Source organism: Centropristis striata, chromosome 3 (assembly GCF_030273125.1).
Source record: "Centropristis striata isolate RG_2023a ecotype Rhode Island chromosome 3, C.striata_1.0, whole genome shotgun sequence".
NCBI lineage: Eukaryota > Metazoa > Chordata > Actinopteri > Perciformes > Serranidae > Centropristis > Centropristis striata.
Genome location: NC_081519.1, coordinates 11,290,234 through 11,361,338, shown reverse-complemented (window position 1 = coordinate 11,361,338; position 71,105 = coordinate 11,290,234). Strand labels below are relative to the sequence as shown.

The window sequence follows — 71,105 nt, the reverse complement described above, 5'->3', positions numbered from 1 at the left end:
ATTAAGTTCAACAGATGGTGGACGCTTTACATGAAGCAAAAGTAACGCCCTGCAAGTTAATTTTGGTATCTGAGCTGTTGAACTCATGCAAGTTTCTTTTGGATATAAAATCTTGGAGAGGACAAGCTCGTCTCACCAGCTTTCCACTTAAAGACAGTTGAGAGATAAGAAGCCAAAGTTTTAGTTTTTTTTCCAGAGTTGTAAATTATTGTCTGGCAAAACGGATACATCTCTGTATAATCTGAGGCACCTTAAATACAGCTGTCCAAAACAACTGCCTTTTCGGAAAAATCACATAATTGATCAACAACATAGACACGAACACACTTAATCTGAGTCTAAAGTCATGTTATAATCATTGACTGTAACAGAGATCAAAACTTCAGCGACTAGTTTATAGAATAACTTTAATAAAATGTTATTTTACAGGCTAATAAATAATGTGATATATACTACAAGTGATGCTGTAGTTTGACCTTTTTGGCTTTTTCCCATGCACCTTGAAGTAGGGCAGTTGTGCCAGAACTATTCTACAGAAACTGACAAATCTGTGGATTTGTGGATTTTTTGGCTACTTTTTGTATCAATCAATACAATATACTGAGGAGATGAGAGGCATGGGATGCTACAGGGTGTCTTTTAAAACAGCTGGCTGAAAACTGGTTATTTTATTAAGTAATTAAGGAGAAAAAGTTATTTTGACACAGGAGGAATTAGAACCACTTCTTTACTTAAAAAAAAAAAACTTTTTCACTCACAATACTAAGTGCCCTTCTGCCCCAAATCTACTTCAAATGATCAAGAAGTAATCCCAGGAAACAGACCACCATGACACCTTTAAAGAGAATGCTTGTTGCATTCTCAGGTTTTCTGTCAGATTTTTAGGTCTAATACCCTCCATGATTCTGCCCCTACTGTTCGTGTATCAGCCTTCGCAGCAAACTATTTTTATGTATTGTGTTGTTCCTTTTGTATTTATTAGGGTTTTAGCTAACCTTTGAGGATATAAAACTGTGTGGTTTGGTTTTGCATGTGAGAAGAGTCACATGGCCTGAGGAATGTAGCTGTTTGGTCTGCAGTGTTCAGAGAGGCTGCAGAGAGACGGTCTGAAGCCAGCGCTCTGCCTTTCAGTCCTCAATTCAACCTGTTGATTCAAGAAGAAAGATATTTATAGGGAAGAGAACCTGCTTTTTACTGCAGGAAATCTTTAAGTCCTCACTGCTATTACATACTGCAGCAGCTGTTTTCCAAACTGATGGAGAGAGCGAGGCAGGCTCAGGCTCCAGCCCAAAATGACTTGGTGTGTATAATAATCTGAGAATGTTCCAGGAACGGCCTGTTCTGTCATCTACACAGAGATTTGGATGATTGAACTGTTTGGTTTAAAGGAGACGCGCATGAGCCTCAGCCAGAAATGATCCCAGAGGATTACTAATATTCTCTGCAACTTTTACAGAAAGCTTTCTGTGTTGCACTGCTGCAACAAATGATACAACATCATGTGTAAACATACCTTAACACTGCGTGCTGCACCCACTTTCTCCTCTGCAAAGTAAAGCCAAAGCCCACAGCTTTGGCAAATGTTAGCAGTCTTTCATATGAAATGTTTCAAACAAACATTAATTTATTGTCTCATATATAATTTTATGATTTTACAAATGACATTGCCATGGCTTTAATCATGAATAAACTTTGTGTAAATGGTTGTCTCTGTGTCTCAGACCTCTGGAGACCACAACCAGGGTGTACCCGCCTCTCGTCCACTGTCAGTTGGGATTGGCATGGAGCCCTTTTCCCCGCCCCACGACCATGAATTGGATAAGCAGTTACAAACAATAGATGGATGCATGAATACAATTTGTTATTCATTTAAAACAATGATGTTTATAGAAGGGAGAGATATAAAGCATAAAAGTTCAGCAGAAGAAAAGTGCAAACAAGCTGATAGGCTCCCTTTACTGCTTATTTTATCCACCGCAGACAATGTGCACTAAGTTAAACCACCAAAAACCTGTCCAGTGCATACCAGCAGATTCAGGTAACAGGCCTTCTGTTTATCTATCAAGTCAAATTAAAAGCATTTCTCAGTCATTATAACACTGTTAAAAATGATTTTTGTCACATGAAGAAATACCTGTAAAATCTAACTTCTAGCATATATAAACTGTGTCTTAATGAACACCTGAATACCATCAGTGACTGTGGATCCTAAAGACATCTCATGAGGAAACATTACATCATGCATCATGAACTTCGTCGACAAAAAGTTCGTCTACTTTCTCAATATTAGTAAGCAAGTCACTAGAAGGAAGCCACCTGGGCTGTGGACCTTTCCAAACCAAAGCTCATCCGTCATGAATTAGACCAAACATCATCCAGCTGAGACTGAGTCCACAGGAACACCACTGGGCTTTGATGCCAATTTGACATAGAAGCCAAACCACCATGGAACTACAACTTCTTGGTTCACGGGATGCCATGTGGTCCAACAAGACTTTTTCTCATAGACTTACATTGTGTAAGACATGACTGTAGAACAGCATATACCCTTATTTATGTCAGTAGCTCCTAAAAGCTCACACATAGCTGAGTACAGAGTTATTCCCTTCCTTCTTTTATGCATTGATTCAAATATGAATTCATTGTAGAATGGTTGATTGAATCCATCCTATACTGGCATTGTTGCGCACCCATGTCGGAAACTTTGATGGAGCCAGCTGGTGAAATGTTGATTCCTTTACACTGCAAGAGATATATGGCTTTTTCATGACTTGAGAGGTTTAGCTATCAGTCATGAGTACAGACTGCAAGATAGGGGCGTAATGTAAAACACAGACAAGATATCAAAACGAGATGTGAGCAAGACAACGCATTGCATATGGGAGAAGTTAGCCTCCTGGGCTTTCTGCCTGAAAATACTTTCTAATGTTATTTTCCCCTAAAGCATGATCTTTTCCTAAACATAACCAAGTAGTTTTGTTGCCAAAATGTAACCACACTACACCATAAGCCCTTAAATATAACAATGACTTATTGAAATCAGTAGAGAAATTTTAATGCTACACTGCTTTTTCTGATAGTCAACGTGGCAGCTTTAATTTAACAAAGGGGGGCGTAACTTGAAGGGTCTTGCAGACTGCAAACAGCTTCTCTTGTATGAGGGCCTTCAGGTTATCCATGTACACTGTAATAAAATAATCTGTTTAATTAACGGTAAAATACCGGCAGCTGTGGTTGCCAGAACTTCACCATAAAAATGACAGTGAGTGGATTTTCTATTCTAAATTTAAATGTAAATATCAGCAAAAACTGTAATTTAGACTGAATATTCCCGTTATTTTTAGGGTAATTGTGTCATTCATTCACACATCATGGTATTTCTCCATAAATTTTGCATGAAAATGTTATATTTTTACAGCAAAACTGTGTGTTTCTTTCACTTTATTACAGAAAAAAAGTAAAAGTTTTCTGCTATTCTTTGATTTACGGTAATTAAAAGTGTCTAATACAGTGATATACAATTTTTAATTTTACGCCCTATTTCTGATGTATTTGACAGTGTTTTACTGTTATTTCTACAAACATTTTTGACAGTGTACCCCAGGAGAAGCATGAGACTACTTAATATGTAACAGCTTATAAGTTAAAAGGTCATTGTTTTTCATTGCATAGCCCATTTATAGACAGGAAAGAGTGAAGACGTTTACACAGATGGACTCTTTTAGATAAAAAGGAAACACAAGCTTACCCTGCCCATATGCTTTATAGAATGATAAATGGTGCAATACAGCAGGGTGTGTGTGTGTGTGTGTGTGTGTGTGTGTGTGTGTGTGTGTGTGTGTTTATGTGTGTGTATGTATGTGTCCATTTGTGTTGGGTAGGCTGCATGTGTTTCACATATGAGGCTCTGCATCGGTACTCAGTTAAATACGGAATGTGTGATACAGGCTCCATCAGCAGTCGAACTCTCCTCTCACACGCAACACACATCGCTCAAACATACAACACTCAGTCTGGACCCTGAACTCCACATCTCATATCTTTAACCACTGACGAGACCACCTACACCCCTAACCCCAACCTCCACCTCTCTTAGTGTTTAGTCAGCAAGCTAATGAAAGTGTTATCTTGGTAAGGGGGAGAACCACAGCTACTTGCTCTGCTCTGCTCTGGGTTATAATGCTTTATCAGCTGAGAAAATCATCCAGTGGTGCACAGTTTAGGGACTGTGGGAGAACTCCAGGAAATAATGTTGTAAACTTTTAAGCAGAGGGCAAACTCTGCAGACAGTGGACGATAAGAAAAAGACCAAATTTGTATCTGTTAGATATCATGCTTGTTCAAAAATACACGATGATATATGATTGATAGATTTGGCATTTGTACCAGAAATGTGTTTATTTCTTTGGCTAAAGCTGCTGGTCTCAAGAACAAAATATATTTGAAGATTATGTGTTCCCTGAAGTATTTCTGAGGCTGATTACTCTAAGCCTGAGGTCGTCACTATTTATGAAATTGTGTTAAAAAATTAATTACTGCCATAAGCCAAAAAACAAACAAACGCAAGCCTCTCTCTTTTGCAACACTTTGCTTTGCTGCACTGTATGTTGATGACTTTGTAAAATAGAAGTAAAGGAACTAGGAGATAGCAGAATCAGCATCTGTGTGTGTGTTTATGTGTGTATGTCTAATGAGAGGGCTGGAGGTCTTAGACTTGCTTGTAAACAGGCCTGTAAATGAAACTAACGGCTTCCTCAGTCATCTAGCCAAAACCACATGTACCATACAAGTCTGCGTTGGATGAGAGATGATTTCTCCGCCCAACAACAAACAGACTCTTCACACAGCTGGGAGGTCCAGACCTCTCCGTACAACATTTACCCTTTTAGAGTCAGTTGGTCCGTCAGACTGTCCAATAGTTTCGTTTCAGGCTTATTTGTCAAACTTAGATTTGAAAGATGCTGATTTTATGGAAAAATCAGGACATTGACGCAATTTGTTTGAATCCTTGATGCAAAAAAAAAAACATCCCACTATTTCCTTGATTTTATGATCTGCAACCACAGGAGTTCAGTCATGACCTTCTACAGCAGCAGAAAACACACAAACCAGGTCAGCCACCTCAATCTCAAATTGAATCCGTACTGCCAATATTCTACGTTGAGGATGATTGATTGAGACAGAACTTCTACAATCTGCCAAGTAGCTGATTAAATTGTTACAGAGAAAGAACAAAACAATCTCCAATAATATTTGTCTGCTATCTGAGAAGGCACGCTAACAATCAAGAAAACAACAACAATTAGCTTTTCTTGCATCATCCACCATCACCATCTCTAGCACATAATACTTATACTTATATGTTTAGGTCGACATTAGTTTAGCTATGTGAGTACAGTTTGTTCAAATGCCAGCTGAAACATTAAAATTATTTCTGTAAAGTTAAAAATTCATGATTCAAACCAAATTCCCTAACAGTGACATTAAGTTATATAATTTGGCCACTTGAGGGCAGCGCAACAAACTGTGAACATAAATCTGTCAACATGACATATTATCACATAAAGTTAATATAACAAACATGCTAAAAAACACTGAGCTACACTAAACAACATTAGCATTAATTTGGAGCCGTGTTTCTGGCCACCTGATCACTATAGGTCCAATATTCACTCTCCTTTTGACTCTGTTTTGGTCTCTACCAACTCCCGAGGAACCATCTTGGCTACAACCAAACGCATACCCTGCCTTTATGTATTAATTGAAGCATAACTCACAAAATGAACATCATGCTATATTGAACATGACTTGAAACTTGCGTTTAAAACCATAAATTCATTAGAAAGAAGTAGTGTCATTTTTTTCATAGACTTCGATACAACCAGTGGAGTCGCCACCTGCTGGCCATTAGAAAAAGTGCAGTTTTAAAAATACGAATAAGAAAATAAAATTATTTTTTTCTCTTATTTTTATTTATTTTGTTGTATTCCTTGTCTGCTGCTGTTTGTTTGTTTTTTCCCTTTTTTTTGTGTGTTTTGTTATGTAAGTGTTTTTTGTGGGGGAAAAAAATAAAATATTAGATATCGAAAAGAAAAAAAAAAAAAAGAAAAAAAGAAAAAGTGCAGTTTTAAGACATTTTTGCATTGACTTAATTGGCTGTCACTCAGGTAAGAGTTGACAGAAAGAATAAAGCTGTTGGCTGTAAAATCAAAACAACAAGCTGAAAGATGTTTAAATGTTAAAATACCCTTGAGCCGAGGGAAACTGCAGCATTACGTCATAACTCTCTGTGAGTTCAACACTACAAGGAACCCCTTTCACATTAAAACGTAGTAATCTTCTGTTGATATATAAAAAAAAACCTCACTCGCTTCAAAATCTGACCAAGGAAACATACATAACAGCAAGTCTCCCTCAACCCAGGTCCCAGACTTCTGAATCTCTCTAATGTTTTTAGTAGTTTAAATTTATTTTTTCTAGAAATAAATGGAGCACAAATCAAAAATAGTTTTTGATGGTTGAACCAGTTCATATCTAACCTGTGCAGATAGTGCTGTGCTGCTGGAGAGTCTGGGGGCAGGGGATGTGATATGTGAGGGCTCCTGTGCTCCTCTATGTTGCTGTTATGACACCACAGGGAGCTTCATCTCAGACTGTTTTGACTGTTGGTTTCCAAGGCTGAGTTTAGTTCAGAGGAGAGGAATGGCCAGAGATGTAATGATTCTACCAGTCAGTTTACAAGCTTTTTCTAACAAGGGTGGATTATCATTGCAGCCACTTAAAAACAGAACAAAATTCTAACACAGATTACCATTCCCACAATCCAAATTCTATGAAAAGCAACTGTTTTATCTGAACTTTGAAACCAGAATAGAGTGATGCCACTATAATAAACTATTGAAGCAGCTTTTTATGACATGAAACTGATATCTACCAGTTTAAACATTCTTTTATTGTGATTTTTCTCTGTAAGTTTAACATTTTTCTACTTCATTTAGATCCTCTTAGCCAACCCTATCGGGGAGCCTGGAAGTAGCGATGGAAATGATGACATTAGCTATGTGCTATTAAGAACAGTGATCAGTGCCTTGCGGTTAATGCAACAAAAGCGAAGCCAGGGTGCCTTTCAGATGCTCACATGTGCCATCTGGCTCTTCAGTGTCTCTGTCCAGCGGCGATAACACCTGCCAGCTGGAAATTCCTGAAAAGCTACATCTGTGTCTTTTCAACTGGTTGGTAGACACAAGTGAGCGTTCACTAAGACGGATCAAATACTGTACCATAGTTCAAATGTGTTTTCGTTTAAAATACCTGCATTGTTACTGCTGATAGTGCTGGGCTTCATATTTGATCACTGTGCTTCACGGCTCTGAAACGGAGGAATGCATCAGAGCTCTGGTTTAAATGTGCAAGAACGACTGATTAACAGGCCGAACAGAGTGCAGTAAAACAAATGAAAACAGAGAGGAAATTAGAGTTTGTTGTGAAAAGTAGGCAATATTACATTCATAATGACATTAATAAAGATGAGTGTGCAAGTGGAGCTGAGTATGAGCATCAAGATAAAAAGGTTCTTCTTCTGTAACTCCAACCTCCTTAAAGAAAAAAGTTAAACTGGATATGCTTAATCACTTTCTTGCCAAGAATTAGATGAGAACATTGATACCACTCTTAAATAAACTCTTAAAACCACTCTATGTGTTATATAGGAAGCTACAGCCAGCATGCAGCTGGTTAGCTTAGCTTAGCATGAAGACTGGAAACGGGCCAAAAAACTGGCCTGGCTGCCTACATCTTGTTTCTCCAGCATCCCGGGTGAGGTTGGGGACATCGAGTCCGAATGGGCCATGTTCAAAGCCTCAATTGTTGACGCGGCTGGTAGGAGCTGTGGCCTGAAGGTTGTTGGTGCCTGTCGTGGGGGCAACCCAAGAACCCGCTGGTGGACACCAGCGATGAGGGAGGCCGTCAGGCTGAAGACGGAGGCCTTTCGGTCTTAGCTGGCTGAGAGGTCTCCAGGAGCAGCAGACAGGTACCGTTCGGCCAGAAGGGCTGCAGCTGCGGCTGTCGCTGAAGCAAAAACTCGGGTATGGGAGGAATTCGGGGAGGCCATGGAGGAGGTCTTTCAGTCGGCCTTAAAGAGGTTTTGGAAAACCGTCAGGCGACTCAGGAAGGGAAAGCAGGGCTTGGCCCAAGCTGTGTTCAGCGAGGGAGGAGACCTGCTGACCCGACCTGGGGATGTCCTCAGACAGTGGAAAGAGCACTTTGAGGAACTCCTTAATTCAGCCAAAACGTCCTCCGCAGAGGAGGCAGAGTCTGAAGACTCAGGGGAAGACTCATCAGTATCCCTGGCAGAAGTCCCCGAGGTAGTTAAAAAGCTACCAACCCCGGTGCCTTGCCACCGGGGTTGGATGAAATTCGCCCTGAAATGCTGAAGGCTCTGGACACTGTTGGGCTGTCAGAGTTGGCACGCCTCTTCAGTGTCGCGGGGAGGTCTGGGACAGTGCCAGTGGATTGGCAGGGTGTGTTTCAATTACCGTGGAATCAAACTTCTCAGCCTCCCCAGGAAAGTCTACTCCAGGGTGCTGGAAAGGAGGCTCAGGCCGATTGTCGAACCTCACATTCAGGAGGAACAATGTGGCTTCCGTCCTGGCCATGGAACAATGGACCAGCTCTTTACCCTTGCGAGACTTCTGGAGGGTTAATGGGAGTTTGCTCATCCAGTCTACATGTGTTTTGTGGATTTGGAGAAGGCTTATGACCGTGTCCCTTGGGGAGTCTTGTGGGAATATGGGGTACCGGGCTCGTTGCTACGAGCTATCCGGTCCCTATATAACCAAAGTGAGAGCTGTGTCTGCATACTCGGCACAACGTCAAACACGTTCCCAGTGGGTGTTGGCCTCCGCCAGGGTTGCCCCTTGTCTCCGATTCTGTTCGTGGTTTTCATGGACAGGATCTCAAGGCGCAGCCGGGGGAAGGAAGGGATCCGGTTTGGTGACCTTAGAATTGCATCTTTGCTTTTAGCAGATGATGTGGTTCTTTTGGCTTCATCAGACCGAGACCGCCAGCACTCATTGATGCGGGTCAACACCTCCAAGTCTGAGGCCACGGTTGTCTGCCGGAAAATGGTAGATTGCCCCCTCTGAGTGGGAAGAGAGTTACTGCCTCATGCAAAGGAGTTCAAGTATCTTGGGGTCTTGTTCACGTAGAACGTAGCGTGAGATGGACAGGCGGTTTGGTGCGGTGTCAGCAGTAAATCGGGCGTTGTACTGGACCGTCGTGGTGAAGAAGGAGTTGAGCCTGAAGGCAAAGCTCTTGATTTACCGGTCCATCTATGTTCCAACCCTAACCTATGGTCATGAGCTTTAGGTAGTGACCCAAAGAACAAGATCGCGGATACAATCGGCCGAAATGAGCTTCCTCCATAGGGTGGCTGGGCTCAGCCTTAGAGATAGGGTGAGGAGCTCAGACATCTGGAGGGAGCTCGGAGTAGAGCAGCTGCTCCTTCGTGTTGAAAGGAGCCAGTTGAGGTGGTTTGGGCATCTGGTAAGGATGCCTCCTGGGCGCCTCCCGTTAGAGGTGTTCCGGGCACATCGAACTGGTAGGAGGCCCCAGGGAAGACGATGGAGGGATTATATCTCTCGCCTGGCCTGTGGCTGGGGAGAGGGCGCCTGGAATGCCCTGCTTAACCTGCTGCCTTATTTATAGCATAATTTTAGATTTATACACTTATTATCTATTGCTGATTGTTATATGGAAATGTTTGTTTTATTGTTGATTCTATGTAAAGCACTTTCGACGTTTTTGTTGTTTATATGTGCTATACAAATAAAGTGGATTGGATTGGATGCCCCCGCGACCCGGCCCCGGATAAGCGGATGAGAATGGATGGATGGATATATATATATATATATATATATATATGCAGTGGCGGACTCAGAGGGGGGGCAGGAGGGGCGACCGCCCCCCCTCATGCCCTCTCGAGTGATGAAAACGAGAGGAAGTGCCTTATTGGCTGCCCTTCACACGTGCAAAAAAGTATTTGGTGCCCTCTATGGTGCCAATGGTGAAAATTAGATAACGTGCCTTAATGAGTGCCCTTCTAGTGCCCTTTTTCCTGTTTGGTGCCTCCGTGGTTGAAAAAGTGTGCAAAAGTGCCCTCTAGAGTGGTGAAAATGAGAGAAAGTGCCTTATTGGCTGCCCTTTACACGTGAAAAAACTTATTGATTGCCCTCTAGGGTGCCCCTTTATACTATAAATTATGATGATGTGCCCTCAAGAGATTCTATAATATCGTATCACCCAACAGTGAATAATGTTATGTGAGATGTTTGCTCTCATTTAGCTCTCAAAGTGCACAAAATAGATGCATTTTACTTAAAAATGTACAAATTTTCTCCCGGGGGGTCATGCCCCCGGACCCCCCTACATGGTTCCGTTCGACACTTTTAATTGTCAGTACTGTATCATTAATTACTTTGATCTGGCTCTCCTTTTAACTTAATGCTAATATTTCATCATAGATGATGCATCATAGCTCTCTGTGTGCTGGTGGGGCCCCATGTTGTGCAGAATGTGCCCTTTTATTTTTTCGCCCCTGCCCTTCAAACAGTCTGAGTCTGCCACTGTATATATGTATCACATAAACAAAAATCTTCTTTGTAGTGACCATGTTGTTTGCACCTTTCAACTTAAAGCTCATGAACACAACAAAGTCTGAAGATCAACTTCCTAAGTTCTTGAATGCACCAATTGTCAGTTTTTCCCTAAAACAGCTCGCCATCTTCTGGCTTCAGCTTCCTTATGAAATAATGAAATAATGAAATAATGAAATAATGAAATGTTCCAAATTGTCAAACTATGCGTTGTGGAGCAGATGTGCTGCTTGTATTGTGTTTACCACTGCTCAGCAGCAACAGTGAGCTTCTCATCATGACATGGAACAAGACACACAGACTTTTATGGTTAAAACTTGTTCCACAAAGGAAATATGTGTTAGTAACTGTGGTACATGTGGGTCCAGACAGAGCTCATCAACAAACACACTTACAGCATTTAAAATACATGGTGTCACCTGGAAAGTATGGTGGCGGCACATTACTAATGGTGCACTGCACGTGCGAACACACACACACACACACACACACACACACGTGTCACAAGTGTCTCTACAGGAAGAGTCCATTTTAGGAAACATCTCTTCATCCTTTAAAGCTGATTCATAAATGTATTGAAATGTTTACTTCATAAAAAAGGTGAAATAGGGGTCAGTAACACAAAGGGGTCACAAGATGATCAACGCAATAGGAATGAATCAAAACATATTATACAACAACAAAAGTAGGTATGTTTTTGTTTAAACGCTTTCATAAACTTTGCTACTTTCTTATGCAATATTGGATACTTCCAACTCTTTATGCCTCTAAAAAATTAGTTCAAAATCAACAATCTGAGTGCAGGAACTCACTCATTTGTTAGTACATGAAGTATTAAAGCTATGATGAGTATTTCTCTGTTTTACACATGCCATGGGGTTGGGAATCACTGTTTCAGGGCACGACCAGGACAACTTAAAAGGAAATTTAGTTCAGCCTTAACAATATAATATAAAATAAAATTTTTGCTGTAAAAAATAAAGCTCATCATATTATTTGGACCTGCTTTGCGTTCGCTGCAAAACGGAGCCTCCCCGACCTTTTCCAGTACTTACATATTGCATTTGCACTTCATAATTATGATGAAAGCCATCTCACACTTGATCTTTATCTTGTAATAACAGGAAACTAATATTGCGATTATGTTATTGTTACCTCCATATCTATAAAAAATCATCACGAGAAAACAGCCTTCATCATTTCAGTTAACAGGAACACAGTAATTCTCACACTTCACTTGTAATTCCTTCTTGTCGCATTAAAAGGAAATGTAGATGGCGTTATGATTGTGATTTATGCCAGCACTAGGCAGACATTTACATGAGACACTAAACCACTTGTAATAGTTGCTAGTAAGTGAAGAGATATGAAAGTCATAATTATGAGATATGAGTCATAATACTGTTCATTCAGCTGTTGTTTTGCTCTCCCACGCAGGTCAGCACCGAAAAGTGTGATGGATAATTAGATAAAAATGTAAATGAATGTGATCCTGTTTGCATTTCTGTTGAAGAAGCGACTAGTTTCGATTCCTCTCTGCAGTCGTTATCCACATGATGCAACAGAAAGCTGGGTGTCTCTGCACAGTTTGAGAGCTCCTCAGTCGGCTGGACGCTTTCTCCGACAGCGTGAATGTGAAATTACATCATGACACAACACAGGCATTAAAGTGCAGCGATGCTACACATAAATGGAAGTCAACCAAGGTACAAATCCTTTAATGCACCATTAAAGGCCGAATGTCAAGGTAACAAAAAACAGTACTGTCCTGCTGCTGTCACATCATGTTGGTCTGTATGCTCCTTCCATCACCTGTGACCATATTTATCTGGGTTACCTACAAGTAAATCATTCCTGTCTTCCTGTTTAAATCTGTGGTGTTTGGAAGAGACAAAAACTCTTTATCCAAGATATCTTTGATTGCACATGGGAGGTTTGACTTCAGGGCTTTTTTTCTGCCAGATGGCAAACAAAATCTCGCTTTGAATGTGAATGTGTTTTTAATTCAATTCAATTCAATTCAATTAAATTCAATTAGACTATGCAATTTATATAATGCATAAAGCTTGGTTGCACACTGTGTAGATTAGTTTGAGTAAAAAAGCTAATTATGCTCATTGTGGTAATGAGATATTTTTACTAGAACCCAGCAATGTCGTCCATAATCTTGATTTGATGTTGAAACATTTTCATTAAAGTTTATTAAAGAGTGTTTGCTGAGGTCTTGCAGTACCTTTTTTAAAGACACATAGACTGTTGCTTGGTCAACACTACAAATGTTGCGCACTAAATGATCTGGTAGAAGAGGGGTGTAATTTGTTACGCAGCTTTTTGTATAATGTAAAACATCTCCAATGACTTGCATACTATCTATTGTTTCTTATCTTGAACATGAAAGTAATTGAATTTGAACAAGTGTAATCATATATTCATCTCCAAGTTGTATTGTATTTGTATGTGTTGAAATAAAAAATGAAATTAAGTAAAAAAAGACACATACACAATATTATCTAATTGTCCATGTCATTTTTCTGTGAGTTGTGCAATTCAAGTGTCATGTCTTCGGACCATGGGCATCAGCTTTCAAATCAAAGTTTATAACCATATTTTTGCTAATAGAGGTTCAGAAAGTGTGAAGACTTCCAACAGTTTTCTCAAAATGTTTTATCTTCCATGTATGGACTGGTGTGGCTGTGTAACAGTGTCCAGTAAACTGAGTCAGATTCTCTCATGGGAAAGCTACTGAAGTTTGCCGTTCTCCCTCTAACACAGCTCAGTTTAACCAGAGCGCATTATTCTGTAGAAATGAGAGGGTTTGTCACAGTTCCTATTCAGTAATAACACACAGATGTACAACCCTGCTGAGACACACACACACAGAGAGAGAGAGAGAGAGAGAGAGAGAGAGAGAGAGAGAGAGAGAGAGAGAGAGAGAGAGAGAGAGAGAGAGAGGCTCATGGGAATGCACTCGTGGTATGAGAAATGTTTTGATCAGGACTTTTGGCTCTGTGATAAAATAACACTGGTTTAATGTACAAGTTTAAACTCTGGCATCTTTTGAAGGTCAGTTTTCCCTTCAGTGCCTGGGTGTGTATCTACATATTGAAGACATAATGACATAATGAAGACATAATGAATTAGAGTATAGTTCATAGCTTGAGTTGAATCATGTTTTTAGGTTTCGGTTATTTTCTACATGAGGTTGGCCAGTCATACAGTTCATGTTCATGTTCATAAGGTGAATTAGACATAAATACTTTCAAGCACCCGCAGGCAATACACCCAGTCAGATGGCAGCTGCTGGTAGGCCATTTTGTTTCCATCCAATCGCAGGATCTTCATCCTGGAGTAGGACAGAGGTCCCACCTCTCTGCAGAAACTGGTCACATTGAAATCTGTGGAGAACAAACAGAAAACAGACAACAGGGATTTTTTAAAAAGTGAACCGAAAACGATTTTCCTCATTGTTACAGCCCTGTTGTCTTCCTGCTTGAATTGTCTTTCCCTTTTTGGAGGGAAGCAGCAACTGGATCACTGTTTATTATTATCACCTGTGGCTGCAGCGCTGCAGTTATATAAGCTGCTGGATCCAGTCTCTCTCTCCCTGGATTGGGTTTTTCTTGAGCTTATTTTCTTTGTTTGCTACACTTCACTGTTGATCACACAAACACTGCTGATGTTACTGATTTGCATACTTAATATTGCACTTATATTTTGTTAAATCAGTCTTAAGTCAAGTTTAATGTGTTCCTCTCCTCTCTGTCCATCCCCTGAGCCAGGCAATTTCAGATCATATTCCTGCTGGAACATTTTCATTTATGTGGTTGGTTAAGAAGCTTTTATTGGTGATTTTTCATGGTAAATTTGCTGCTTTACTCTGATACAGTCATTGTCTTGGCTGCAATAGTCGATGACACAGAGACAGAGGCTAATACAGAGCATCTCAGACAAAGAGTGAATAGAGGTGCAGCAGCTAAGGGCACGATGAGAAAACCAGTGAACATTAAAACATGTAAACATGTTCAAGTAGAAACCCAAAATACAAGTGTTAACCTGAAAACGAGCACAGTTGGTCTGCTTTAAACACATACAGACCATATTTTATTGTAAAGACCCAATAATCACCTGACTGATGGCCATCTGTGTAAATCACTGTCGATACTAAACCCCTTCTTTGTTTCCACATCATGTTTTCATTGTATGAACATCAATCACAGTATGAAATCATGAAAGAGGGTCTGTGAAGTCTGTATATGTCCCTCTACTTCTCGTAGAGTCTGCATTTCCTGAATGTCTTGCAGGTGCTGTAGTGAAAATGAAGGAGGAGGAAACCACAACGCGTTCTGTTGCTTTTTCACTTCATTTCAGTAGCAGAGGCCCAGACTGTAGGCTTTGGCAAACAAGAACCGCAGTAGCTGTCATGCTGCTAGCTAGACGATGAGGTGTGTGTTATTGTGAAAGTGTTTTGCCGTCTGTCTGTCCCATTGGTACAAAGCCTCGCTGTCTGCTGTTCCACAGATTCGAGAACACTCTTTCACTTTGCCAGAGCCAAAACTGCATGCCAGGTCGTTGCTGCTGGATGGTCATGTGAGTCAAAAGGGCTACTGTTATTAGAGACCTGACGGCCAAAGAAGGCCAGAGTGATGGAGAGCAGAGAGGAATAAGAGGAAAGAGGAGCCCATGAAGAGGGGAACAGCATGTGCTTCTGGCTCATCTGGCACTCTTACCTCTGAATCCATCACAGATGTTTTCATACCACTTCTTTGCAAACCTACTTTCCCCTCACCCAACCACTGAATATTCCCTCTCCTCTCCTCCACCCTCTCCTTCTCTTTCCATGTCTCAGACGTCCCTCCCCTTCCTTAATTCTCTGTCTTCTTCCATCTCTGACTCGCCTCTCCTTCTAGCAGATCAGCCCCTCCCGTGTCCGTATGCAGTGATGAGGGCCGGCTGTGTTCGAAAACAGGCCGGGCTGTGCAGGATTCTTTACAGTTCCTGTCACATTTTCCACATTTCTTCTTCTCCCTCACAACATGGTTGAGGTGTCAGAGCTCCCCAGGTAGCCTTATACTTTACTTGCTGTCACAAGAAGTGAATGCATTGTTGAACTGTACAATGAAGGAATGTGTGCACATGTGTGGTAAATTAGCATTTCTCAGACATGAAGTCAGTGACACCTTTACAGTCACAGTGTGAAAGGTGACTGCATTTTGTGTTTGTGTGCATGTGTTCTTTGTGTATTTTATTGTGCAGCTCACCTTGTATTTCATTGGCCTCCAGGTAGAGGTACTGCAGGGTGGTGGGGACTGTGGGAATGGTTGTAAGTTTGTTATAAGAAAGGTCCAGTTCCACCAAGCTGGAGAGGTTAAAGACCTCCAGGTGGACGCCACTGCTCTGCAAACCACAGCGACTTAGACGAAGGTACTTAAGGTTGAGGAATCCCGCAAAGCTGTCTTCATCCAGCACAGAGAAAGAGTTATTGGACAGATAGAGCTGCTGCACAGAAGGGGGTAAATGCTTGGGGACAGACAAGAACGAATTCCCACTGAGGTCCAGCAGGCTCAGACTGACCAGACCTGGAACACACATAAATGTGAAAATAATCACTGGCAAATAAGTATTATTTTTATTACAAAAATTATTAGGTATAAAACAACTATAATTTTAGTTGCAGTAGCAATCATTTACACATTGCAACACATTTTTTTCACTGAAAAATTATAACAGTACTGACTACTGTCCACACAGAGTACTGAGCTGTTGTTGAGCTCTGCCTCGAAGAAAGTTATTCTTTACATGTGTTCAAAGTCCTCCAGACACATTTTTAATTTTTAATTTTAATTATGTAAAAAGCTGTGGTATGATAATTATTTAGCTAAACATGATTTTCCCAATAAAAAAAGGAAAAAAGACTCTAATTCAAGATCAGTCCACACCTATTAACGCTGCTCGCACTAGGTTGACCAGTTAAAAAGCACTGATAATCAAGATGGCGGGACACAAGTCGAACATTTCTGGTTTCTCTTCCAGCTCTTCTATATTGGACAACAACTGGCTTTCCAAGTTCATTCTACCTTGGGGTACATTTAAATACCAGATTGTTTTGTGCACAGGCATCTTCAGTTGCACAGATACAAGTTAATACAGTGAAGGTCAGACAGTTAAGGGGACATATACATAACAAGTTTTATGTACTGTGTGATTTTATTATAGGTACATGCTGAGAGACATGAAATCAAATGAATTAAACAACCCCTTGACTCTAACCACTTAAAAAATGGTCACTTGAAACAGAAATGAAAGGAAAAACATGCTTTGGAAATCTTTTTTTTTCAATGTTTTTCTGCAGTGTTTTTGATGACGTGCACACGTACGCAGGAGCAGGACTTTTTCCACCCCAAAGTGGTGGATACTGCATGTATAAAGAAAGGAAATGACACATTACAATACCTTTGAGGTCTCCGTTTGTGATGGTGTGCAGTCGGTTTCCCTGCAGCAGCAGCAGCGTCAGGTTGTGCAGGTTCTGGAAAGCTCCGGGGCTGAAGCTGCTGATTTGGTTGTGGGCCAGTCGCAGCTGCTTGAGTCCAGCTGGTAGAGCGCTGGGCACGGATGTCAGGTGGTTGTGGTTGGCAAAGAAGTAGCACAGCTGGGTCTGGTTCTGCAGAGCGGTCTGGTCCAGCTTGTCGCTCTGCAGCTGGTTGTGGTCCAGGATTAGCCAGCGTAGATCAGTAGCGTTGGCCAGAAAAGAGGAGGACAGGGACGTGATGTTGTTGCCCTGGGGACAAAAGAAAAAAATACTTGACGGATTTTGACCCTTTCACAGTAGAATAAAACATATAAAGTATGGTGTAATGGAGGTCAGCCACTGTGGTAGGTGCACAATGTGAACAGGAAATGAAAAACCACGGTGGATAAGTGGCAGACCATTGCAAAGACAACACACGCTCAGTGCCCGTGTCAGTGTTTGTGCTACCTGCAGAAACAGGTATTGAGTTCTGTCCGGCAGGCGGTCAGGGACGTCTGCCAGGCCTCTGCGGTCGCAGTAGAGCGCCGTGGGCCACTGGATGGGGCAGTCACACTGTTGCGGGCAGGTCTGGGGGTTGTTGGCTCGGAACCAGGCTCGGTCCATCCGTCCGTGCAGACTCATCACGCTGGGCTCACCCAGCAGGCGATTTATCCACAGAGGAACACCTCCATAGTCCATGTCAGTGTCAAGTGTGGTTGAGGACGAGTTAAAAACACACAGCAGCAAAAACACGGCACAGCACAGGAGAGCCATGGAGACAGCTGGTGAGGTATGGAGTCCTGCAGATACAGAAAGGTTGTAAGTAGACAAACTGATTTTATATCGAAAACTAAATTTACCAGTCATGAGCAGTTTTATAGGCCTGTGAAAGTTGTCTAATATCGTCTGTAAGAGCTTGGTCAGGTATAAAAAAATGACTTAAGTGATTAAGTGCCTTAAGCTGTATTCTACCGAAAATTCCAGCAGGGTGCGCTAAGTTTGGCTGCAAAAAAATCTGCCCATTGATTTCAGTGCAAAATTTGAAACTTCTCACTTGATTTATTACCTCATTAAAAATTTTCAGGACAACACTATGGTCTCGATTTCTAGTAAAAAATCTTCTTCAAGACAATTTGATGTCAATAGTTCTAATAATGGCCCCATTTAGAAGAAAATAGAAGATAAAGAATCATATGATTTGGGGCGTGGCAACCTTTGATTGACAGGTGGCTAACAGGGAGAGCCGTCATCAGGAGAGAAGCAGAGCAATGCGTATCCACGGCAACGTGTCAATAAAGTTATATATAACGTTATATAGATAGAAAAGAGGACGTTTACCGATTTGGTCTCAGAACTTTGACCCTTTCACTGTATTTTCACTTAATGACAGTTTATTTGAACGTTTTGTTCAGTAAAAATGTCTTGTTCAGTGTTTGGTTGGACTAACAGACACTCCAAGGAGTTGCTCTTCATTTTTCTGAGGTCAGTAACATACATTTTGTTTTTGTTTTTTGCTAGCCAAAACTAACATCACAGTTAATGCTCCAATTAATGCTAACCGGAATTGGAAGGGCCTTCTTTCTGTCGGGTTGCCGGTGTAGAGAGGTGTGTAGTCAGTGTCGTCAGATATGGTCTGCTCCGCGTATTGGAAACAAGATGGCGACGAGTGTACCGCTGAACTCAATGCTTCCAACGGGCAGTCCACAAACCAATGGGTGACGTCACGGTGACTACGTCCATTATTTATATACAGTCTATGTATCAAATGGATGTTTTGGCTAGCGCACAGGAACAATTCTTAACAGAAAGCCTGCAGGTCATTGAGTTTGAAGTCTGAAGTGGATATTTAGCATGCAGGGAGAGTCTAACAAAACAGACTATCAAGCTGATGAACATGTACTGTGTCTCATTTTGTGTCCTACCTCTTGCTATTTTTGACTGCGTAAATGCATTCACAATAAAAAAAAAAAATAAGGGGAAATGCAGTGCACTAGTAGTACGGATGGTTTACACGTAACAATCAAAGAAGTTGAGTGTGGAGCTCTGAACCGTTAAACGTCGCAATCTTGGCTACGTAACAGAAACCTGTGAAAATGTCAGCAGAGGAAGCTGCAACGAGTGCTCCGCTGAGGACAACACTATACAAATGTAAACGATATGCAAGTAAAATTTTAATTGCATTTTCATACAAACGTCAAGTGAGCAAAACAAGCAAACAAACAGGCAGCTGTCACAGTGGGAGAGAAACGCGGTCAAATGCTCCCGTCCGGTTGCGATTAACAAAGAAGAAGCCACCAAATGTTGCAATTTTCATTTTTGGCAAGTGCAAAGCAGCAAAGTACAGCACGTTCAATTAGATTAACAATTCCCTGTGGAAATTCATGTATTACACAAGTAAGTGCACACAGTGTACAAAACAAGACATTTGATTATGTGTGTTAAATAATTAGAATTAAATTAACGGAAATTGCATGGCATTGTTCAAAGTGCTGCTAAAGTTGAGATGGCTGCTTTTGCGCACACACTTCAAACTTATGACTGTGAGAAGGAAGAATACATTTTTCTCCTGCATGCACAGCTGTAGATGGTTACGGTAATACCCACAAAGTTACCATCCACTCAACACAAGCACACACACACACAAGCACACACACACACACACACACACACACACACACACAGAGACTCTCAGTTACTGTATGACACAGCAGTTAGTGAGAAAGGTTTGCATCATCAGGAAGTTTGACTTTATCAGCATGCTTGCAATGTTGCAGTTTACTTTTCCTACCTTTAGCACAGTCTTACGGTAGAGAGCTGCGTAATGCAATCATGCCTCTTCATGCCAACTGTAATTAAACAGACAGTGTAGATTTTAGCATTTCCAGTTTTGCCAGCCCTGCAGACGAGTGGAAATGGAAGCAAACGGGAAACAGACTTACCTGTTTGATCAAGAGGTAAAAAACGGATGAGTTGTCTTAAATTCCCAGAGAAACCCTTGGGAGCATTGCGTGTGCGTTAAGGTGTCTGCATGTGTGTTTTCAGGCTACCAGCGTGTTTACCCACATTCCTCCTCTTCAAACGCTTCCCACATCCCAGACCCCAGACCTCCTCCATAATCTTCCATAACTCACTTCTTCCCTCTCCCTTCTGTCAGCCCTTGGTAACGGTAGGACCCAAAATATTTAGTGGCAACATGTTTTCTTGTAAGATAGAGATACAAAAAAAATACATAAAAGGACTGACAAGATCTTTTCAGGAAGGAAATGGAGAGGGGGAAAATCCAACTATGGCAATTGGGGTTTGGATTCTGTTTCAGTGAATATGAAATCAATTTTAATCAGAAATCAAGTATAAGTTGTTTGTGAATATGTGTGTGCATATGTGAACATATGAGTGCATATGTGTCTGGGTCCACAGTATGTTTTTGCCTGGAGGCATTCAAGCCACGAAGTACCTGGGGAGCCAAGGAGACCATTGTGTGTGTGTAAGTGTGTATCTTTGTATGTGCCTGTGTGTGTCCATCTGTGTTTGACTGTGTGTGTGTGTGTGTGTGTGTGTTAAAGAACAAAACTCCTTGCAAGCATCCGAGCAGAGCAGAGGAGAGGAAAACGATTCCAGATTCCTTTCCCCCCAAAATATGATGGGAGCACTGTGAGAAAAGAGGGAAAAGTGAGGTTAGTGTTTCCAGATCAGAGCATGCAGAGAGCGCCCTCTAGGAAAAAGGAATGGAAGAAGGCCCACAGTGGAGCCAAATTTATGACATAATGAATGTCTGTTATTGTTTTGGCGTCTTTTAACCATAAACCATGCAAATAATATGTTTTTACTGCAAATGCTACTTCCACTCTTGCTGTGTATGTGGTATATAGTAGGCTACTGCAGCAGCTTCAGGGTTATTAAGCCATACAGTTGATAAATGTGTGTGTTATCAAGATAACAATACAAAGGCGTGTAACTGCAACTGATCAATGAAATACCAGAAAGCTAGCTGCAGGTATGAACCAAAGCATAGACACAGTTTGAATTTGGGGGGTAACAAAATACGTTACAAAAAAAACTAGTAATCAAGATACCAGAAAGTGAATTTTGATACCCCAGCTAATATCACCAATCACTGCTGGGATATTGTAATAATTACAAGGGCTGATTTTCAGTCATAAGGACTTCTGGTTGGATTCTTGTCCTCTGTTCAGTAATAGGCCGTGCTTAAATTCAGCGGGTCATCTCATCTTATCTGATGTGGTAGTCAAATGGCTTTGACCCAGGTTATATTTTCCACCCCTCAATGCTCCCCACAGGTAGCCTGGTTAATGCCAGACTAATCACAGATGAGATTAGTCTGGAAACCAGCCATTCATTTCTCCGTAGAGGAGGCGTGGTTTACAATCCTCCAGAACCGTTTATTGGGCGCTAAGAATTTCTATCAAAAGCGTCTGTAGGTAGCTCTTAGCCAATCGTATCAGTTATTACCAGATAACGTATGTAGAGCGACAGAAATGGATGTTTACATAGCCGGGCTAGCCCTCTAGCATCTCTACTTTGAGACTAAAATGCTCAGTTGTGCTTCTGCAACGTTTTTCTGCAGCATGTTCTGGCTCCGGCTGCGCTATAGTTTCAGCTCACAGTATACTGTGTGTGTGTGTGTGTGTGTGTGTGTGTGTGTGTGTGTCTGTGAGAGTGTTGCTTGCTGCTTTGCTTCTCCAGTTCTTGCTTTCTGCAAGACTATTTATTTTCAACCTTACCCACACATCCACTGATTTTATGGGTAATAGACAAGCTGCTGCGGGTCTCGTAGCGAGATCACCGGCGTTACAGCAGCGAGCGGTAGCGGAGCTAGTTGGTAGATTAGACTTTTCCCAAATCCTGTCAGAAGCAAGGCTAAAACATCCTTGTCTGCGGTGAAACAGGAGTGCAAAGTCAAACATTGTTCTTTTTTAAAAATCAACTGTCGCTCTAAACTATTTAAAACGCCATCAGCTAGATCGAAAGAGAGTATCGCGTCTGCTGCAGCCATGTTGGATCCGTAACAAAACTACAAAACTACAAGCTTCCATCTGTCGAGTAGTACGCGTCATCGTCTTGCCGTCCCTCCCCGTTCTTTGATTGGATCCCTAAAACTGGGCTAAGAAACAGCCGTGGTTTCCAGACCCTTTCGCAGTTCGAAATGAAATCGAGCGCTCAAGGCAGTATGGGTAAACCCAGGCTACCCCACAGGATGGTAAGTGTGGCGGAAAGGGAGGTTCATGGTTTTTGAGAAACAGCTAGGTATGCCACTGCGGTGGAGGAGGGCTACCAAAGAATTTACCAATTATATATAATATTTGAATACCTACATGCATTTTTGGCTATGGCCATTAGGGGGTTCAATGAGCATTTCCAGCCACCAAAGTATATGTGGCGACCCATTTTAGCATTTTATTTTTTATCCAGCTGAGGCCAGCAACATGTAGCAAATCCACAGAGGTGGGAGGAGGGAGAACGTGCACATAGATCATAGATCATAGATAATCTTTGTTTACTGGAAAGTTCATGTGTCTTCTTCACAAAAAATGGCAATGTTTGTTTCAGATATAAGTAAAACCGCGCCATTATGGAAACATTTTGGATGGAAAAAAAGGTGAGCCTCACTCTGACTCTTCTTCTGATTATTGGTGGTTAACAAAATAGCTTATAGGTGCATTACCGCCACCAAGTGGACTGGAGTTGCTACATTTCAAACGGCTGTGAAGTCAAGTACGACACCTAGTGGTAAAATTCGATATTGTGGTCTGGTCCGGAGTTTGGCTTAATATCAAACCATTTTTACACTGACCTTACTCTGAACCAACAAAAACTGTGGCTGAGTTGTTGACTTCCGTCTGCTTTGGGAGTGTTGAATAGACAATATTATAATGGTCAGTCTATCACACTGTGCCACCTTCTTTCATTCCTACTGTTCCTTGTTAGTGTGATTTATTGTCAAACACTATCAGGTTCAACTGATTTCTAACTGGTGAGTGAAGGTTTCTGAAACATCAGCAGAGCTAGTACATTCACAGTGTGTCAACAGCTGCCTGCTGGCAGCTCCTCACCATCCTACACGCTGTGTGCTCTGCTCTGCTGCGTCTGGTTTTCTCATAAACAGGAGAAGGAAATGGAAAAAGACCTCCTTCCATCCTCTGCTGGATCTGATCCCTCTGCTCTAGAATGACACCTTTCACTGAAAGATTACATGCCCTGTGCAAAAATTCTCCCCTCTCTCACACATCCTGTCCGTGTCCCTGCAACTCATGTTTGTGCTTCATGAATATTAATATTTAGCCTGGGTATACCCATACTGTCTTGCGCGCTCAAATTTAATTTGTAACCTCCAGGCAGTCTGGAAACCAGAGAGGTTTCTTATCCCTGTTTTAGGGATCCAATCACAGAACGGGGAGGGATGGCAAGACGATGACGTGTACTACTCGGCAGACGGAAGCTTGTAGTTTTCTTACGGATCCAACATGGCTGCAGCAGACGTGAAACTCTCTTTAGCTGTAGATGGTGTTTTAAATAGTTAAGAGCGAAAGTTGATTATAAAAGAAGAACAATGTTTGACTTTACACTCCTGTTTCACCACGAAAAAGGATGTTTTAGCCTTGCTTCCGACAGGATTTGGGTCTAAAAAAAAGTCTAATCTACCAACTACTAGCAGGGCTAGTAGCGGGGCTAGTAGCGGTGCTATTAGCGGCGATAGCAGCAATGCTATTAGCGCCGCGAATAGCCCCGCTACTATCACCGCTACTATCACCGCTAATAACCCCACTACTGTAACGCTGGTGATCTGGCTACGAGCCGAGGGACAGCGGGGCCGCCGAGAGACCCGCAGCAGCTTGTTTATTGCCCATAAAATCAGTGGATGTGTGGCTGAATGACATGAGGGGGAATAAAGCGTGAAAATAAATAATCTTGCAGAAAGCGAAAACTGGAGAAGCAAAGCAGCAAGCAACACTCTCTCACAGACACACACACAACAAACATCAATTTCTGTCGCTCTACTACGTCATCTGGTATAACTGATCTGATTGGCTAAGAGCTACCTACAGACGCTTTTGATGGACATTCTAAGCGCCCAATAAACGGCTCTTGAGGATCGTAAACCACACCTCCTCTACGGAGAAATGAACGGCTGGTTTCCAGACTAATCTCATTTGTGATTAGTCTGGTGTTAGCCAGGCTCATTAATATTATCCCTGTGATTATAAAAAACAATATATTTTTAATTTATGTTGACATTAGTTATTGACAACTCCTTCCTACCCAAAAGAGAAATGGTTGTTGTACTGATGACAAATACAAAATGAGAAAGAAAAAAGAGGAGCTAAATACTAAATATAAACTGAGGTTGGTGCTGTAACATAACAATGCAGTTCTTGAAGGGTGGCCGACTCTTTCAGTGGCCACAAGCAACAGCTGTGAGAACACAAAAGCTGGGTCCACATCTAAAACCAACAAGGACAAATATAAAATATCCTTATGCTTAAGTTCAAATTAAACAATGAACCCACATAACACAACTTTATATACACACATACATTGTTTGAATTAACTTTGGGCCAAATAGAGAAATAAAGTAAATATTATTTAAGGCAATATGAGAATCATTGCCAGCCTTGACCACTATATAATATCATGTTGCCCTGTACTGATTGCAGTTAGACCAACCATCATCAGTAAGGATGTTTTCTAAAAGAGGAGCTGGTCCTAAGTGACGATGTCTTCTTAATCCATATCTGGGCTATAATGCATGGAAATAAATAACAGAAAATCTATATCACTAGGAAATAATCGAAAATGCAAATGGGGTAAACAAACATCCATATGAAAGTGTCCATGTCGATAATTTTTCTCATCCCGAGCCATAGAGAGCCATGTTAATATACATCTGTATAATGAATAGAATTATAAGTTAATGATCAGCTTAAGTGTGAAAAGTAAGAAAAAGAAGATCTGATCTTGCGGCATGTAACAGTCGCCCAAAACACAGAACATGCGTGATGCTACACACATTAAAATGACGACATTTCTATTCGGTTATGATTTCTTGTTAATGAGTCGTCATCTTTTCACAGTAATGACATTTCCCGAAGCAGAAGTTGCCCTCAGGTGGTTCCTGTTTGAGAGCTGGCAGGTTCAGCTGATCTTCACACTGCTTGACAAATATTGTACGGGCACGCCTAAAGCTCGTCCCTGAAAACCACGTTTCATGTTTTTACACGTACGGCATAGTGTGAGTGCAAGACTTCCCTTTTCTTTTCCGGTTAAATGTTTGAAGACATTTTGAGGAAAAGCTGGTCATGTGACCACCGGAGGCAGGGTAGAAGGAGACTGTTAGCTACTAAAAATGGATTTAAACAATGCTGGAATTACTCTGAAACACTATATAAAACATAATAAAAATCCACTTTACAACTGTTTAATGATAATTACATTACTAATAATTCAACACATGTTAAGGTAAAGTCAGTAACACTGAATATAACAATACTGTTTATTTTCAAGAAAACTCAAGACATTCTTAGAAATAATGTGCTGAATTTATACATCAATAACATCATTGGTTTTTCTGTGGTGTTCCTCAACATTGTTATGTCTTAATGTGGTATTTTGATCAATTCTCAAGTAAAGAAGAATTGCAAAATAAGGCACTCAGTGTGTGCAACAAATAGTATTAACCCCAAAATTGCTGCGGCAACTTATGAGACATAATGGAGCACAGGCCTTTATTTATTGTATAATAAAGTTCTAAACCTTTATACACTAAACTTTAAACATTTGAATAACCAAAAGACACTGATTTATTACCAGAAAGACTTGACGCATTGCTGACTCCAAAGGAAGGCCTATATGAAGCATAGATTTTTCAGCAACTGTACAGTATATAATTCTTGTATTTAATCTTTTAACTGAATCAAATTCCTATGTACATTGGACATTTGGTGAATAAAGTCATTCTGAACATGTTTTGGTGTTGTCAAGGTTGTGCTGAATTTGTACCTTTAGGGGTATAACAGCTTGTCACTGGGGCAGTACCCCTGGCTTGAAAACATTTTGAATACTGTATGAACCTTTTTGGCCCTCAAAAATGTACACATAGTTAGGTGAGGATTCGTCCTCACCTAACTATGTGTACATTTTTGTAATTAGCCCTTGGGTGTACAATAACGTAGACTGTACCCTAAGGAAGAGAAATGGACTCCTGCTGTATACCTATTTCTGATATGTTTAATTATTCAACCTCCTAAGCCATTGTCAAGGGTACAGCAGCCGTCCCTTTGAGGGTACTGCCACAGTGACAAGCCATTGTACCCCTAAAGGTACAAATTCAGCACATTATTTCTGAGAGACATTATAATGTCCCTTCAAAGTCCCATTCATAGTTTTACCATTTTAACCATAATATCCTTTCACAAGTGAATCAGAATCAGAAATACTTTATTCATCCCTGGGAGGAAATCGCTTTATTACAATAGCTGCTGTATAAAAATATAATAGAAAGGAAGCATTATGAGGTGATGTGCATTAAGTCCATGAGGATTCAGGGCTTTTAAAGATTTAGGATGGATTTAAGATCGGGCCTGGCGTTGTAAACAAACCTGGAGCTACTACCTCCTGAAATCTGAAATACATGTAAATTGACACTAGATGGAGACAAAGACTGTGCAGGAGTATGCGTGTGTGTCTATGTAGTTTTATGTCCAGCATGTACCTACCTGCAAGTGATCCCCATGCACAGAGACAGAACACAGATTATTTCTAACATACCCTTACCATCTATTCAAAATTAACACGAGAAAAGACATATTGAACCATTTTCTAGTTACAAATTTGTGCTTTTACATATTCAAATATTTATTTGTCAAAAAAAGTTGTTCTATTTGTTGTAAAAGGACCTGCAGTGATCCTCAACCTGAACTCATCTTGACGTAATATTAAATAAACTCTTTTAATATTAATCAAACACCCAGAGCAAGATAGTTCTAATTAAAAACTTTATTTAATTAGTGTTGCGGGAGGAAACTGGAGGACCCGGAGTAAACCCACACGAACATTTATGTCATTAAACCTAATTGGGTTGTGGGAGGAAACCGGAGCACCCGGAGTAAACCCACACAAACATGGGAAGAACAGAAGACTTAACCTCTGATCCCCATGCTGTCCATGAAAGTAGATCAACCACAAAACATCTGAAAATATCCATCTAGCTATTTTCAAAGGGGCAGGATCATGGTGGCAGCAGGCTAAGCAAAATATCCCAGATTTCCCTTCGGCTGCTTGTATCTGTGATCTCATTCTTTCAGTCACTACACACAGCTCATGTCCATAGGGGAGGGTGTGAACATAGATGAACTGGTAAATTCAGAGCTTAGCCTTCAAGCTCAGCTCTCTCTTCACCAGACGGCCTGGTATAGCACCTGCATCACTGTTGATGCCAACTCGAAGCTTGCCCAACTCACAATTCTACCCTTACAGGCAACCCAGAGAGGGCAGTCCACTCTCTTCGGGCAGAGAACTATATATATATATATATATATATATATATATATACTTTTACCATTTTAACCATAACATCCTTTCACATGTGTACAAAAGGTACAAATTCAGCACATCATTTCTGAGAGTGTAGGTTACCATTACTGTAAGTTTACTCTTATTCCTGGAAAAAACAGCTGACAAAATCATCAGATGGAGTTTAATGGTAAATCTTCACTTTTTCTGAGGACTTTTAACACACAATTAACTATTGTTTTGCCAATTGGGGAGAGCAGAAAGCTGTAAACATAATACTGACATCCTCACCTTTTATATTGGTGAAGAATGTTGAATAATGTTGCTGATTAATTAATCCAGAAGAGTGAACCAAAACAATGGTGGGCATGAAACATGTGAAAGACTTCAAACTCTCTGTAGAGCTGAGGAAAAAAAATACAGGTAGATAATTATCCAGAACTAACAAGGTTAACCCTCATCTGAACTAACCCTTACTTAATTAACCCTAACTAGCTCTAACTCGCTTAACCCTAACCCCTAATTATATCTTACCCAAACAAACCCTAGCTTGTGCTTACCCTAACCTCTTACAAGCCTAAACTCAGTTAACCTTAACTATTGGTAATATAAATATGTTAATTATATTATTATATCATATCACTTCAGGACTTCTCATTGATGTTGACATAAATGAAGACATGCTTTTTTCTGTGTGTGATTATTTTGTCTTCCTGGAAATAAATATACTTTGAAGTCAGATTGTTTCATTAATTGTTGCCCAAATATTATTGTCCTGTAATAGAAACATCCAGAAACTGAAACAAGCAGTGCTGGACAGGAGCGGCTGAGCTTGAATTAGTTTCCTCTTCCACCTCTTGTTTTTCCTCGTCTCATTTCACTCACCATCTGCTGGCAACAGTTCCTGTTTTAGACACTTGAGGGCACTGTTTTCTATGTAATCCACAGAATCAGAACTAGCACAGTCATGGAAAAAATTATAAGACCATTGTTTCTTCAATTTCTTGTTCATTTCAATGCCTGGTCAAACTACAGGTACATTTGCCTGGACAAATATAATGATAACAACAAAAAATAGCTGATAAGAGTTTAATTAAAGAGCTGATATCTATAATTTTCCATGGTTTTCTTGATAATAACCAAAATCATTACAGGGGCGTTTGTGGCCCAGTAGGTAGAGCGACCACCCATTGATCGGAAGGTCAGTGGTTCGATCCCAGACCATGGCAGCTTACATGTCGAAGTATCCTCGAGCAAGATACTGAACCTCCCGATCGCTCGTTCCCAATGCTGCGTTTATCGGTGTGTGAATTAATTCCCAACGGTGGAATGGTACCAGTGCCTCTGCCAGCAGCAAGTCTGTAGTGTATATAAGTGCAGCCCATTTAAACTCTTATCAGCCATTTTTTGTTGTTATCAGGGCCGACTCTAGCCCATTTGGTGCCCTAGGCGAGATCCATTCGTGTTGAACAGCTCCGCTTGCTGTTTAACGGAGGGTGGAACTCCCGTTTTTGTTTGCCCATGGTGCCAACCAGGCTATATAATACAACTGTCTGTCTATATAACTATTAACTTACAAGTAAATTTGCAAAGAAGCACAGCTGGAGACTGCTAACAAAGTTAGAGACAAGAGAGACAATGAAAGTGCAAACCCCACGAAAATGTGCTTAACTTTTGTGTCTTCACACAAAACAGCATTTAAAAAAAGATGACATAATGTAATATTTATATGGGCATCGAAAATTATTATTGTTTTGGTTTTTTTCTCCCTCGAGGGTGACTGGCAGCGCCCCTCCAGCAGATGGCACTCTAGGCGACCGCCTATGTCGCCTATGCCTAGAGCCGGCCCTGGCTGTTATCATTATATTTGTCCAAACAATTGTACTTTGAGTTGTCCCAAGGGTGGTCTAATAATTTTTCCCATGACTGTGGGTTCACATTAGCCTGGGTATACCCAGACTGCCTTGCGCGCTCGAATTTAATTTCGAACTGCGGCGGGGTCTGGAAACTAGAGGGACATCTTAGCCCTGTTTTAGGGATCCAATCACAGAGCGGGGAGGGACGGTGAGACGAAGACGCGTACTACTCGGCACTTGGAAGCTTTCCGGATCCAACATGGCTGCTGCAGACGCGAAACTCTCTTTAGCTGTAGATGGTGTTTTAAATAGTTTAGAGCGAAAGTTGAAAGGCGAAAGGTCTCTCGGCGGCTCTGCTGTCCCCCGGCTGGTAGTGAGATCACCGGTAGCGGGGCTATTAGCGCCACACCGGCGGTCTCGGTGGCTCGTTGCGCTGAGCCGCCGAGACCGTCGGTCACCGCCGGTGATCTCGCTCCGAGCCGGGGGACAGCGGGGCCCCCAGAGACCCGCAGCAGCTTGTTTATTGACCATAAAATCAGTGGATGTGTGGCTGAATGACATGAGGGGGAATAAAGCGTGAAAATAAATAATCTTGCAGAAAGTGAGAACTGGAGAAGCAAAGCAGCAAGCAACACTCTCTCACAGACACACACACAACAAACATCCATTTCTGTCTCTACTACGTGATCTGGTATAACTGATCTGATTGGCTAAGAGCTACCTACAGACGCTTTTGATAGACATTCTAAACGCCCAATAAACGGCTCCGGAGGATCGTAAACCACACCTCCTCTACGGAGAAATAAACAGCAGGTGTCCAGACCTAATCTCCAATGAGATTTGGTCTGGTGTTAGCCAGGCTAGGTTCACATACAATATTAAGAGGAAATAAAAGTATAAAGCTATGTAGTAGTACAAAGGTGTTAAAAAAAAAGAAATACAGATAAGAAAGATAACCATAAAACATATATTTTTAAAACACAATAATTGTTACGTACTATAGCATATGTAAAGATGATACGAAGAAATATAAGGCTAACCATTTTTTCTGTTTACATTTAAATTCACTTCAGGCTCACTCTACTATGAGTTTAATGATTTTTTTCACACTGACAGTCTGAGTTTCACTTCTGCTATACAAAAGATGGTCCCTGAGGTGAAGTTGAACTGGAGATGATGAACTTATGTGCATCTCAGACAACTTGGTTATCAGGATGACCCTTCAGCTCAAACAGCAGGCAGCAGACTGAATTTAGATTAGAGCCAATTATAATTGTTACCGACATACATACATAATAATCCTCTTGCTTTTATCTTTGAGAAAAAGATGGGTAATCATAAACATCTGTGCGTGATTTATATATATCTGTGTGTGTGTGTGTGTGTGTGTGTGTGTGTGTGTGCATGGACATCTGCTTTCTATTGCATGGTTTATGCTGCCCCCTGTGCCCTGGGGTGTCATGGTTCAGGTTACCTTAAGGAGACACATTGACTGCTAAAATCAAATCTCTATCATTTCTAGAATTCATCTGCTTAAATTATGTATATTATCATGAGTGAATCTTTTTTATGAATTGATGTGGTCATGAAATTAACAATATTTCTATTTCAGACAAATTTTCGTGAGCAGGATTTCTGTTAAGGATACTTCAAAAGACTCCACAGCTGTTGAATTGCTGGTTTGTGTGTGCGTGCGTGCCTGTGTGTGTGTGTGTGTGTGTGTGTGTGTGTGTGTGTGTGTGTGTTTGTGTGTGTGTGTGTGTGTGTGTGTGTGTGTGTGTGTGTGTGTGTGCGTGTGTGTACAAAGATCTGCTTCCCACAAGGTTAACCATTAAACTGCCGGATTCAGACTTGGTTTTGGGTTAAGATTAGTGTAATGATTATGGTTAAGGAAACAGTTGGTGTCAGTAAATAAATGCAACTCAATACAATATCTTGTGACAAACAACACGTTTTTCTCTTGTAGAGAGAGACTAGAGAGTAAACTATGAGTAAAAGAAAAAACTTCCACATATTTCATTGTGAGCTGCTAATGATTTACAAGATAAATTGATGATTAAATCGAAATTATTTCATTTTAGGTTTATGTTTTGTGGCTGTGTCTCCTTCATCCACAGAAACAAACATGTTTGTAGCATTACATCTTTCTTAGGAAGAGCAACACTGCTTCTTTTTTATATTATTACTTCAAATCTATTAAGCCCATGTGAATATGTATGGCAGCCAGATGAAAGAACATCTGACTTCCATACATACACAATAAGACAATTTGGACCATTTTTATGCAAAGCAATGGGCTCCAAACAAAATTAATTTCCTCCCACTAACTTTCATTCTGGAAACAAACACACATTTGAATGCCTGAAGAACACTACAATGGGTAGATGTTTACTATAAAGTATTTCATGCCTGCTTTTTTTATTTCTGCAGGTGAGTGATGAGGGAAACAACCTTCACAGTGAACATTCCTGTGACATTCCTGTGAAGAGTTCACGGCCTGAAAAGAGCTCACTCCTCTGATCTTCTGATCCCTGCTCAGTGCTGCTCTCGACCCAGACAGGACACGGGGAGACGGACACGGGTGGGGGCTGGGCTAGTGTTGGGTGCTATGCAGAGTCCACCTGGGCCTCTTACTTTGAAGTCCTGGTCAGCAGAGAATCAATTTTTATCACTCTAAATGATAACTGCTGCACCTTGTTTCTTGCTCTTTCGCATGTTTTTATATTGTTTGTATATGTAGAAATGTATGTCACACACACTGATTAGACTTTATTTATTTAACCACCACCTAAACAGCCCTTTGATATTATCTTGCGAGGTTATTTTTATAAGGTTGTCTCTCCTCACTGATGCGTAAAGGTTCAAAAGAGTTCACAGGTGAACAGCTCCTTTGAGGTACTTAGAGAAAAATAAGAGAAGTAAGTCTATCACCTATGTAAAATCACATTTCAAATGAAAAATATGACTGGTGCAGAGTTTCAAAAGGCTGAGCAGACCAGCCTGTTGGGCTGCATCTGCTGTCCACAGATGGCTGCAATGACACAGAGAAAACAAAAGTGTAGCCTGCAGTCACAAACTGAAGAACATTAGTGAATAACACAAAAATTGATGTATATATTTGTTCCTTGTGTTAGCAGCGTTCAATCCTCCTCTTATTAGTATTTTGGCCTTGTAAATTCCTCATGCCAGTTCTCCGGCTCAGCTTTGTAGCCATCTGGTTGTTCCTTTGTTCCTTTTTTTTTTGATCTATGAAGCCTTTTTTTTGTCAGATGTCGGACACAATGGCTACAGCAACCACCATAAATTATGTTTGAGGCACTATAACAAAATCTATAGCATCCTTTCCTGTGATGTTTCTTACTGTAGTTATGACAAGTGTTGACAGGACGGTTCTTTGATCACTCAGATTGATGATGCAGCCATTTTGGGAAACACACTTTCTTGCTTTACTGCCAAAAGCTAAATTAAAGAATTGATGCCACTTGCATATACGTCTGTAAATTATGGAAAACCCTGTTTTGAATACTCACTGGGGAAAAAAAACCCTGTGAGGTTGCCAGGCAGCCAGTAAAAACTTCAGGAAATCACTGCATCTGGCCAAGAAATAATCTGGTACATAAACCCCTGTAAAAACAATGTGTCTTTTTAAAAAAAAAATCTCTGCCAGGTGTAAGCCTGGAGGGGATCATGCTCTCAGTCATGTGTGCATCTGTCTGTCTGTCTGTCTGCAGCTAATCTGGCTCACTCCAGGATTCATCAGCGTAATATTTTGATTGCACATTTATGACCTTCTGCTTAACGACCTCTCAAATACCCATTTTCGACCAGCACGAACCTGGTTCTAGTGCTGGTGCTGATTCGCATTTGGTTCAACTTGTGAACCTTCTCATAACCTGTTCGTTTTTCCACAGGCTAGAGAGCCATGTCATTACATAACCATATACAGTAGTGTTCAATATAATAGCAGTCCAATGTGACTAACCAGATTAATCCAGGTTTTTAGTATATTTTTTATTGCTACATGGCAAACAAGGTACCAGTAGGTGCAGTAGATTCTCAGAAAACCAACAAGACTCAGCATTCGTGATATGCAGCTCTTAAGGCTGTGCAATTGGGCAATTAGTTGAAAGGAGTGTGTTCAAAAATATAGCAGTGTCTGCCGTTGACTTTACAAACACAAATCTATTTTGTTCAAACTTTTTTTTCTAGGATTTAGCAATCCTGTGAATCACTAAACTAATATTTAGTTGTATGACCACAGTTTTTTTTATAACTGCTTCACATCTGTGTGGCATGGAGTCAACCAACTTGTGGCACCTTTCAGCTGTTATTCCACTCCAAGATTATTTAACAACATTCCACAATTCATTTACATTTCTTGGGTTTGCTTCAGAAACAGCATTTTTGATGTCACCCCACAAGTTCTCAATTGGATTAAAGTCCGGGGATTGGGCTGGCCACTCCATAACAACAATGTTGTTGGTTTGGAACCAAGATTTTGCTGGTTTACTAGTGTGTTTGAGGTCATTGTCTTGTTGAAACACCCATTTCAAGGGCATGTCCTCTTCAGCATAAGGCAACATGAATTCTTCAAGTATTTTGACATATGCAAACTGATCCATGATCCCTGGTTTGAGATAAATAGGCCCAACACCATAGTAGGAGAAACATGCCCATATCATGATGCTGCACCACCATGCTTCACTGTCTTCACTGTGTACTGTGGCTTGAATTCAGAGTTTGGGGGTCGTCTCACAAACTGTCTGCGGCCCTTGGACCCAAAATGAACAATTTTACTCTCATCAATCCACAAAATGTTCCTCCATTTCTCTTAGGCCAGTTGATGTGTTCTTTGGCAAATTGTAACCTCTTCTGCACATGCCTATTTTTTACCATAGGGACTTTGCGGGGGATTCTTGTAAATAGATTAGCTTCACACGGACGTCTTCTAACTGTCACAGCACTTACAGGTAACTGCAGACTGTCTGTGATCATCCTGGAGCTGATCATTGGCTGAGTCTTTGCCATTCTGCTTATTCTTCCATCCATTTGGATGCTTGTCTTCCGTTTTCTGCCACGTGTCTCTGGTTTTTTCTCTCCATTTTAAAGCATTGGAGATCATTTTAGCTGAACAGTCTATAATTGTTTGCACCTCTTTATAAGTTTTCCCCTCTCCAATCAACTTTTTAATCAAAGTACGTTGTTCTTCTGAACAATGTCTTGAACAACCCATTTTCCTCAGGCTTTCAAAGAGAAATGCATGTTCAACAAGTGCTGGCTTCATCCTTAAATAGAGGTCACGTGATTCACACCTGTTTTTGCACAAAATTGATGACCTCACTGATTGAGTGCCACACTGTTATATTTTTGAACACACCCCTTTCAACTAATTGCCCAATTGCACAGCCTTAAGAGCTGCATATCACGAATGCTGGGTCTTGTTGGTTTTCTGAGAATCTACTGCACCTACTGGTACCTTGTTTGCCATGTAGCAATAAAAAATATACTAAAAACCTTGATTAATCCAGTTAGTCACATTGGACTGCTATTATATTGAACACTACTGTACGTCTGCATACATATCCACTTTCCCAGAAACATAAGCACCAACTTTAAGCATAACAACAACAATGGTGAACTACATTGTCTATTTCAAAATGTTGCTCCTGGCTTTGTGAATCTACATTGGCATCCAAACACAACACAACATGTACAACACATTGCAGTTAAACAAATCATAAAATGAATGATACACATTTTAGTTGGTCTTGTTGGTCACGATAATCAAACCCCAACCCCCTGACATAAGCAGTTCATGGTTTTGAGATCAGCAAAGAGTTGGTGCGATTCTGGAACCAGTTTTACTGGCCGAGAGCTGGTTCTTTGGCTGTTGAAACATTAAGAACTGTTCGAGATTAGTCACCCTCTCCGAACCAGCCCTTGAACTGCCTTGGTCGAAAAGAGGTAATGGTTGCAGTGATTCACAATCTTTGAAAAATCTTTTTATTGACTGTGACTCCTCTTAACCGACCAGAAGGGGCTGCAATTTTGCACAAAGCCAGACAGCAAAAGGCATTTTCTGACAGAGCCTTTTTGGGAGAGCAGGGGAGTGTCTTTCACATTGGTGTCACACATTAAGAATCCATTAAAATTTCAACTGTTGTAATGGGTGTGTATGGTTAAACAAGTTGTAAACAACTAACACTATTATGTTATTGTTACATGTTGCAGGAGGTGTGTTGGAGTTTCTCTCTAAGTCAAGAGTACGGAAAGAACACAAGGTTCAGCCCGCCTCACCACCACAATAATTTATGGACAGTCCCTAACTGTGTCTAGCTTTTGCTTCATGTTTAAAGGAGAATGGTATGGAGCTTCTCATCTAACTCTCAGAACGAAAGTAAATAATCCAGCTCACATAAATGGGCCACATTCATTACTTACAGAATTTTATTTCTAAACAAATAAAGACATATCCTCCTCCTGAGCAACATGTTTTGCTATCTATTAAATAATCACACTACTCTTACCGTGCCACATTTAAAAAATGTGTCCCAAGAACCAGAAAAGATGGAGAGAGGAAAAAGGGGATTACACTTATTCAAATGGAGCTCGTGTACAGAGGCAGGAAGAGGCCCGCATTAGGACCAGACAGACTGTCACACATGTTTCCATTTAACCCTTTACAAGATGTAAGGATGTTGGAGAAAAAAAACCTTGTCTTTGGCACAGGATTTTTGCAAAGTGGGCTTGTTATCCATTATCAGTTTATGTATTTGAATAATGTTAGATGGCAAAATAACCTCTTTGTAATGGAAGGGGACTCACCCTAGTATTGTATAAGTTTAGTTTAGTGTAATATTACTGGAAGATAAGTGCTAAAATCACCTTTAACAATGAAATTAAACTTTACAGACAACTTTCACACTGTCAACTACATAAGCAGGAAGTAATATAAGTGGTTGCAAAGATACAAATGTCTAAATATTGAAATATAAATAGTGGGGTTCAGCTGAAAGCGACTGAATGTGCTGCACACACATGGGAACAATCCCTCACAGCCACTGCATCTCACATCACAAGTGGAAAAAGAGGCTCCAGAGTGGGGTGTGGGGTTTGCTGGGCCATGCCTTAACGAACAAAATGGGGTGCAGGCGGGTGGATGGAGGGGGTGGAAGGAACCAACAGAGACAGGGTTGGAGAGGGGGGTTGGCAGAATGGAAAGCAGAGCAGGGAGGGGAGGAAAGTTTTTTTTTTTTACAAAGTGTTTGTCAGAGTCCCCTTCAGTCCTGAGTACACTCTGAGAGAGAGGGGACAAGGAGGGCGAGCCTCTCTGATCAGGTAGGTGTGTGTGTTTGTATGTACAGGCATGTGAGTGTGTGTGTGTTTGTGTGTGTGTGTGTGTATGAGGGGCATTTTATGCCAGCACACTATACTAAAACGCGTGTACAGCGCCTATGCGATGACATCAAACGTCTAACGTGCGCGTGTAAATTCCATTCACTTTCAATGGACAGACAGGCGTCACGTAGGCGTCACGCAGACGCTGTACACGCGTTGTTGCACATACGCCTACGTGACGGCTGCGTGACGGGTGAACTACGCCTCAAATACGTGACATGAAGACCCGCGTGACTGTTAAGTACAATTCTACATAGGCGTACAGACACGCGTATTGCGAGTACACCAGATAACATGGGTGACGGGTGAAAAGTGCCACCAGCGAACGTAGTGGACGCCTGTGTGTGTGTGTAACGCGTGTAAGCCTATAACAGTTCAGCTGTTACACAGAGTCTCAGCTTCATATGGTATTGTTTATAAGAAAGCACAACTTATAGATGAAGAGAAAGACTATCTCGTACTTACCAGATAAACTTAACGTTTTTCCGGCCAAAACCGGAGGCTTAATTAGCCTGTTTTAGGAGTGAAAGTCAGCAAAATGCAGCTTAAACAAAATGTTTTACCTCATTAGTTAACTACGAATGTCTGTAAAACATAATGGGACTGTGCATAAGTGCCGAATTGGGTTAAACAGTGTAGATATAAGGTCCGATGGAATCATATTGTGAACAGACTTCTGTCCACATGGCTACTGAATATTCATTAGATAGGTCCGCATGGCTACTTAATATTCAGGGGTGACAGCGATTACGGCTTCTGCAGGCAGGTAAACCTACCTAATTACAGCTGGTGCTTAATGAACTGTGTGTCTGCGCGCGAAGCTGGGAACTGGCTGTGAGCGTTGCACTTTACTATTAGCCTACTATTTTTAAGTAGCTGAAATTATTTTAATTATCCCTTTCACCCTTGCTATCATTAAATATCAATTCGATATCATTCAAACCTAGAGAGAGAGAGAGAGAGAGAGAGAGAGAGAGAGAGAGAGAGAGAGAGAGAGAGAGATTTCGTTAACAAGAAAATAAAAACTGGCCTGAAAATAATAGAAATATCCTGACAGCTCTGTGGGGGCTTGGAGTTCATCTGTAAGTTGTGCTTTCTTATAAACAATACCATATGAAGCTGAGACTCTGTGTAACAGCTGAACTGTTACACAGAGTAACACACTGTCAACGTACACGCGTTACACACACACACAGGCGTCCACTACGTTCGCTCGTGGCACTTTTCACCCGTCACCCATGTCATCTGGTGTACTCGCAATACGCTTGTCTGTAAGCACGCCTATTAATCAGACTTCATGCTGGCACAGGCGACGTGTTTTAGGCGTTTAAGTATAGTGTGCTGGCATAAAATACCCCTCATAGTGTGTGTGTGTGTGTGTGTGTGTGTGTGTGTGTGTGTGTGAATATGTGTCTGTCTGTCTCTGTGGTATTTATCTATGAAACCTTATAGGAGATGAATAAACATGTGATGATAGAGTCATGTTTTTCTTTGAGGTTTTTTTTCTGCTTCTGCAAATCAGAGGGTAATTATTGGATATTTCCCCACAATTTTGGAGGCAGCAGTGAGAACTATTAACAAAGCTGGCATTCATGGCTGGGCTTTCTCTTTTTTTAATGCTTCCTCTCTGGATTCCCTGTGGATTAAGACCCCTAAGAATGTACCTCTCTGCAGAAATTTCAAAAACAATGTCAGTTAGCTTAAAAATGTGAGAAAGGGTATGTTTGCAAGTTTACTTTTTGTCTTGGCAGCCTAATGAACATATTATTCATCTATTTTTCCAAATCCTGTTACTCTACATTTTATAAGAAAGTCCAAAGAGTCCAAAAAGAACAATATCTTTAACCATCAGTTTATTCTGAGCTGTATCTGTTTCGAAATGAAATAAATAAAATTCTAATCTGAATTGTATTGCTTTGTCATTCTGTCTTTGTCTCTGTTAGATTACAGTAAGGATTTGTGCGGCTGTGACCATGCGTGTGGTGATTGTCTTCCTCCTGTCTGCCCTGCTGCCACTTTGTCGCTCCCATGGACGGGACCCCTTCTCCTGGCTGTACGGCCCACAGAGCCTGAGGTTTGGCTCCCTGCAGGCAGACAACACAGGAGGGTGTCCAGATGAGTGTGACTGCCCCCCCTCCTTCCCCGCCGCCATGTACTGTGATGGGCGCGGCTTGACAGCCATGCCAGCCATCCCCTCCCGTGTGAAATACTTGTACCTCCAAAACAATGCTATCACAGCTGTGCCAGACGCAGCTCTGGTAAATGCAACCAATCTGGTGTGGCTCATGATGCATCACAACCAGCTGACGTCTGACGCCATTGGCATGAAGGTAACCCTACATCTGGTCTCAGTCAGATCCAGCTCCTCGTGAGGTCAGGGCATGAAGGGTTGTTGCTGCTCTAAATGGTTGTCAGATGGCTGGCAAGTGGCTAACAAAGTGTAATTATGTAGGAAAGGTAATGGGTCTATAGCTGCATATGATTTAACAATTTTTATTGTATTTGGACATGTGGTTGTTTAAAGTCCAACTGCAGTTAATTAAAGTTAAAATTGTATTGTTTTTCTGCTACAGCATACATGTGTTCAGTAAATCACATGTGCTGTTTTCTCCTTTGAGAAAAAAAATAAGAGGGAATCATTTAAATGTTTTGGTTTGGATTATGGCTTGTATTTATCAATAATACAGTTATTTCTCTTCCTACTGGATGTATATATTGAGAACGTTTTCTGAATACAGCCAATCAAATTCAGGGGTTCAAACACGACTTTTATCAAACAGACGACTGTTCATGTCCCATGTGAAATTAAAACTCACATAGGCTATGTAACCTTAAGTAACAAATAATACTTACTGTAACCCAAATCATGATATCTTTATTGAACTTTCTGCTAACTTTACCACACTGTATCATTTATATAAATGGTGTGCACTTATATCAACCCTTACACTACACACTAAACTCATTCACCCATTCACACACACACACACACACACATTCATACTGGTGGCCGAGGCTACCAGGGCACACTGGTGCCACCTGCCACCTTTGGGAATTCATTCACACACCGATGAACCCAGCATTGGGAGCACCAACATTCCGATCAGTGGGTGACTACCAACCGAGCCACAGCCGCCCCTATATTTATTTATTTATTTATAATTTATTTATTTATATGCAAAAATTACAGTTGCACAACTTAAAAGCTATTATACATTATGATAAATAGGTGACTCAATTAACAGCACATTACAGAATGATTGAACAAAGGAGTGATTTCTGACACAACAACAAGAAAGCATAAAATCAACAACAGTAAAATTAATAAAAAGCAGGTCTACAACAGTGAGTTTGTAAAAGTGACTTAAAGTTAGACAGTGTGAAGGTCGTTCCACAAATAGCCTTCCTTAACAAAAACAGCTTGCTCAACTTTAGTTTTTGGGTTTGACCGAGGAACGACCTACCAGAAAATCTCAGGTTGCGTTCAGGCTCAAAGCAGGTCAAGAGGTCAGCTATATATTCTATCAGTTTTAAGAGTAATTCTTAAAATTTCAAAATCCACTCTAAGAGGGGCTGGGAGCCATTGAAGTGATTTTAAAACCAGTGTGAAGTGTATTTCCTGTTGAAGCAGCAGAGAGTTTATATGTGAAGTACTGGTTCCAAGCTTTTGAAAAAAACGACAAGATTGCAAAGAATTTCTTGGACAACAAAATGTATATGCTCGTCATACTAAGGTTTCTGCAAGAGTTAGTGATGTTAGATGAGAGATATATATATACTATATGATATAGTTATAGTCTGTAACTATGATAAACATTTTTGGATTTTTCTGATTTCAACTCTTTAATCTATTTCTGTAGGTATTTCTGCAGTTGGAGAAACTGGAGCGTTTATATCTACAACACAATAACTTGACCAGCGTTCCCTCAAACCTCCCTCGCACGCTGCGAGACCTGAGAATCAACAACAACAAGATCGAAAAGGTAATGTTGTGCATAGCCTCATGTCCATGCAGAGCTGATCTCTGTTCTTGTCAACATTAGACTTTAAAATGATTTCTACTGTTGCCTAGGTAACAGCTGCAGACCTGGAGGGCATGGATAACCTCACTATTCTGTATCTCCAAGACAACGCTGTTACGGACATGAGCACGTCACTGAAGGCGCTGACATCCCTCACACTGCTGGACATCAGTGGCAACAAGTTGACGAAGGTAATTGTTTGTGTTTGCAAACATCCCATTCAAGGAATCTGCAGTCCTCCCACTATATTTCCATGTCCAGGTCCCAGAGGCGCTCCCCGAACATCTGCACCAGCTCTACATGGAGTTCAACTCCATTGATTCTCTACCAGAGGGCTTCCTGGGCAGTTTCACTCAGTTGCAGTACATCAGGATGGCTCACAATCAGCTGACAGACAAGGGTATCCCTGCCAACACCTTTAATGTGACTGGGCTGGTGGAGCTGGACCTGAGCTTCAACAAACTGGAGAGAATCCCCCCAGTGAGCACCACCCTGCAGCATCTCTATCTGCAGGCCAACCAGATCAAAGGTACAGTGCACACATGATGCATTAATCACCTGGGTGCAGCAACAACAGCTATTTATAGTTATTAACGTCTCTCAATCAGCTTCTTATGAGCAATGAGGTTTCTCACATTAACACAGTTTTTGTATGTGCTCTTCTTGGGGCTCAGCTGGAAAAAGATGATGTCTCATGCTTTCTAGCAGCATTCAGGATTTAGCAACATTTGTAAATAAGACATCGCTGTCCGCACATTTAATCAAACTACACACACTTTTGAAGCTGATTTTATAAAAATGTCCAAGGTCCAATATTGTAAAAAAAAAAAAAAAAACCTGTGTTTTCCAAGTCTTTACTTATTATAAAGCAGATCTGGGCATGATATAAATATAGTGAAATTATGAAAACACAAAGTGGTGCCTTTACATGAGCCGTCAGGACTGTAAGGTTCTTATTTTGCTTGTTAATATACTATAGAGTTTATGGATCTTTTTGCATTGGATTTTGGATCATGGCAGAAAAGCTCTGTGGCAAATACACATTTCTGATTCTTACGCTTACTTTTATGATATTTGAAGGTTAATGCAGCAGACAGAAGTAAAAAGCTAACGTTATGCTATAGCGAACTACACCATGGTCGCATGACTTTAGGCGGTCTCTGACAAGCTAACCAGCGGTTTTGACAAGCTAGCAAAACCATAACCAATAAATTGTTTATTGACCTAATCTACAATCTACAAGAGTTTGCAAGATCACTGGAAAAACACGACTAGATGCTGTGTGGACTAGTGAGAGATCTGTGCCCGACATTATGCAGCTCAATGTCCCCAGCAAACAATGTAGTTTCATTGTTGGGGGCTTAAAGAGACAGGAACCAAAACAGACTGTTTCAGACAGAGGATGAACACAGTTATATCGAGACAGTTTGAGAAAAAAATAGGTATTTATTGAACGTTTACATTGAACGTAATACATTTATTGAAAGTATCTAGGGTATTTGCTGAGATGTTTGTTGTAGTTTGGGGGAACATGAATACATTCTTTATCATTTCCCCATCTGTCCCTCTAGAGTTCACTCTGGGTAGCTTCTGCACCGTTACTGATGTGACCAACTTCTCCAAGCTGCGGACACTGCGACTGGACGGTAATGAGATCAGTCGCCAGGACATCCCTACAGAGTCCGCCCTCTGCTTGCGCCAAGCTTCCACCATTGAGATCTAAACTGTGCGTATGACACAATAATGTGTGGCACTCTGTTCACTAACACAGCTCCTGCCAACAATGTGACATATTTTTTGTGATACTTACTAAAACCAAAGCACAGCAGGGGCCACAATATAATTCAATATCAACAGCAGTTCTCACTGTAATTTCTAGTATTCACATCACAATGAAGGCAAAAGTTTTCATATGTGGTTTTTAGATTTTACAGCAATCAGAGACGCTTTAAGATATTTCAAATTTCACAGAAATGTGTGTGTAATAATAAGATAAAGTATGAGCCACATGTTTGTTTTTTGCATATTGAAAATGACCCTCATCCTCCTTATATTATTTCACTGAGGATCAGTAACGTTTGTAATCAGTGTTTTTATCTGTCCTTATCTCTTTTCCTACAAAGCATGCCTTCTATTGTTTTGTCTGATAAGTTGATGAAAAAAACATTATGTATCATGTATAGTGTAAAGTTTAATTTCAAACCATTTGCATGACGATATCTTCATCACTTCAAAGATTTTTTTTTCTTTGTGATAAAAATACTGTGATTGTTTCTGTAGAGAATCCTCATCTCATAGTGAATCACACATACAAAGGACTTTGGTTGTATGAATTATGCTTTTTTAGTTGCTGTATGCATGACATGGATCGGTCATCATACTGATAAAGAGTTTGTGTTTATGAGCCTATTACAAAACAAATAAAAATTGGGATTTTTAAAAAGACCACTCTGCTTTTTGTCTTTTTAATAGTACATCTAGTGCTTGTATTCCACTGTAATTTACTGTCTTTGTGTGCATGTGTGTGATGTGGGTTTTATTCATTGATTTTATGGCTTGGAGCTGTATTCGAAGAAACAGAGAAGCTCTGTAATATAGTTTGCTCAGGACAGAGTCTGCTTTTATCCAAACTTATGAATGTTGAAGTTAGGCTTATGTAGACACTCTCTGGCTGTTAAATACACATGGGCCCTTGTTTTATCAGAGGCTAATGTGAAGGAAATGAGACATTTTATGAGACATACCTTTAGACAGTACAGTATTTTCAAAAGACCACATAAATGCCCAGAAGAATGCCGGTCTCCTGGGTGAAAGTCTGGGGCTTGTTTGAGCCACTCACCCTGAGAGCAACTTATCCTTCTTTATACACCCTTTCCTTGTTTCTTTAATATCACACTTGACGTTGTTCATAATTTCTAAGGCCACTAGAGGTTGCTGTTAATAATACATAGCATAGTTAATATATCATTACCTTCTCAATCTACTAGAAGATGGAGAAGCCCGTACTTGTCTGTACTCATAGGAATGATAACACCACCGATAACACCCATTCAATTATGTGATAACATCCAAATTGGGTGAAAAGACTTGGGCTACTTTTGCCTGAAGGCTGAACGTAGACTGTGTCTATGTGGTTATATATCTTACTAAAGAACACAAATCTCTATAGAGATGGATTTACATTTCAGTGCCACCAAAAACCCCAGCAGATGCTACCTTTATGCAACAATCGTGATTTTAATCTACTTTTGTTCTTGGGGCAGTTTGCTACCCACAACCACATCATGTTATCTGCTAGAAGACTTATTTTCTGTTGATTGTGATAAAAGTGCATGGCAGTAAGTGGGTCATCAGCTGTCAGCACTATGATAAGGTTGTAATGTTGCTTGTTAATATACTATAGAGTCAATGAGTTATTTGGATTTTGGATTGTGGCAGAAAATAAGCTCTGTGGCAAACACACATTTCTGATGCTTACGCGTTTTGTTCAGCAGGATAACCTCACAAATGAACACCACTTTTATGATGTTGAAGGTTATTGCAGCAGACAGAAGTAAAAAGCTAACGTTATGCTATAGCGAACTACACCATGGCCGCATGACTTTAGACGGTCTCTGACAAGCTAGCAAAATCGTAGCCCAATATATTTTTTATTGACCTTATCTACAATCTACAAGAGTTTGCAAGTTCACTGAAAAACATGACTTGAGGCTGTGAGGCGGACTAGTGATAGTCTGTGTCTGGCATTATGCCGTTCAATGTCCCAGACAACCACTGTAGTCTCATTTAGCCATTTGTTAGCAATCGCCTGATTGAGGATGTGTAAAAACTTAAAAATTGCAACGCATTTACACAAACATCTCTTAAGCACCAACCACAGAGCTTATTTCAGGGATCTAACCACCAATCCTTTCAAAATTCTCATCAAGTTTGCAAGGAGAAACCCCAGGGCGCTAAAATGCTAACTTACTTCCGGTTTTAAGAACTCATTCCTGTGGGGCCGTATATACATACTCTGTAGAAAGTGCAGTTACAGTCATTCCCAGGCTGCAATGACAGTAACTTATTTATAATGACTTATTTTCTCTTGATTGTGATAAGAGTGCGAACAGCTGTCCTGTATGTCAGCAGGGCTGCAGAGGGAGAGTCAAAGGACACAGGATGTCTATATTTATAACATTATCATCACTTTATTTTGTAATCTGTGGCCACACCAACAGATACTGTCATTACAGCTAATGTTATACTGGGTTTACAGTGGTTGACCAAAAATGACTCAGAAACCAAAAGAGCATCAAGCAGAGCACATTACACACACCTACCATGTGCAGATTTATCCACACCCTGTCTGTGTAATGCCAAGTGCTCAGCAAGAACTGACGACACTATTCACTCATAACCTACAAGTCTGTTTGTCTGTCTTTCAATATGATGGATCACAAGAAAGTCAGTTATTGTAAATAACGTATGCAATATATCTCAGTATTTTTGGGAAGATTTCGGCTTTGATTCAGCAAAAAAATTGTGCGTCATTTTCATGACAATTATCTAGGGCTAGGGAGTAACCTTCGATGTAATTTAACCCAGGGTAAAAAGGAAAACCAGGAAAACTGAGTAAAAAGTAAAAATACAATTATATATTACCACAATAAAATGATGATACAATAAATTGAACTCAGTTACTTTCTAAAACTCTGGCTCACAACACGGTTCTGGTACAGTCTCAGCAGTTTCACAACACCATTTATTGGCTGCAGCAAACAGCAAAAATCTCCCCCCAAAAAAACACTTTGCACAATCTTGTCAGCACCAAATGCTGAAGTTAACAACAAGAGACACAGCTCTACTATCAGGGCTAGAGGTGTAAAAAGACAATTGTTTTGCCTGTTCAACATATCAACTTAAAGAGTAATGTTGGTGTTACTCTTTGGAACAGTTTGTTTGTGGGTTTTTTTTTTTCATTTTAAAATATGAATTATTATGATTGGCCTGTACGGAAAAATCTTTTCAAACACCTTGTTACAAAACATGAGAGGCAGAATAATCATAAATAGCTTAAACCATATGTAAAAGTGCTCAATTCAACACACACAACACACACAGACACAGACAGACAGACACACACACACACACACAAAGTCAGTGGATGTATGTGTGTGTCTGTTTATCTACAGCAGCTCACTATTACCATAAGTGAGCTGCTGTAATAATCTGCTGATTAATGGCTTCAGCAGGACTTCTTCAGATACCTCTCTGTCATGTCTTCTGACATGGTCGTCACCACATCACCAGGTTGTGATTATGGGTGTCAAAGATTTACGTAGGCTAACAGCCCAGTGATTATATGGAGATGTCACTGACCAAACTGAGATCTGTCCATCATCAGTCACTGCAGTGGGTGGAGGGAGCAATTGTTAGATGTGGTTACTGGTATGGAGTCACTCACCTGAGTCACAGTCATGACTCCACTGTTTTGTCTTTTTTATCAGTACAACGTTGTAAACACTTCTAACATGATCTAAAATTAGGAGTCATATACAGGACAGGTTTGGTCTATTTTTGCAAAATGATGAAGGAAATACCGGTCAGAAATACTGGCATAATACAGGAAGCAACATTAATCAGCTTTGTATCAGAATGAATGGGTGTAGGTGAGTCACTAATGTCATCTAAATAAACTTCCTACGCAAATGTGCATTAAATCATGATTCCAATTCAAGAAAAAGGTTAAATGGAAGCAGCTCAGCAGTGTTGTTGGGGGGGAAGTCTGAGCAGGTGATTGGTCCAAAAACATCACTCCCTTGTCTGTGTAGGGGGGGAGGAGGGGGGCGACTTTAAAACAGATCTACCTGTGTGATGTGAAGCTCTTATACAGACCATTAACAAGCAGGTGAGAGGACATGAGGGAATACAGCTGGAACAGTTTCAAGGGTTTAATCTTTGGAAATCCTGCAGTTGTCGACCAGGTAGGATTGTTTCATCGGACTTTCACTTGAATCTACAACACAATAGTTGCATTGGATAAGACTGGTGTCACATGGTTGCCTGTATTTCTGAAAATGAAATTAAATGTAAATCTACAGAGGATCACAAAACTTTGTTTGTGTGATTTAATTTAGAAAAAGGTCACTTTTGCATTTTTCATTGTAACAAATTTTCAATTTTTTTTATTTTTATGATGTGCTGCAACAGAAGGTGAAACAAGATATCTTTTAAATATAAAATGGTTTCATTTGAGTGGCCACAAATGTGCAGTTGTTATTTGAGTGATAACAGAACCAATGTTCTTTTTGTCTGAACTGATGGATGAATACATTTTTTAATACATTATGTACTGTATTAGTTGAAACGAGCAGCAATGACCATATTCAAGATGATTAGCAGTGAAATCAGCTGCAGTAATGACTTGTTGCAGCACACATGCAAAGAAACACCTGTCCTGTGTGTATTTTTATTAAATATAATCATAGCATTGCAGAAATTTGTATTGCATCATGCTTCAATTCTTTGTACAACAAATAATGACATTTTACAACTTTTCCTACTTTAATGAAACTTTTCATGAGCAGGATCCACATGTGGATGATGGAGATGAGAATACTGAGCGAGGGAACTGGGCCAGCAAGACAGACTACATCCTCTCCACCATCGGCTATGCTGTTGGACTGGGAAATATCTGGAGATTTCCATATTTGGCCTACAAGCATGGAGGAGGTAGGTGTTTATGTTTAATGCATTAGTGTCTGCTAATGTTTGATAGATACACTGTTGATATTGTTTTTGTTCTGTCACACTGAGCAGGTGCCTTTCTTATCCCTTACTTTCTGATGTTGGTGGTGGCTGGAATTCCTCTTTACTTCCTGGAAAGTGCCTTCGGGCAGTTTTGCAGCCAAGGCCCGATAAACGTATGGAGAGCAGTGCCACTGCTGCAGGGTAAGACCACCATTCAAGTTTTGTGAAAGATTAGTCGGGCACATCTAAAGGTGAAGATGTCAAACATGAGGGATTTAATGAGGCTGTTGGTTAATGGTCAACTGTGGAGCCAAAAATCAGTTGTTTTTAAGACTCCTTTATGACTTCAGAGGAGGTTGTTTGACTTTAAGGCTCGAACCATTCAAGGCTAATGCTTGAAACTTATGGCCTTATATGAAAACTACTGGTTAGGTGCCCTCTGTGTTTCTACCTACTCACACTGGTAGTTAAAACCATTCAAAACTACAGAAAGCAAACAATGTTTCGATGTTCTTGGTAGTGCCTGATTACTGCTTTACAGCACACAATGAACAATTGTGAAACTATTGTTTAAGTTAATTGGATGTGATTTAATTGGGTCAAAATCCACGTGTATTTGAACAAGAGAAGAAAGTCATATTTCAGGTGTCTTAGGTGACACTATCATTTTGACACTTTGTGACATCTGACACTATTTTCACATATTGTATTTGAATATTTCTGCATTTTTCTATATTTCTAAACTCTTGTGGATTCAGTGAGCACAATCCTATTCATGTGTGATGATGATGTGATAGTCCCTGCAGTAGCCATTTCATTGTAGTGAGACCTTGACCTCACTGATAAAAATGACCTGTTGTGACCTAGTAATCACAGCCTCATAAAACTTTACAGCCACAAACAAGAGACCATTCAGAGGATGTCCCAGAGAACAGAAGTGCTCTGTACTAATTGCTGAAAAATGCAATTCTTGCAGAAATCTCTTGAAAGCTTTGTATACCAAATCACAGCATGTATTTTTACTATGGTGTTCCTCAAGTTGGCATCTTAATGTGGTATTTTGAAGGGATTTTTGACCATTTTAACTGTTCTCCAGTGGTCAAAAATTGTGAAATATAGCAATATAACTTACGAGGTGTAATTGTATAACAACATGTGAACATGGGCTCTCCTAGTCTGCATACTGTAAATCATATGTAGCTTATGCAGGTTATATACTGTAGAGGCATCATTATTAAATTAGGATTGTTTCATATCAAGTTAAAAACTGCTTTTGCCACTTTTAAGAGGCTTTGTATAAAAATATTTTATAAAAACAGTGTCTTATTACTTCTCTCTCTGGCTCTCCAGGTGTTGGCCTTGCCATGGTTATGGTGACTCTAATAGTCTCAGTATACTATAACGTGATCATCGCCTACAGCCTGTACTACATGTTCGCCTCCTTCCAATCTCCTCTGCCCTGGTCCAGCTGCCTCGGTCAGACTGACAGTAACTGCAGCAGCACGCCTATAGGTACTCCTTTAATCTCTTTTAATCGCATTTTTATCAGTATTATGCTCGCTGTGTTTCAGGTCAAAGCACAATAAATAAAGAATGCATCCATTCTGGGAAATTAATCCTCAAAAATATTCACTAAATAGACACTTTTTTCACTTTCTAGTGCACTGTAATATAAGTGGTGTTATAGTGGCCAACTGGACTCATGAAAACAGCACGTGTCCTTCATCCAACTTGATCATGGTTCCAGTGCAGAGCCCGAGTGAGCAGTACTGGGAGTAAGAACCACACATCTTAATGAACATAAATACACACCTGTCAAACTGCTGTGGCTGTACATTAAAGATGTCTCTCCTCCTCAGTGTTGTGGCTCTGCAGAGGTCCAGTGGACTGGATGAAACAGGACCAGTAGTTTGGCACTTGGCCCTCTGTCTGCTGCTGAGCTCCATCATTGTTGCTGCAGCGCTCTTTAAAGGCATCAAGTCATCAGGCAAAGTGAGACAACATTCACCTCACAGCAAGAACTCGTCCACTGTCCAAGTCATACTGGCCATGACACTGAACTGCAGAAATAAAAAAGCAAAAGACTCCTGTCAGTTTAATCTGGAAGATGTCCTGCTATACAAAGCTATTGTTTACACCACTATCTATATTTCCTGTGTTAAAGGAATAGTTCCCCATTTGGAATATAATAAGCTTATTAGCTTTCTTGTTGAGGGTTAAATATTTAAATAATGAGATTGATACTGTCACATCTGTAAAAACACAACTCAAGTCAAGAGTCAACAGCCAGGCTAACAGCTCTGTGGGGCTGCACATGTCCTTTGAGCTAAATGCTAACATGTCCACAGTGCCTAGTTGCAGATGTTTAGCAGGTAGGCTATAATCTTCACCATCTGGTTTGGTGTAGTGTGCTAGCATTTTTTTAATCAGCACTGAGCACAAAGTACAGCTGTGTGTGGTGGGAATGTCATTAGTTTTGTCATAAATCAACCTGCTGTTGGCACTAGAGGAACTGTAGCCTATAACATGCTAATTGTTTAACTTTAGAGGGGATGACAGCTGTTTTTGTTACCTTTGGATACAGCCAGGCGAACCGTTTCCCCCTTTTCCAGTCTTAATGCTAAGCGAAACTAACCAGCCGCAACTACATGTTTAACATACAAACATGAGAGTGGTTTCAATATTCTCTTCTCTTGGCAGAAAGCGAATGAGTGTATTGTTTGCATAATGTAATCCCTCTTCAAAATTATACTTAAAACTGCCGACAGCAATACCGAAAATATAAATTAATGAATACATTTTCAACAACTTCACTTTTGTCTCTGCAGGTTGTGTATTTCACAGCTACATTTCCTTATGTGTTGATTGTGATCCTGCTAATCAGAGGCGTGACACTAGAGGGAGCCAGAGAAGGGATAGAGTTCTACATTGGTTCCCAGTCCAACTTGACAAAACTGACAGAATCACAGGTAGGGAGCCAGCTTTGGCCAACTTGTTTAACTTCAACACATTACAGCAGAGATGTGGAAATTTGCTGCTATATTACAGTAAATGACCGTTATCAGTTTAAAAATTGTGTTTTATGTTGACTTGACTTGGGACTCAACTTTGTTTGACTTGTCTGCACTACAGGAACCTAGTCTTTTATTTTGATGCATGATAGCTTGTTTTTTTTTTTTAGGTTTGGAAAGATGCAGCGAGTCAGACCTTCTACTCCCTCTCCATTGGTTGGGGTGGAGTCATGACACTTGCTTCCTACAACAAATTCCACAATAATATGTTCAAGGACTCATTTATTATAACCCTGACTAACGCTGGTAGGAGCACAGCTACTGTAACAGCATCATTTAAAGAAAGTTTTTAAAATGTAAATACTTATCTCATAGTTTGCTAATTGTATCTTTACCTAGGTACCAGTGTGCTTGCAGGCTTTGCAATATTTTCAATCTTGGGTCACATGGCTCACGTCTACAAACTGCCTGTTGGAGAGGTGGTGAAGGACGGTGAGACAGACATACCATGTGGGAATCAATTAATTAAAAAAATGTGAAGACTACTAGGTGGTATCTGAAGTTTTGACTCTTTGTCTTTGTGCAGGATTTGGCCTGGCATTCATAGCATATCCAGATGCTCTGTCGAAGCTTCCTATCTCCCCTCTGTGGTCGGTTTTGTTCTTCTTCATGCTTTTGACTGTTGGTCTGGACTCTCAGTTTGCAGGAATAGGTGAGATCATCAGCTGCCATTCATACATTTATATGTCAATACATTTTACATTACATTACATTAATCTCTATAAAAACAAATCAGCATATGAAGGCATGAATCAGTACGCAATGAGTTAATACTCTGGTATTGGAACCATTCTGTTTTTCCGTTTGTTGTCCATTTGTTGAGTAGTATTGACCAATCACATTTGATTGGGTTTGATTGACATCAGTCTGTGTGGAGCAAAAAAAAGGCAGAACACTTGAAGGCCACTGACTCTTGTCTGATTTGATTTGATTGATTTTAGCTTTTTATCAGCTAAGCTAACTTTGCTTTACTGGCTACTTGTGTCGTCTTTGAACTCCACTGTCACGTTTCAAGTAGTTAATCAGAGTGTAAACAATGGCCAGAGCAGGGAAGAGGAAGTCTTGGCCCAGATATCTTTATCCAGATAGAGTCCCAGAAATATCTCCCCTTGACCCTGGAGGCTAAAACTTCAGAAGATCGTACTTGCATAACATGAAGTCAATGGCTGTTGCAATAGAATGTTTTATCCTGAAATCTCTCCTCTGGTAATTAGAGGTGATCACCACCTGCCTGCTTGATGCCTTCCCTAAAGTCTTCAAATCCAAACGAACTTTATTGACGTTAACGACATGCTCCATCCTCTACCTGCTGGGCCTGCCATGTGTCACAAGGGTAAGTCTGCCTGACTGTAACTTTATGTCACTCTTGTCTCACAGTTGCCTCGTTAATTGCCTACTCAGCTGGTGTGTGTGTGTGTGTGTGTGTGTGTGTGTGTGTGTGTGTGTGTGTGTGTGTGTGAGATAGGCAGGAATATACTGGGTGACTCTAATCAACGAGTTTGCTGGCAGCTGGGTGCTGCTATTTTTGGCTCTCTTCGAGATCATTGGTGTCAGCTACATATATGGTAAATATGATTATTGAAGACATGTGCACATACAGGTGACAGAGAGCCTTAAACTCCAGCTGTGTACATGTGTGTGTTCTTCTCATGCGTTACAGGAGGTAACCGTTTTATTAAAGACATTGAGATGATGATTGGAAATAAGAGTTTCGCTTTCTGGCTGTGGTGGAGGGCGTGCTGGTTCTTCATCACCCCCTGTATCATAGTGGTAAGTACAAGTTCTCATGATGAAAAGACAAGTAATAATCACATCTGGCATCTGGCATTTGCTTGAATCTATGTATATGTTGAAGAATGCTGTCAAATCAAGAATCAGCAATTATTATAGCCTCAAAAGCTACACAAATAAATACAAGAAAGTTATATTATTTCTCCCAGGATCCACTGAACTTGTATTAATTACAATTAAATTATTAAAATATCCCATGCTTGTATATATGGCCTCTATGCAACTGCTTTTGAACAAATAAAAAAAATGAAAAAATTAAATTGGCCCCCTCTTAAATTTAATCTGGAAATTCAGATTATGGAAAAAAAATTAACTACTGAGTCTTTTAGTAAAGTTAACACTAAACAAGACATATATGGCCAAATGTTAAAATGATGAAAACACAAAAAAATGTTTAAATGTATACAGTGGCATGGATATACAGTACATTGTGCCTCCTCTGTCTGCCATCCTAAAAAACAGTGTGCCGTGGTAGCAACCTGTCAATCACAAAGTAGCCACGCCCCTAAAGCATATCCTTCTTTATCATCTATTTTATTCTAAATGCAACCACAATTTACTAAATGAGCATCATGCTGTAATGAAGAAGCCTTGAAACTAGTGATTTAACAATAAACTCATCAGGAAAATCACCCGGACCCAGATAAGCGGAGGAAAATGGATGGATGTTAGGGAAAATGTTTACTGAGATAATAAATCAAGTGAGAAGTAGAGTAAGTTTCTCAAAGACTATACAATCTGACTTCTTTTTGCAACCAGTGTAGTTGCCCCCTGCTGGCCTTTAGAAAGATTGCAGGTTTTAGGCACTTCCACATTTGCTTCACTTTTCAGACTACGTCCACTGCTTTAATACAGTCAATGGATTCCACTGTGCCGCACATTAGTTCTGATTTTAAATAATGAAACTGGCTGCCTTTGTTCTCTAGGTGATCCTGATCTGGTCTCTGATGGACTTTAAGCCCCCCACCTATGGAGGAATCCAGTTCCCAGACTGGGGTTTGGCTCTGGGCTGGTCCATGGCTATATTCATCCTCACCTGCTTCCCAGTCGTTGCTGTGTATAAGCTGATAAGAGCAAAGGGAAGCCCCTGGAAGGTGTGTGTCTGTGTGTATGAAAGCTGGAAAAATATGATGGTTCAACACTAATGATGTATTTTTGCATTGCATTTTGCAAAGCTAAAGATAATTTTTCCATCAATTCAAAGACTTGAAAAGAAAATGACGCTAATCTCGTACTTTCCACAGCGTCTGAAGTCACTGTGCTCTCCAGCTGAAGAGTGGCATCCCTACCTGGACGTCCATCGAGGAGAACGCTACTCGCAAGAACGCTGCCGTCTCAGGATGAGCCGTAAAACCAAACCAGAAGTAAATGTGAATGTAATCTCCAGCTCATGGCTCTGATGCATTACATTTTCTTGAAGAATGGTCTTGCTGCAGCAGCGTAATCTGTGAAAGTTAAAGTTACATAAAAAGAGTTATGACCTCTGGGAGGCAGAAAGTGACTCAAACACAAACCAAACACCATTTCCTGCTGGGCCAGGCATTATGCAACAAACTTGTGTGAGGTCATGTGTTTACAGAGTCACTCAGGACTCGACCACACAGACCAGTGATCTTAAACAAGTGAAAACGTGCTGAAAGCTTTTTAGAACAATAATAGCACCGCTAACATGAAGGAAATCATTTGATTTAATGTATATATCAACAATGTTGCTCCATGTGGCTTTAGAATCAGGTAATGTGTCTTATTTTATTAATGATCCTTTTTTTATTATTATTTATCTCACTGTCTTTCATCCAAAATGTTTCATGTCACTATACAATCTTTTGTTACCCACCTCTGATTTTCTACAATAAATATCTTCTTTCTCTGACTCTGATGTCAAGCTGCTTTAATTGCCGTACCAGCACAGATCAGACATTATTGCTAAATGTGTTGCAGCTGGTCTCACATGAGCCTCAGTGGCGCAATCTTGTATTAAAATTTAACCGTTATAAAGTTCTGCCCTGAATTCTTTGAGCTGTTCTTATTATCAGCATATGTCATGTGTGCGTGTGTGTGTGCGTGTGTGCGTGTGTGTGTGTGTGTGTGTGTGTGTGTGTGTGTGTGCGTGCGTGTGTGTGTGTGTGTGTGTGTGTGTGTTGCATTGCTCTCTTTGCTGATTCTACCACCTGGGGGCATCACGGTCAGAAATAGTGTAGGAAAAAAATGGTATATAGCGATAAATGGTTAAACTACTGGTACATCTAGCTTAACTGAATCAAGTCTATACTATAATGCAATACATTTACTTTTATGAAGGTTATTATGAGTTTTATAGATCAGCTTATTCAATCGTATGATCATTTTCAATTTTGTGGTTTGTGGTGGTGTTTAGTTTTAAGCAACATGTTTCTAATATTTTTCAGACACCGGGAATAGACTGATATTTTATACTTTAGACCAATGCAGCATTGTCATTATTCACTGCTGTTAAAGGAGCAGTCTCAGATCACGCAGAAGCTGTAAAACCAGATAAACCATTTATTCCATTAATGACTGATGCATAACAGTGCATATTTACAAAAGGGTTTCTAAGTATGTGTGAACAGTGGAAAGGTATTTGATTAAGCTCAAGGGCTCATATCACTTGCTGTCAGAGCAACAGAATGTAGCTGAGCTGATTTTGGGTCTCTCTCTATCTCTCTTTTTTTTTTATTTAACCCATATTTCACCAAGTAAGATGTGTTAATCAATAATCTCTTTTATAAAGGAGATATGCTCAACACAGCAGCTTAAAAAGATACAGACAACAACAGTAACCACAGTATAACAGAATAAATACATTAACATGGGAACACATTAAGGTACTGACACCAATGTACTTATAAGAGCTTTAAAAATTAGTCAGAGTGGTCAGTTACTTGAGTCATTTTAAATGCTATTTCAAGTGAGAGGAGCAGGGCATATTAAGCATTCTTTCCCAGTTCAGTCCTGTGCACTTAAACAGACAATAAGACAACAGCAGTTGGCCTTGTGTCTACACTGCAGAGTGTAGAGATCCTCAGTGGATCCCATAATAAGAGCTGAGCCATTATAATAAGTTGTTGGTAAACAGTCTGTGCAGGAGCTTAACATTTATGTCTGTCTCACTTGTTAAGTCACCTGTCATGTTCTTCAATGTCTCATCATCTCTGGGTTATTATTGTATGCTTTAATGATTATGCAGCAGTCTGATGTCACTGAACAAACTTAGCAGCTGTTTTAAATTTAACCAGACAGGCTTACACCCTATTTTAAGTTATTGCAGTGGTAATTATAGAAAAGACGGCTTCATTGGTTTGTTCATTCATGCATTGATTTACTTTCTAAATTAATGCACTGGCTACGTGGTAGTTACAACACTGAGTGTAGTCCTTGATAGTGATTACGGGACTGTGACTTGGCTGGATATCTGTCTCGTCTTGTTTAACATACTGTTAAATCATATTTACTGTTAGTGTGACTCATTGGATGCATACTGTTGTGTTATTCTCTGATCTGTTTTGCAGCAACAACACCGCTGCATCCCAGGCTCAGGGCTGCCCAAGACAGCTGTGATTAAATACAAAGAAGCCGGAGTGTTTTCTCCGCTATAACAGAACAATAACAGGTGCCACAGACCATTCTTCAACCGTACATAATGTTATTGACTTTGAATCATGCTCGCATAACGTTAGCTTTCTAAAGGGTAACTTGGTAGCTGAGAGGACTAAATATAACTTCAGATTCATCCTGTTTACACAAGGATTGAGCATTTCTATTACACAAGAGCCTTATAGGATGATAATGAATGCTCCAGGCATTGATCAAACCCTGAAGAGTTACCAGGGGAACTGAGTTAGGAGCTTGTGAAAAATGATAGATTTTGATTGCAAAATGCATGAAAATATAAATGGAAATTAATTGGTTTAATGCCCTTCGAGGTGTCCATTATGAGGAATTTATGGAAGACAGGGAGGCCAGATCTGTCTGACGCCTCCACATTGTCCATTCATTCCTGATAATTGACACCTTGATGGGCATTAACTCTTAGCTATTTTATCTATTTTTTGAATTGCATTTTTTATTATGTGTGACAGAATGTGTGTATGTTAATTTAATAAAGGCTAGAGGCTTGTAGCAGCAACCTGATAATGTAAGAACGACTGAAAATGTAATAAAATTTGGACTTAACTCGATCGAAAATGTAATAAAACCCAAAATGTAATAACTTCACCAATAATGTAATAAAATATCCTGACTGATATTGAGATAACATACTGATAATGTAATACCTGGGAATTTATTACATTTTCAGGAAGTTGTTTTGTTGGTTTTTGGTTGTTTTCATGAGGTAGTGATTTGTTGGAAATCTGTTCAGAGGTACGTTTAGGGAAGAGTTACCTGGGGTCTCCAGTGCTGCTCAGAAGTTTATCTGAGCTGGAATTCTATCAGTCAGGATATTTTATTACATTATTAGTGAAGTTATTACATTATTTGATTTTATTACATTTTCGATCAAGTTAATTGCAAATTTTAGTACATTCTCAGGCATTATTACATTATTAGGAAATTATTACATTATAGGGTGCTACAAGGCTGTTTGCTGTTTTGTCCATGGTGTCTATTATGCAGTGTGCATGTTGGGTTGTTGATTCAATTTTATTTTTTTAAAACAGACAGAGACTTACATTAATTAAAAGTTCATATGGAAAACCCGTTTTCTCTCCATACAACTACCCTCACATCACATGACACTCTTCCCAGTTATAACACAAACATTTTTAAGTAGCTGACTTTGTTTGGCTGTCTATTTTAAAACCTTACAACGCTGCACTGACAAACTTGTTTTTACAGTGCAGACAGGTTCACCTCGAGCTGAATGCATATCATTGGCTAGAATCCAGTTTGGGTGTAGTTGCATGGGACATCAAATGCTTTTTTTCTCTCAGAGTTTGAATTTTCATTTCCAAACCATCAGAAGCAGTTGAAACGAAATGTGGGAACATGGCTCTGAAACTCCCAAGGATCCTGCTATTCTTTCTGATGAGGTAGGACTGCAGACAACTAAATCACTAATTAAATCTCACTACTAAAATACAGTCATAAAATTGAATCTTTATATTTTTAACTATGTTTTTTTAATGTGGTTTATCAGAATGTCAAAAATAAGTATTCATCACTCAGTGGATAGAAGCCATAATTTAATATTTCTTTAGATTTTTACAATTGAAAGTGCAACAAAAATAACAAAACTAAAGAAAGATAATATACAGCAGTGTTCTAGACTACGATTTATAGCTCATATAGCATACCCCAAAAACCAATATGATAACATTATTAAATATAATAAGCAGAATTTGTCATGTATCCAACTCCTATATTTGCTCATTAGTGTGAGAAAAAGTGTATCTTCCTGTGAGAACTAAGTTCAACTTTTCAAACATTTGTTTACCCCTCCTCCTCTGTTTAACACGATGACTGACGGCTAATTTACTAAAGCATGACTGATGTTTGCATATCTCATATAGACCTTTTGATATTTGGACTTGTCACAGCAGGACAGGTGTAATTAATTATGTTATATTAGTGGAACTTGCTTGCTTTTCCTCCAAATACAATACAATTGTCTGGAATAAAAACATAGATAATATACAATGGTTCACATATTGGATATATTATTTCATTTTTCAGATCCATTATTATGTTATTTACACCATCGATAATCATTTTTAACGGTGCTTTAAGCAGGGCTCTCATGTGGATGATGGCGATGAGAATCCTGAGCGTGGAAACTGGACCAACAAGACAGAGTACATGCTCTCTATGATAGGCTTTGCTATTGGCCTGGGAAATATCTGGAGATTTCCATATCTATGCTATAGGAATGGAGGCGGTAATGAGTTGTCATCGTTAAATGAAAATTACTGATCATAACAAGGTTCAACGTATTGTGACTGTCATAAAAAAAAATGTCTTTTATCCCTGTGAGCAGGTGCCTTTCTCATTCCCTATTTCCTGATGTTGGTTTTATGTGGGATTCCTCTTTTCTTCCTTGAAAATGCTGTCGGTCAGTTCTGCAGCCAAGGTCCCATCAACATATGGAGAGCAGTGCCACTGCTGCAGGGTAAGATCTAAAGGCCGCCATGCTTAAAATCAGAATATTCAAGAGATAGTTTGGATTTTGGATTATTGGATTACCTACAGCTGATGGCCATCAGCTAGGAACTGCTGGGCAGCAGCAAAAATATATTTTAGTCACCTTTAAATAATCAATATTAAGTGTTTGCTATATTTAGAATATTTTCAACTTTTTACCTTGATGTCAGACAGCACTGTTGAAGTTTTGTGTGAGGAGCTAAAGCCATTCTATGCTCTCGCCAAAACCACGAGACTCCCTTGATAAAAACAGTAATTATAGCGTGCAAAACACAGGAGTTGCTGGTCTACAGCTGCCTTGATCAGTTAGTTAGTTTGTGTAATTGTGTGACTTTGGTGAATCTGAACTAACCCTTTAAAACAGCAAAGAAAAACAATAACACAAACCTAATGATCGAGGTAGTGGTAGACCAGCAACTTCCATGTTCCTCTAGGTAAAATTACTTTATTACTTTATTGTCAGTTTTGACAAGAGCATGGATAATGGCTTCAGCTCCGTCCTTGTAAACTAAACCAGGGCTAATGGTAGAAGAAGTACTTCCATCTTTTTAAGTGAAAGTAGCGATACTACTGTGTAAAAGTACTCTGTTACAAGTAAAAGTCCTACATTCAAAATCTCTAATCTTACTTCTTTATTTTACTTCTCATAATACATCATTATTTATTTGTTGATTTTTATTGTATGTGTCATTTTCCCATGCTCAACTATTACATCAAAATTATAATTGAATTGTTAGAGATATTCCGATAATTTTATAGAAATATTGTAAAAGTGCTGCAACTTTTTTTCCCCAATTAAATTCATTAGTTTATTAAATGACAAAAAGTTTTATAAATTCTGTCAAATAGTCATCAAGTAACATTTAGTATCATAAAGCCTTAAGCTTGATCATTTTGGTAACTTTGATTAATATTTCAAAATTTCGTTGCAGTCAATATGTCACTAAACTAAAGTTCCAAGGATTAGATAGTACTATAATACATGCTATATTAGTTATTACAAGTGTGTTATAACCTTAAAATTTCTTTTCCAGGTGTTGGCATTGCAGTGGTTGTTGGAAACACAATTATTGCAATTTCTTATAACGTGATCATCGCTTACAGCCTGTACTACATGTTCGCCTCCTTCCAGTCTCCTCTGCCCTGGTCCAGCTGCTTCAGCTGGGCAAACAGTAACTGCAGCAGCACACCTATAGGTGCTTTTCCACTCAATAACTTTTACTTATGAAAATGTCTCGATCAATCTGCTGTTTAGTAAATGCTGATCTGTCACTCAATTAAAAGGTCCAGTTTTAACTATAATAAAAATATGGAGGCAGTGTCTGTGCCTAAATGAAGCTCTGTGTTTGCTGCTGGGTTCAATGATGTTTATGCTGGGAAAATTGAACTTCTTGGTTAGTTTGAGGTGATAAAATTACTTGGTTAAGTTTAGGAAAAAATAACAAGGTTTGGGTTAAAATAACTGTAAGTAATTATGGGATGCAGTGATTTAGGTGATGTAGAAGGTGATGTAGAAAGTTACTTATCTACATGCAGAAGTTAATTTCAGGTTAACCTGATTGTATTGGTAACGCGTCTCATGTCCCATTCAGTTATACTAACTACAGTCCCTACAGGTGGCTGTCAACAAATGACAATATGGGGTTTTATAAGTGTGACTCCTGGCTTACAATTCTATTAATTAGACTGACTTTGTTTGTTATAATGACTTTTCATTGGTAAAAGTACAAACAGTGAACAGACTGTTTGGTTTTAACAGAACTAAAGAGTGTCAAACAACGCTGCATCCATCACACAGACTCCTCTCTCTTGTTCTAGTGCACTGTAATATAAGTGGTGTTATAGTGGCCAACTGGACTCATGAAAACAGCACGTGTCCTTCATCCAACTTGATCACGGTTCCAGTGCAGAGCCCGAGTGAGCAGTACTGGGAGTAAGAACCACACACTCATCCAATCGAACACAAATACACACCTGTCAAACTGCTGTGGCTGTACATTAAAGATGTCTTTCCTCCTCAGTGTTGTGGCTCTGCAGAGGTCCAGTGGACTGGATGAAACAGGACCAGTAGTTTGGCACTTGGCCCTCTGTCTGCTGCTGAGCTCCATCATTGTTGCTGCAGCGCTCTATAAAGGCATCAAGTCATCAGGCAAAGTAAGACAACATTCACCTTACAGCAAGAACTCGTCCACTGAAAGTCCACTTCTCCCTCCAGTACATGATATATGTGCCATGGTTCATACATTATTGTTAAGAAGGGGTTATATGACTATATCCACAGCTGGAGACAGGTTTTTGCCTAATTTACATTTCTTTGTCACAGTATGAATTCTGGGCTTTTGTCTCTGCAGGTTGTGTATTTCACAGCTATATTCCCTTATGTGGTGATTCTGATCCTGCTGATCAGAGGCGTGACACTAGAGGGAGCCAGAGAAGGAATAGAGTACTACATTGGTTCCCAGTCCAACTTGACTAAACTTAAAGAAGCACAGGTAGGGACCCAACAGTGCATCATTAACTGCAACACAGCACCCTGACCATCATACTGTCAACAACTATCAACACAAAGCTGAAGTTGGTGGGACTGTAATTTGTTTTACAGACATTTGATCATAAACTGTGTAAATATATGCGTCTCCATTTCCTCCCAATGGACGAAAGGAAAGCCGAAAATAACTTGGATACATGAGCATGAACCTTGATGCTACCAATCATAAATCAAACATAGATTCATCGTGTCCATTGAGACACCACGCCTCCTTTTATAACATCAAATGCCTAATGTAAACTGAACTAATCTGGAAAATTAGCCCTTAAACATGTGTGTTAAGAACTACAAATTGGCATCCCTACAGTCACACTGTTAGTATGGCTAAAAAGAATATCTTCCTATAAAAGTATCATCCTGTATCACTCTTTTAAGACATTTTGGTGTGTTTTAGGTCTGGAGAGACGCTGCAACTCAGACATTTTTTTCCCTGTCCATTGGTTCGGGCGGAATTGTGGCTCTTGCTTCTTATAGCACCTTCCACAACAACATGTTCCTGGACTCAATTATTATATCGCTCTTCAACCATGGTAGGACAACAGCATTCAATTTGAAGCACTTTTTCAAATCAAGTAAATATATCATCACTAATAAGAAAAAAAACACCAGGACGTAACAAAGTTGTCCCTGAGTGGTACTATCACAATATTGCATTGAACAGGAATTAATTGGAATCATATGATATCCATTGCTTCCATTTCAGCAGCTGGTTATAGGATATAACTAGGAAATAATTTGAGTGCCCCCCTTTATTCAGTGTGTGAAATTGTGCATACTATCTCTTCGTGTTTAACATTCTGTGTGACCATTTATCCTCCTCTAGTTACCAGTGTGTTAGTAGGCTTCGCCATCTTTTCAATTTTGGGTCATATGGCGCATGTCTATGGAAAGCCTGTTGGATCAGTGGTGAAAGAAGGTCAGACACCCATAATACCACTTTGGCCACATTTTTAAATATAAATACTGCTGCAGCAAATGTTTTCTGATGTTATTTTTCTCCGTCTTTGTGCAGGATTTGGCCTGGCATTCATTGCATATCCCGACGCTTTAACTAAGCTTCCTATTTCTCCTCTTTGGTCTTTCCTGTTCTTTTTTATGCTTTTCATCGTTGGCCTGGACTCTCAGTTCACAATGTTAGGTGAGCTTTTGTGATTCATGAATAACTGGCATACATTTAGATCTCAACCTAGCCTGTTCCACAGCACCTTGCCTGTGTTGAAGCAACAAATCACTCGGCTTAGATCTGTTATCATTTCTGTTCTTGTTATCAGAGGTGATCAACACCAGCCTGTTGGATGCCTTTCCTGAATTCTTCAAATCCCGACATGCCTTATTTGCTATAGGGACGTCCGTCTGTGTCTTCCTGTTGGGCCTGCCATGTGTCACAAGGGTATGGCAGATCTACCCACAGTGACTATATTTCTACTGTCTGATATTATTTCCCAGCTTACCAGCAGTGTGTGTGTGTGTGTGTGTGTGTGTGTGTGTGTGTGTGTGTGTGTGTGTGTGTGATAGGCAGGAATATACTGGGTGACTCTTCTCGACAAGTTCTCTGCCAGCTGGGTTCTGATCATTTTGGCTCTTTTTGAGCTCATTGGCTTCTGCTACATATATGGTAAATACAGATGACAGCTACAGTGATATGTAAAAGTTGTTGTTTATTGGCTGTATTTATTGTATGTTTGTATGTGTATTCCACAGCCAGTGTCAGCATAGTTTCCAAAGCCCTGGGCAGTCAAGGCTCAGGCAAATTAATTAACAATTCCACATGTAAAGTGCTACTTAGCTAATCAGAACTCTGTTTGTCCTGCTTGTCTGCTAACCGTTAGCATTGGTACTACTGTTGTCACCTAAATCAGCTACTATGGGCGTCATAATTTTGATAATAAACTTAAAAAATTGATCAAATGCATGAAAACAAATAAACAGAAAAACCCCACAACACTTAAAAAAGAAACAGGTTAGCTTACCATTTGCAGCTGGACTTTATGGCCACTGCCAAAGTCAGAGATGTCAGCAGTACCACAGTAGAATAATAGAAAATCTTTGTCTTTCACTGAAGTCACCTGTGTGAAACATTTTGCATTTAGCATGAGTTATGTAAACATTCAGACTTCATTGTGCATTTAGGTGCACCTCGTGAATGAGAAACTCTAGCTGTTGCCTTCCCTTTTGGCTCTTTATGCTGTTTAACAGTCTGGTGACTGGTTTTGTTATTACATTATCATTTTTTAAATTATTATTTGAGCATATGTCCTTAGCGTGGTACATTCCAATAGAAGGAGGTGTTTATGTCAAACTTGACACCTTGAGGCTTTTTAATGAAACATTTGAAAATGTAAATGACAGTGAATAGGACATATAAGCAATTATATATTGCAATTTATGAATCAAGAGTTGATAGTCTAATGATGGCATATTCATCAGTACTGGAGAAAAAAAAGGTTGAATCTTTTTTTTTCATCTAAAGTCAAATCAAATTTGTGAATTGAAGAAGTTAAAGTTAAAGGATCACCAAATTATGTACTATATCCCCTCCAGGGACCAAGAATATATAGAATAAAGGTCTGCACGACATTAAGTGGTAATCTGTTTCTCAGTTATTTCAGTTTGGCCATTTTTTTCTCATGTGTTACAGGAGGGAACCGTTTAATTAAAGACATTGAGATGATGCTTGGGGAAAAGAGCTCTTGCTTCTGGGGGTGGTGGAAAGCATGCTGGTTCTTCATCAGCCCCTGTATCATGGTGGTGAGTACATGATGCACCTGATGCAAAAGACTGTATTTCTGTATACTGACTGACTGTACATATGTTGAGTGCCATCAAATCAAGTATCAGTTTGCTGTCGTCTCCGCCATCCTTTTTGTAAGTCACAGTTTCCTTTAGTGTTATTTTCTTTATAATTTTTATTTTTAATTTCAAGAGTTTAGATTCAAGATTTACTGTGAAAATGCGATGTAATACAGTAACTGTAATTCAGAGATCTAAGCAGCGATGTAGAGTCAAACATTAGATCCTCACGGTGGCCCTGAGAGCTCACAGCGCTGCAACTTAAGAAAACACATGCAAATACACAAAACACAAGCAAATTGAGAAAACATCTTCATCAATTTGACAACACAAGCGCAGCATTTAGAAAAAGCGCTGCAAATAGACCACGACACAACATAAGTGTTTCTGGAAGACACTTCCAGTGATGCAGACGTCTTGACATGCTTATATAATTACGTTATTTCAAGAAAATGATTATTTCACGTTATAACGATCATAGTGTGCTAACGGCTAGCAAGACCAAGACCTAGTCGGTGCTGTTGAGAGAGACCAACTAAAACATGTATCATTCATTTATTTGATTTGTTTAACTGCAATGTGATTGATAGGGGCTAGTGAGCTAACGCTATACATCACATCATAACATGAAAATATCATTATCATGAAGTAACGTGATAATTTCACGTTATAACGTAATAACATGAAATTACCATTATCTTGAAATAATGTGATTATATCACAAACGTGTCCAGACGTGTGCATCGCTTTTTAGTGTCCTCTGGAAACACTTCTGTTGTGTTGTGGTCTTTGCAGCACGTTTTCTTATTGTGTTGTGGTCTTTGCAGCTTCATTTTCTAAATGCTGCGCTTGTGTTGTCAAATTGATGAAGATGTTTTCTTAATTTGCTTGTGTTTTGTATATTTGCATATGTTTTCTTAAGCTGCAGTGCTGTGAGCTCTCAGGGTCAGCGTAGATCTGAGCATATTCAGCAGAACCAGAAGGTGTGGTGATGGAGCTTCACCACAAAGGGTTTCAGGTTATAAAAGCCCTATACAGCTGTTTGAATCTAGCTGGAGTTTATATCATCAATAACTCTGTTGTTTAGGTGATCCTGGTCTGGTCTTTTGTAACCTATAAGTCACCCACCTATGGAAAGGTCAAGTACCCTCAGTGGGGTTTGGCTCTGGGGTGGTGCATCTTGGTGTTCATCGTTATCTGGATTCCTGTGGTTGCTGTGTATAAGCTGATGAGAGCAGAGGGAAGTCCCTGGAAGGTGTGACTGACTGAGATATTCCTCCTTAAATTTCAATGCCGTACTAAATTTGCAGCCATATTTGTGATCCTAATTTTACAATTCTTTCCACAGCGGCTGAAGTCACTGTGCTCTCCCTCTAAGGAATGGCATCCGTACCTGGACGTCCATCGAGGAGAGCGCTACTCAAAAGAACCATTTGTCAAAGATCATTAAATACATTTTAACTTCTAGTTCACTGATATACACGGATATACTTATAATGTTTTACAACACCCATTTTAGTTTAGGCTAATGGGTGACCTGTATCTGCATTTTATGTATTTATTGTGTATTTCTATCAGTATTGCATTTGTTAAGTATTGTTTTTAGTGTTTTTCTTTTTAAGCGTGAGGCTTAAGCCATCACCCTTGTTAAGCAAATTGAATTTTTTGTTGTGAAAAGTGCTCATTGATTAGGTGATAACCCTGATGTTGTCAGTGATTCAGGAGGAACACAGCACGTGTTGCAAACAGCTCCAGGCTTTCATGTGCTTTGAATGTGCTTACACGTGTCTTTTCAATTGGTCAGCTTTTGTCAAAGCTTTACACCCACATACTGCATGTGCTCATGAAAAAGCTAATTTTGAGCCACCTCCTCAAAGCTTTGCTGCTATTGGTGAATTCAAGAGTTCACTTACTATTAGCTGCTGCTGTGATGTGGGTTTATGTTCAGTTTTTTCTTTTTCTTTTGTCTTTCTTGTCCTAAAGGATTTAGGAAATCTGCCTCATTATTAACATACCTGAGGACTCAGTTTCACTTAAAGAGACGATGTTCGAATGTTAATAGTTTGAAGAGTCAAATCTGAAGAATGGTTGCATTTAATTACGCAAAACCTAATTTGGATAATCAGATTTATCTGTTAGAGGAGCGACTGAACTCAAAATGGAAGTCAATTATAATGTTTTAATAGAGGCATTAAGTCATGGATAATAGAGAAACAACATTGTTCTCACAGCTAATTGCCCTGTATGCTCTATATGTATGTTCTATTAAAACAGCCTCCTGTGTTTCTCTACAAACGCTGAACACTAATGCTACACATTTCAAGAATTTCATCTGGTAGCCATCTAGCACAACTGTTCTCAACCTTTTTCATGTCAAGGACCCTTGAATTATTACACAGAACTCAATTTTTACAAGATTTTGCTTCAACTCAACTCAAATGACTGCAAGCGTTCTTCCATTTAATATGATAAGTGATTGGCTCCCTACGGCAGTTGAGCGTGATGTATTTGATGCAATAATGTCATTAAATTGTGCAATAATCATATAGTGTCGGTGGCATTTCACACAACTGAATGTATATGAAATACCTTGGTGTGGTGTTACATTAACAATACTGGTATTGGTACTAGTAGTGTATTTTTCAAATCATACCCTATATAGTTAACATACAATGTTAAACTGAAAACTGAACATGTTCCATAAATGACAACAATACATTACTTGCAATCATTATTTAAAAGTATTAAAACAGGAACTTCCTAAATGACCCAGGGGTTTAAAAGATGGTGCCCTTTTCTGTTTTCTTTTATCCCCCTCTCCATTTAATTATATATTATTATATTTCTATTTACTGGCCCACAGGGTACAACAAAGTGAACACAAATATGAAGAATTTCATCAGGTATTTATGTTTACAAATGACAGCTATAATGGAAAATATTTAATCCAGTATGTATTAAATAGCAGTGATGTGTGAATGTGTTTTAATATAATATGGACTCATTTTAATCTTTGTTGTTTCTTTCGTCTTTCTGCAAGTGATCATAACTGTTTATCTTGATTTTCATGATTTCACTGATTAGAAAACACACACAAGACACATAAAACCGTCAGAGATCTGAAGTTGCTTTTAGTGTGATCTTTATTTTGGTGCGATCAGTTACAGATGTTACAGAGCTGTTCTTGACAGGGCCTTAGTTGGATGGTCTTATGTTACATGATACTTGACCCAGCTCCTAACTTGAAAACAACCAGTATGAAGTTCAACCATGGACTGTTTAAGCCCAGTTGCAGCACTTGCAGCTGTCGTCGAACACAAGGCCGGCAGCACAGTGCTGGGCATAGGTCTGTCCCTGGCTGCACTCATAGAAGTGGTTCTTGTTGGTTGGGTCGGGGTAGAGTCCGTTAGACTTGCCAGCGCAGAAGCCAGATCCAGTGCTGCCGCCGCTGCTGCCACCACTGCTGCTGCCGCCACTGCTGCTGCCACCACCGCCGGGCTGGGGCACGGCGTGCTGGGTTGGTGTGACTGGAGCCAGGGGCTCAGTACGAGAAGTGCAGGCTGGGGAGAGAAATTAAAGAATTTGAAAGATGGAAACAGCCTCATTACTGTGTGTTTATGTCAAGATGATATGTGTTTTTTTAATGCATACAAGCTCCGGTTCCCAGTCCGCTCTTGATGGTGTTGATCAGGGGGTATTTTCCCTGGCCACAGAAAGTGCCGCTGAAGTCATCCAGATCCAAACTCCACACCATGGCTCCACCAAAACCGCTCTGCTTCAGCCATTGAATCTGTAGAGCAGATGAGAGGTGAAACCAAGTGTTAAATAGACTTTAAACAAAAAAGGTTTGAGAATTGAATGAAAAGTTCAGCGCAGCTCCATACCTTAGCGTTGAAGCTCTTAACATTGTCATATCCGACCCAGGTTCCCTGGTGGTAGGCATATGGCACCTGTTGGGGGGCATCCCAAGCCTGAGTGGCTCCTTGCTTCAGGAAGGTGCAGATCTGATGGGAGGAAGAGGTTTAAGGTTAGGGATCTACATGTCAACCCTATGTTGTCCTGTCCTCTTTATATATGCATGCACACACCTCATAGTAGGCCCAGAAGCCAGCCTGGCGGGTGAAAGGTCCAGCAGGTCCGGGTCCACTGGCGGGAGCTCCCACAGCAGTGTTAGAGGAGGCCAGGCGGAAGGTGTGACCATAGGTGGGGAATCCAACCAGCAGCTTCTCAGCTGGGGCACCATTGCTCTTCCAGTAGTTCATGGCATAGTCCTACACACAGCCAAACAGCAAACAGCCCACTGTGAGTGCCTGCTCTGTAATTTGAGTATTATCAATTTGAAGCAGGAGTCACGACTCACCATGTTGAAGTAGATCATTGCTCCCTGGTCAGCGGGGCCCTTGAACAGGGGGCTGTTCTCTCCAACATTGTGCTCCCAAGAACCGTGGAAGTCGTAGGTCATGACGTGGAAGTAGTCCAGGATACTGGTTATCAAGACAAGAGGATCAGTGTTTTGTAAGCAATGGACTAAAATGTGTTTTGCAATGTATTCCATAAGATTACTCAAATCACATAACATATTCATAACACAAATTGACCTTGCTAAGTTTCATAAAAATCAGGCCAGTACTTCTTCCATAGTCCTAATTAAAGGGTTCCATTAAACAATTTGTCACAATTTGTCAATTTTTTGTTTTTTTGTAGTTTTGTCTAATTTAAGGCAAATACTGGATACTATATATACTGCTCTCCAAGAATAGTCGGCATTGCTTCATTTTACAGGGTCACAAGACAAATAGATTGGGAGCCATGGTTCCTTACAACAAATGGGAGGGTATGCAACATTTGCATGTGTCTGCTCATGTTCTTACGTTCCAATCTGGGCAATCTGGTATCCAGACTCAATGGTTCCCTTTCCAGCAGAGACAGCAGCAGTCAGCATCAGACGGGGACGGTTGGTCTTCTTGCCCTCAGCCTCAAAGGCGGCCAGCAGCTCCTACAGATAAGCAAGAGAAACAGTTCAGGCATTCACTGTTTGTACTCATATCTCCAAAAGGAAATGTATAATATTGTATATAACCCACAGAACATGCAGGGCTGCCTCTTAGGAAGAAGTCAGGTTATGTAGTATAAAGAGCAACAAAGTCCACATTGGAAGAAGATCAGGGTGGATGAATGGGTCAAGCAAACACAGGACTTGTTGTTGCTATTTATATTCCATGTAGCATAACATAAGTTATGTTTAATTTTAACATTAGCATCAACATTAACATTTTTCTGAACTTAACCAAGTAGTTTTGTTCTCTAAACAAGTGTTCCACTGCCCTATGATTCATGTTGCTGGACATTAATATGACAATGCATGAAAAATGGTGCATGACTTGGTAATGATAATGTTATAATATTATGACATTTGATGACTATATTTTTAACATAAAATGTAATATAAAGTTCTATGAAATCTGGGCAGTTTTGCCCCTTAAAAAGTGAAATAGTTTTTTATCGTGTATAACCGCAGTAATGGCAGCTCGTTAACTTCCACCTACAACCCAAATTCTTCCATAGATACATTAGAAGAGAATAGCCATATGACAGACCTGGCACAGGACGGTGTAGCGCTCCTTATCCTGAGATGGGGAGCCACGAGAGCCGGGGTACTCCCAGTCAATATCCAGACCATCAAACTCGTACTGACGGAGGAACTTGATCACGCTGTTGATGAAGGTCTGACGATTGGCAGGAGAGGAAACCATAGCTGTGAACCTAGAGAGGAAGACAGTCAGAGTTGCTTCTGTGCTAGAAATTCCTCTTGGTGATAGTACTGATCCTCATTTCATTGCTACTTACTTAGCGGTGCCGAAGTTCCATCCTCCGATGGCCAGCAGAGTCTTCAGGTTGCTGTTCCTGTAAGCAGCAACAACATCTACTTTAACACTCTGTGTGAATGCACGCTTATGTGTAATATATATGAGATGTCATGTCACACTATCACTTTGAGTATGTACTAACTGGTTCTTCAGGGCCTGGAACTGTCCGTAGAGCTTCTCATCGTCCCACTCGTAGGTCTTGATCATGTTGCCGTCCATTCCAGCGAAGGCATAGATGAGGTGGTCACAGAGACATGGGTCAACGTTGGTGGGGAAATACTTACCTGCTCCAGGACGGTACTGTCCCCAGTTAGTGAAATAACAGGAGAGGATGTAGGATGATCCTGCAATAAAGGAAACAATTGCTCTTGCATTATGTTACCAACTACATCTATACATATAAGACCAACACTGAACGGATAATATAATTACCTAGCTGCACATGCAGCAGGAGAGCCAGTCCTGCAGAGAGAGGAGACAGAAATAGAAGGTAAGGAGCAGACAGTAGCTAATGAGAATCAATCTCAAGTTCAAAAAAGTTGAAATGTGTAAAAAAAAGTTCAGTTATGAGCAAGGGGCTCAGCTTACCAACGCAGATGAGTAGTTTGCCCATGTTGCTTCTGTACAACGAACTGTCGACCGCTGGACTCTTTTATACCCCCGTGGTCCTCACCATATCTGCATTATCTGTAAAACGTGTTTGAAGTGGTTTTCCAATTCAGCAAAAATCTAAATGTCAAACTAATTCATTTGTTTGGTCAAGACCTGTGTTGCGTTGGACTTACAGAAAGCACTGATAACCTTCAAGTGCCTTTTGATAATGAAATGATCCGATTAAATAAGATATTTTCAAGGTTATTGTTGTTGGCTTAAAAGTGCAGAACACTTAGAGAGATTTGTAAGTTTTAAGTTTATACTTCGCTTTATATTTTCAGTAAGAGTTTCAGCATTGTAAATACATCACTGGTTTACAAATGTTTCTTATATGTATGTATCCCAAAGACTTCCTAGACAGCAGAATATGGTTTGCAACATTTTACTTTTACGTAAGTTGTTTGAGACTGATATTTACTGAGTTGTTAAAGTTATCAGCTACATGCCTTATCACCCTGAGACAACGGTTTAATATCAGTTATCACCGTTAGTCTGTCACCTGAAATGAACTAAGTTGTCTGTCATATTGTAAT

The 71,105-nt window shown here is 40.0% G+C and overlaps 5 protein-coding genes across 6 annotated transcripts; 3 read left to right on the top strand and 2 right to left on the bottom strand.

Annotated features, from left to right (window-relative positions):
- Positions 1-13,837: 13,837 nt before the first annotated feature.
- On the bottom strand, positions 13,838-20,184 carry zgc:113307 (uncharacterized protein LOC553753 homolog). Its single transcript, XM_059329876.1, has 6 exons — positions 20,097-20,184; positions 19,946-20,003; positions 17,626-17,957; positions 17,103-17,427; positions 15,911-16,228; positions 13,838-14,047 (listed from the first exon to the last, which is right to left on the bottom strand). Exons 3-6 carry the CDS (start codon positions 17,929-17,931, stop codon positions 13,896-13,898), a joined length of 1,101 nt encoding a protein of 366 aa, XP_059185859.1. The 5' UTR covers positions 17,932-17,957; positions 19,946-20,003; positions 20,097-20,184; the 3' UTR covers positions 13,838-13,895.
- Positions 20,185-36,793: 16,609 nt separating this feature from the next.
- Positions 36,794-43,405, top strand: fmoda (fibromodulin a). 2 transcript variants are annotated; one of them, XM_059329589.1, is made up of 6 exons: positions 36,794-36,878; positions 38,882-39,268; positions 40,799-40,921; positions 41,011-41,151; positions 41,222-41,489; positions 42,532-43,405. In XM_059329589.1, exons 2-6 carry the CDS (start codon positions 38,912-38,914, stop codon positions 42,681-42,683), a joined length of 1,041 nt encoding a protein of 346 aa, XP_059185572.1. In that variant the 5' UTR covers positions 36,794-36,878; positions 38,882-38,911; the 3' UTR covers positions 42,684-43,405. The 2 variants fall into 2 exon arrangements, with proteins under 2 accessions (XP_059185572.1, XP_059185573.1); XM_059329590.1 differs by lacking the exon at positions 36,794-36,878 and having other exon boundaries at positions 38,801-39,268.
- Positions 43,406-46,860: 3,455 nt separating this feature from the next.
- slc6a14 (solute carrier family 6 member 14) lies at positions 46,861-54,427 on the top strand. Its single transcript, XM_059329546.1, has 15 exons — positions 46,861-46,926; positions 47,530-47,674; positions 47,762-47,893; positions 49,043-49,204; positions 49,353-49,467; positions 49,552-49,684; positions 50,521-50,661; positions 50,874-51,009; positions 51,103-51,195; positions 51,290-51,415; positions 51,978-52,096; positions 52,229-52,328; positions 52,424-52,533; positions 53,481-53,648; positions 53,799-54,427. Exons 1-15 carry the CDS (start codon positions 46,861-46,863, stop codon positions 53,952-53,954), a joined length of 1,902 nt encoding a protein of 633 aa, XP_059185529.1. The 3' UTR covers positions 53,955-54,427.
- Positions 54,428-57,551: 3,124 nt separating this feature from the next.
- LOC131969195 (sodium- and chloride-dependent neutral and basic amino acid transporter B(0+)-like) lies at positions 57,552-66,597 on the top strand. Its single transcript, XM_059330374.1, has 15 exons — positions 57,552-57,605; positions 58,306-58,450; positions 58,550-58,681; positions 59,748-59,909; positions 60,532-60,646; positions 60,735-60,867; positions 61,065-61,205; positions 61,656-61,791; positions 62,085-62,177; positions 62,274-62,399; positions 62,533-62,651; positions 62,777-62,876; positions 63,900-64,009; positions 65,139-65,306; positions 65,400-66,597. Exons 1-15 carry the CDS (start codon positions 57,552-57,554, stop codon positions 65,499-65,501), a joined length of 1,836 nt encoding a protein of 611 aa, XP_059186357.1. The 3' UTR covers positions 65,502-66,597.
- Positions 66,598-67,225: 628 nt separating this feature from the next.
- Positions 67,226-70,556, bottom strand: LOC131968521 (acidic mammalian chitinase-like). Its single transcript, XM_059329440.1, has 11 exons — positions 70,507-70,556; positions 70,351-70,380; positions 70,061-70,262; positions 69,899-69,955; positions 69,649-69,814; positions 68,923-69,047; positions 68,412-68,535; positions 68,140-68,322; positions 67,936-68,055; positions 67,703-67,841; positions 67,226-67,611 (listed from the first exon to the last, which is right to left on the bottom strand). Exons 1-11 carry the CDS (start codon positions 70,529-70,531, stop codon positions 67,331-67,333), a joined length of 1,452 nt encoding a protein of 483 aa, XP_059185423.1. The 5' UTR covers positions 70,532-70,556; the 3' UTR covers positions 67,226-67,330.
- Between the last annotated feature and the right edge of the window lie 549 nt (positions 70,557-71,105).

Bases quoted from the DNA above. Each gene is read 5' to 3' on its own strand.
- zgc:113307 (XM_059329876.1), bottom strand. From the start codon at position 17,931: ATGGCTCTCCTGTGCTGTGCCGTGTTTTTGCTGCTGTGTGTTTTTAAC. The intron at 17,428-17,625 runs GTAGCACAAACA...TTTTGTCCCCAG, and splicing joins CTCAATACCTGTTTCTGCAG to GGCAACAACATCACGTCCCT. The intron at 16,229-17,102 runs GTATTGTAATGT...TGTGTGTTCCAG, and splicing joins CACAAACGGAGACCTCAAAG to GTCTGGTCAGTCTGAGCCTG.
- fmoda (XM_059329589.1), top strand. From the start codon at position 38,912: ATGCGTGTGGTGATTGTCTTCCTCCTGTCTGCCCTGCTGCCACTTTGT. The intron at 41,152-41,221 runs GTAATTGTTTGT...TTCCATGTCCAG, and splicing joins GTGGCAACAAGTTGACGAAG to GTCCCAGAGGCGCTCCCCGA. The intron at 41,490-42,531 runs GTACAGTGCACA...CTGTCCCTCTAG, and splicing joins GCAGGCCAACCAGATCAAAG to AGTTCACTCTGGGTAGCTTC.
- slc6a14 (XM_059329546.1), top strand. From the start codon at position 46,861: ATGAGGGAATACAGCTGGAACAGTTTCAAGGGTTTAATCTTTGGAAAT. The intron at 47,675-47,761 runs GTAGGTGTTTAT...CACACTGAGCAG, and splicing joins GGCCTACAAGCATGGAGGAG to GTGCCTTTCTTATCCCTTAC. The intron at 51,010-51,102 runs GTAGGAGCACAG...ATCTTTACCTAG, and splicing joins TATAACCCTGACTAACGCTG to GTACCAGTGTGCTTGCAGGC.
- LOC131969195 (XM_059330374.1), top strand. From the start codon at position 57,552: ATGTGGGAACATGGCTCTGAAACTCCCAAGGATCCTGCTATTCTTTCT. The intron at 62,400-62,532 runs GTGAGCTTTTGT...TCTTGTTATCAG, and splicing joins CTCTCAGTTCACAATGTTAG to AGGTGATCAACACCAGCCTG. The intron at 62,877-63,899 runs GTAAATACAGAT...CATGTGTTACAG, and splicing joins TGGCTTCTGCTACATATATG to GAGGGAACCGTTTAATTAAA.
- LOC131968521 (XM_059329440.1), bottom strand. From the start codon at position 70,531: ATGGGCAAACTACTCATCTGCGTTG. The intron at 68,056-68,139 runs GTGTGTGCATGC...TCCTCCCATCAG, and splicing joins GCTTCTGGGCCTACTATGAG to ATCTGCACCTTCCTGAAGCA. The intron at 67,612-67,702 runs GTATGCATTAAA...TTCTCTCCCCAG, and splicing joins CGGACTGGGAACCGGAGCTT to CCTGCACTTCTCGTACTGAG.